The sequence below is a fragment of the Rhinichthys klamathensis genome, unplaced genomic scaffold (genome assembly GCF_029890125.1).
Source record: "Rhinichthys klamathensis goyatoka isolate OS25496 unplaced genomic scaffold, OSU_Roscu_1.1 h1tg000185l_1, whole genome shotgun sequence".
Lineage (NCBI taxonomy): Eukaryota > Metazoa > Chordata > Actinopteri > Cypriniformes > Leuciscidae > Rhinichthys > Rhinichthys klamathensis.
Genome location: NW_026606713.1, coordinates 814239 through 883548, shown reverse-complemented (window position 1 = coordinate 883548; position 69310 = coordinate 814239). Strand labels below are relative to the sequence as shown.

The window sequence follows — 69310 nt, the reverse complement described above, 5'->3', positions numbered from 1 at the left end:
ACCCAGGGTTCGCAGAGAGTCTGAGCTATACAGGCCATTTGACCGCTTATCACTGGTAGACTGGCTAGAAACAGCTAGGGGAGAGGAAGCAAGCTTGGCATATGCATGAGACCCAGGGGTGTACTTGCTAGAGGGGCTTTGAGAATGAAGAGAAAAGCCACCATATCTGCTGCTACCACCCTGTGCAGAAACAAACGGTCCAGGATCTCCTGAAGATGAGCCTCCTGCTGATGACAGGGAAGGAAACAAACTCTGCATTGGAGAGCTTTGAGACAGAGAGCTGCCCTGTGATGCAGCTGCACCTGAGGTCTGAATACCTCGTGAAGGCTGCCATCTTTGAGACTTTTGGCTTTGGGACCCAGAAAAGCTTTGAAATGCTTGGCTGGACTGGTCGGCAACACCTTGGGGCGAGGACAACGATACACAATGACCATTATAGGAGGATGGAGACCCAGAGGCAAACTGACTTGTGGTATCTTGAGGCTGGAGTGATCCACCATAGGTGGTGCTTCCCTGAAGGGTGAATGGCTTAGAGGACCCTGACTGGGTGCCATAGCTAGAGGTGAACTGCTTCCGTGAACTCTGGACTGTAGCAGACTGACTGGAGGCACCTTGGGGTGAGAATAGTGATACACTTGGATAGGAGGATGGAGACCCAGAGGCAAACTGATTTGAGGTATCTTGAGGCTGGAGTGATCCACCATAGGTGGTGCTTCCCTGCAGGGTGAATGGCTTAGAGGACCCTGACTGGGTGCCATAGCTAGAGGTGAACTGCTTCCGTGAACTCTGGACTGTAGCAGACTGACTGGAGGCACCTTGGGGTGAGAATAGTGATACACTTGGATAGGATGATGGAGACCCAGAGGCAAACTGATTTGAGGTATCTTGAGGCTGGAGTGATCCACCATAGGTGGTGCTTCCCTGCAGGGTGAATGGCTTAGAGGACCCTGACTGGGTGCCATAGCTAGAGGTGAACTGCTTCCGTGAACTCTGGACTGTAGCAGACTGACTGGAGGCCCCTTGTGGCGAGGATAGTGATACACTTGGATAGTAGGATGGAGATCCAGAGGCGAACTGACTTGTGGTATCTTGAGGCTGGAGTGATCCACCATAGGTGGTGCTTCCCTGCCATTTGAAGGGAGCAGAGGGTCCTTCCTGGGTGCCAGAGTTGACTGTGAAGGTAGAGGTAAACTGCTTCTGTGAAGTCTGTACTGCAGCAGACTGACTGGAGGCACCTTGGGGTGAGAATAGTGATACACTTGGATAGTAGGATGGAGACCCAGAGGCAAACTGACTTGTGGTACCTTGAGGCTGGAGTGACCCACCATAAGTGGAGCTTCCCTGCAGAGTGAATGGCTTAGAGGACCCTGACTGGGTGCCATAGCTAGAAGCAATCTGCTTCCGTGAACTCTGGACTGTAGCAGACTGACTGGAGGCCCCTTGTGGCGAGGATAGTGATACACTTGGATAGTAGGATGGAGATCCAGAGGCGAACTGACTTGTGGTATCTTGAGGCTGGAGTGATCCACCATAGGTGGTGCTTCCCTGCCATTTGAAGGGAGCAGAGGGTCATTCCTGGGTGCCAGAGTTGCCTGTGAAGGTAGAGGTAAACTGCTTCTGTGAACTCTGGACTGCAGCAGACTGACTGGAGGCACCTTGGGGTGAGAATAGTGATACACTTGGATAGGAGGATGGAGACCCAGAGGCAAACTGATTTGAGGTATCTTGAGGCTGGAGTGATCCACCATAGGTGGTGCTTCCCTGCAGGGTGAATGGCTTAGAGGACCCTGACTGGGTGCCATAGCTAGAGGCAATCTGCTTCCGTGAACTCTGGACTGTAGCAGACTGACTGGAGGCACCTTGGGGTGAGAATAGTGATACACTTGGATAGGAGGATGGAGACCCAGAGGCAAACTGACTTGTGGTATCTTGAGGCTGGAGTGATCCACCATAGGTGGTGCTTCCCTGCCATTTGAAGGGAACAGAGGGTCCTTCCTGGGTGCCAGAGTTGCCTGTGAAGGTAGAGGTAAACTGCTTCTGTGAACTCTGGACTGCAGCAGACTGACTGGAGGCACCTTGGGGTGAGAATAGTGATACACTTGGATAGTAGGATGGAGACCCAGAGGCAAACTGACTTGTGGTACCCTGAGGCTGGAGTGACCCACCATAAGTGGAGCTTCCCTGCAGAGTGAATGGCTTAGAGGACCCTGACTGGGTGCCATAGCTAGAGGCAATCTGCTTCCGTGAACTCTGGACTGTAGCAGACTGACTGGAGGCACCTTGGGGTGAGAATAGTGATACACTTGGATAGGAGGATGGAGACCCAGAGGCAAACTGATTTGAGGTACCTTGAGGCTGGAGTGACCCACCATAAGTGGAGCTTCCCTGCAGAGTGAATGGCTTAGAGGACCCTGACTGGGTGCCATAGCTAGAGGCAATCTGCTTCCGTGAACTTTGGACTGTAGCAGACTGACTGGAGGCCCCTTGTGGCGAGGATAGTGATACACTTGGATAGTAGGATGGAGACCCAGAGGCAAACTGACTTGTGGTACCTTGAGGCTGGACAGAACCACTGTAAGTGCTACTTATTCCATGGGAGGCAAAGCCAGTAGAGCCCCCAAACCAAGGACCAGAGCTACTTTTTGACTGGCTATAAACAGCTGGGTGTGATGACATGGGGGAACTCACATATTTGGTACGGGACGCAGGGGCATACAGACCCAGAGTGCCCTGAGGCTTCAGATAGAAGCTAGAAGTAGAACTACTACCTCCCTGCACAGGAAAAAAATTACTGGAAGTTAATTGAGTGGCAGACCTGCTCTGGGTGCTTGTAGACACACTAGGTGAACTTTGAACGCTTGTGGACTGGCTAGAAATGCTTTGAGAGAGACTACCCTGAGTGTCTAGAGGTGAAGCAGGACCTGTTGACTGTGAATCTGAACTGCTCTCAGAGCCAAGCATAAACAAGCTGGGAGTGCTTTGACCATTAGTAGACTGGCTAGAGACCTCCATTTGTGAGGGTAGAAGCTGACTGGAGTTGTCTTGTGATTGGGGAGACAAGTCAACATGAGAGCTAAGCCCTGCCACTTCCCCTTGAAAAGAAGAGCCAGAAGCTTCCAACAAACTGCCCGAACTTCCCTGAAAGCTAGAACTATACAAACCGGGGGTACTCTGGTCACTGGTAGACTGACTAGAAACAGATGAAGAACTGAGCATGTTATAGGAGCCTGGGTTATATTGACTCGAGGCACCTTGAGACTGAGGCGAGCCACTGTAACTGCTTTCACCCTGAGGGGAGATGGATTGACCAGAGCCTTCTGAAGCCAGCACTGGGCTACCTTGAGAAGTGTACGTGGCACCTGGAGCAGATGAACTGCTGTAAGAGATACTCTCCTGAGAGAACACAGGCAAAGTGGCTTCTGCTGATTTAGCACCAGAGGTTTCCAGGGAGCTGGACATGTACAAACTAGGGGAGCTTTCATCACTGGTGGACAGGCCAGAAGTGACAAGTGTGGCAGGGAAGCTACTTTCTCCTTGTGTAGAAACACTAGTAGTATCTGTAGCGGCTGATCCAGAGGAACCCTGGAGCGATGTCAAACGGCCTGCATGCCGTTCATTTAAGGGTAGAGGCAAGGAAGCTAAAACAGAGCTGCTTGGAGCTGTCTGGGCATGGGACATTGATTCATGCCTGCTGGAAACACCACCTTTAACAAATTGGAGTAAGTTCAACCTTTTCAGGGGTCTGTTAGCGAATAAACTAGAGCCCACTTCTTCAGGCAAAATCCCAGTCACAGGGACCTCTGACACAGAAGACTGGACTGCACGAGGTGAGAACGTTCTGTCTGAAGCTTGGCCCCACCGGTGGCGGGCATCTGAATGAGCCCCACCTGTGAATTACACAAAATAGAAGACTTGTAGAAAAAGAAACCTCACAATTTAAAATCCTTTACGAGAGAAAATATAAAAAAAAACACCAAAAACATTAATCTTACCTTTAAATCCATGAGTATTACTCAAAAAGAGCAGGAAGATTACAAACAAGGGTAACCTAAAAGTAAATATATAAAATACATAAAGAAAATTAATTATTTGCTGAATCATTCACAAACCGAGATTGATTGAATAAACTCACTGTGTCCACCCTTTATCCATGGCAAACAAAAAACCCTGAGTACTCCAATGCCCCAACATTCACTTTCTCAAACCACCACACAGACACTACAATTGCAAACATATCTAACTGGAGATAAGTGTATTTTATAGGCCTTCATCAGTCCAATTAGGGCAAATAACTAATTAGATGAAACATTGTTCACCTGGGAAACTAACTGGCTGTTAAAAGATAATTGATGATGGTTTTATGAAGGCTCTGATTCCCTGTGCTGTTTAAACATTTTAAAGTGTGTAACTGTGTATTGTCTGCATAGGATATTCTCATACACTTTACACAAAATGTGACCTTTATAAATAGTTTTGTTTAATTGTCATAATGTAATACAAACTGTGCAGAGAGACAATTACTGATATACGGGGTAGGTAAGTTTTAGGATTGGGAACATACAGAAGAAAGAACAAAGCTCAGTTTATGCTAAATCGGGGGGAATTTAATGCTAAATTGCGTTTAAAAACAATCCTGTACCTTTTACCAACTTAGCAAGTTACATGGTTAGGCAAAAAAAAAAAAAAAAGACAATATACACAATTTAACACACTGAGCAACTCACAAAAAAACGTCCACACTGCAGGGCAGCAACGATATTCATAACATGTTTGCTTTAATAAAAGAAATAAATACCAAGAACAGCAATGAAAACAACTTTGTAATCCATCAGTGTAGACTTGGTGTACTAGATTTGAGCAGAGAGATAGAGTAAAATCTATTTGATAGATTTGAGCAGAGAGACTGAGTAACAATCTATAAGTACCAAAATGTATTTACACCAGGTCAAGGTTTGATGATTTGATTCAAATCAGACAGAGTCACAGCTGATTGAAAGACAAAGTGAATGAACAAGGAAGGAAGTAAGAATAATGTTTGGAGTCTCAGGGATAAAGCTCAGTCAAAATGCTCTGAGGACTCCTGTTCAGCATCTCTTTGGGGAAGATTCTCAAGAGTTAGAGACTGTTTACCAGTTAGTTGAGCCAGAAAATTCAACATTTTTGATAATTATGTCTGAAAAATTCTCAGCAACAAGGCTTTTTCAACCCTGTTTAAATATAGGCCTATGCTGCACACTAGTGGTTATACTATGTATTACATTTTATTTTATTTATTTCAACCAGATAGCACAAATGCATTTTATGAAAAATAATAAAATGTGATTTTTACTTCTTATTTGTATTATTTTATATAGAAATAAATGGTGTATAATTTGTTATTTAGAAGATATGAGACTCTTCCTGTTTCCCTTTTTGTCATTATTTTGTTTCATCAACTCCGTTCAAGAGACCCATTTGAAATGTAGCCTCTTCAATATATTGGCATCATGTTGAGAAAGTTTGGTGTGAATCGTATGAGGCTCCTTGGAGCAGTAGTTAAAAATTCAGAGCTTGATTCCAAAAATCCACATTCAAACAAAAATATCTAACTTCCTGTTGGTGACTGTAAATTAGAAAGTCGCCCGGCTCGATGAGAATAATATACAGTAATGTACCAAGTTTGTTGACTGTAGGTAAAACTAACCACCCACTTTGTGGCAGGGAAGTTTGTGACGCTACTTAGCCGCTCCTACACGCCCATTTTTAAGGCTTTGCCCATGTCTACTGGCTTACAACTCTGATGTGTGCGTGTCGAGTTTCATGCAATTTGAAGCATGCTAAGAGTCTCAGAAATACCCAAAAGAAATATAAAAAGTTTGATGCGTTGCCATAACAACAGTATTCAAGAATCCTTTCACAGGTTTACGTCTGCTTTACGAAAGTGACATGCTTCCATCTGCCATTTGGTGGCTCTATAACTGACTCACAATAGTCACATCCATGTCATCAGCTTCCTACAGCTAACACACAGCTGAAGTTTCATCAAATCTGGGAGATTTCGCACCGCGTAGTTCTACACGGACGAATGGTTCCCATAGGAACGTTTTCCTGGTTGCATTTGCACCGCCAGTAGGAACTCTGAAGTGACGTAAGCCACGCTTATGTGACTTATTTTGACAACGCCAGAGCCTAAGCACACAGTGCTCGCATGCTCCATGTTCATTAGTTTACGGTTTGTCTAACAGCCCTGTCTCATACATTATTAGAAAGAACTGTTATACGTAAATAAAAAAATAAATAAAAAGTGTACACATGTCCAGTGTTGCTAGCTGAGCAGAAATACATAATCATGTTTTGCTTGGTCCCCTCAGTTGCGTTGGATTTTCCCCTCAGCGTGAAGGTTAAGAGGCCCATCTATCACTGTTTTCTATGTTTGTAGAGTTTCTGAAATAAATGGCTATAATCTGTGTGTTTACACAGCCTTTATAATAATGCATAATAGTGCGTTCGGCCAATCAGCATACACTTACGTCACAGATAGTTCCTATATTGCTGGTTTAGACCCTACTCTGAAGGAGGAGCTAAATTAGTTCCTAGAACTAAAATCGTTCCTAGTTCCTGCGGTGCGAACACGCCAAAATCCAGGTACTTCCGCCTTTTTGTGTTGTAATAGGCCTAGCCCAACAAATGACTTGAGCAAAAATGTCCCCCCCTAGGCCAGTAGAAATAAGATGTCCCCCATCTAGGCCAGTAGAAATAAGGCTTTTTGTGGTACATGTCTGAACAGAAACCATGTAAACTGCAAGTAAAGACAACAAAAAACCCAAATATTTTAACAACATTTATTAAAAATCACATGACATTTCCAGTTATTTTTGGCCATAGCCATATTCTTTAACATTGATGGGGCCGACAGATGCTCTTTCCCAGCGTAGATCTGAGGAACAAATGATTAGTGAGAACTAAAGCCATGTATGACAATAACAACTTATCAGAGTTAGTCCAAACCTGTAAGCAGTTGATCACTTCCACTTCTGATGCTACACGTTGTGTCACAGCAGCCACACACCTGGTCAGAATCATCTGCAGACACCCACCTGACAAAACAAACCCTCAAATAAGTTAACGCAACCAATTCACCTGTACACTTATTTAGCGGGCAACATACCCATTAGCAGAGAATGAACAAGCTTTCTGTTCAGAACTTGGAGAGGTTGCTGCAGCCACCTTCAAAATGCATGTGATGTAGACCTGCAGAGACAATGGTTTGTACACCATGGCAGCATATCATACAAAGAGTTGCACAACTACAGGACATGCATACCAGCCCACTGTCTGCTTGCTGGAACCTGAACGCCTCTAGCTGAAACCCTAGCTTATCACCTTGAGTCCGGGGCATAAAGTGAGACGTGGAGCCTGTGAGCTTGGCATCAACCAGGCACCTGTGAACAGAACCCAGTTAGAAATCACACAACCCTTATGGAAGCTGGGATACATGAGGTAGCACCTCTTACCCATTATTCTTAATAAAGGAGTATCTGGGGACAGAAGCAACATCAGGGACTGCAGTAGCCACGCAGCTGTCCACAAACACACGGATGGGAACATGGCTGTACAAACGCACTGACGCTTCAAGATTTATCATGTCACCCAGGAAGTACTGGTTAGAAGGTCTCTCAAATCTCCAGTCATCTGAAAAAAAAAAAGTAAAATAATTATCTTAACAGATGATTCACAAGCATTCTACAAATCTGTATGGGCTACACCAACCAGTCATGAGCTTGAGGGAGAAGACAAAGACGTCCTCTGCAACCTCAGTTGAGGCATATGGGATCCAAGTGGGCATTAAGGCATCGCTGCTCACATTATGTGTTCTGTAGGAGTTAAACAAGCGGTCATCTCTTGCCCATAAACGGCAGGATTAGAACATTGGGTGAGCCTGAATTAATTGAATCCTCACCTTGGATAATGACACTCGATACCAACCACCGCACCACTGCTCCTGACAATAGGAACACCATATGAAGCCTCTTGTGGGGTGTACATAATGTTGAACCTATAGACAAGCTCATCCTCAGTCACCTAAACAGAAAGGTTAATAGAAGAACAGTCACATGGACAATTCAGAATACCTATGATTGTCACAACAGAACCTTACCATTGATGTACCGCTACATCCATGCAGTTCAGACTCAAAGATCAGCACTTGAGCAGAAGAATCCTCTCCAGTTGCAGTACAGCCTCCCAGTGTAAAACCAGAGGACAACAGTGGGTGCCCAGTCCCAAAGAAGTCCTTCATCACTTCCACATATACTGAATTCTCTCCACACTGAGCAGCTACACTGTTGGCAGGGACAGGATAAGGCAACTCAAAAGGAACGTCTGGCTGCTGCGGTTCCTCTGGTAGACTTGGAAAACTCCACGTCAGTGTCGCCACTGGACCCTGCAACAGCTCTTTTAATTGAACACCCATAAGATCTTGAGAAGACTTTCCAAAGTCAGTCCTGACTGGTGTCTGGACAGGAAACTGAGCGGGAAAACTTTGTGGTGCAAATGCAGTGTTACTGGGAACCAAAGACATCCTGGAATCAGCCTGTTGAGAAGCTTGAGCTAATGTTCTAGGCCTAAACTCGCTTGGACTCCGATTATGTGCTGCTCTTGCCCTCCATTGTGCTTCAGACAATCCAAGTGCAAGAATAAACACCAATCCGAATCCAACCTGCCAAAACCCCATTATTGCCAAGCTTGTTTCAATGACACATTAGGGTGCTACCATCCCAATTTATGCAGATGTAAATCAGAAAGGCTCCACCTCTCTCGTGACAAGCATCATTTTTCTCTAGACCTGCCAATTTACTCAATCAATATGTCACAGGTGAAAGTCATTGATTCTTTACTACGCAGAATAAAATGAATTTACATATAAGGGCATGTTATTAGTAGCTAAACCAAATGATTGCTTATTTTAGATAACAAAATGTCTTTAGATCAAAAAAGTCTTTTTGTTTCTTCCTTTTTTATTAATTCAGAAACATGGCCACAGACAGAATTGCACACTAGAGTATCCAGAATAATAAAGTTTAGTATGTTTCAGGTTTAGATTATAACAAACGTTCTTCCCTCACATCAACAGCAATCTTCACGGGGGTCTGAAATGGAGAAATTTAGTTCAGAATCAAAGGAATGCAGGATCATAACATTATTTGATTATAGATTCACTGATATTTTTTCTCCCCATTGCAACTGTTATGTTTAGGTTGATCAGAGTGTTTGTGGCATACTATACGCTGCTCAGCACTGAAAGACTATAATCTGAACAGTCTACTAAAACAATTTAATTTAAAATACAAAAGTTAAGCTCATTAGACATTAAGAACTTAAAAAAATGTTGGCGTTTGAAACATGACATAGCACACATTAAAACATGCTGGAGAATGTTAAAGAAAATATAGTTAAGTTCACAAATAGTTTGTGAAGCAGCACAGTGATCTCGGTCACTATAGCGGTCCCTTTCTCCGTAGCGATCACGGTCTCTCCCGACTTGTCTGTCACCATGACGATAATGAAATTCTCCATGACGACCCCTGTCATCAGCATTTCTTTTGCTACGGGACCCTTCTTTTGAAGAAGAGCTAGAGTAAGAGTCTGAAACTGAGCGCTACTGAAGCCGCTCATTTTGGTCCCTGAGCTGAGGGCAGGGAGCGGCAGCATGGAGGAAACTGAGGAGGACGACGATGGAGAGTAGGACTGGTGGGCTCTGTCAGGCCCCTCAGGTGCTCTTGAAGGCAAATAACTTAGACTTCCTGCATGGGTCTACCCAGAGGAGCTGTAAGTTTAGGAGGAACGCCTTGATGCTCTGTGCGATACGATAATCGATACGCTGGCGTCAAATAGCGATATTTTTTTAAATAAAATAAGGCGCTCTAAATAGATTTCCCTGCTCCCAGCGTCGCTACTTCATGGGTCCTCAAGGTGGCGCTCAACATGTAAACGTGAAACGTGGACATAAGTTAACTAGCCTAAGAAAAAGAGGCTTTTATCGGGATGGTGGAAATCAGTGCGAGTAGCCTACAATAATAGATGCCCCAGTCATGTTTAAGTTCAAAGTCTATGTAGTTCAAAGTAGCTATGTGATTTCGGACGGAGCCATACTTTTTAAAATAGTTTGTCAAACAGAACAACCATAAACGTTGTTTGTTTAATTCAGCAATTTACGTTCCGCAATCATCAAAGAAATAAAAAGCTGTTTTTGCATTTTTTTTTTAATTTTGTGTAAAAATGTATTTACGTCTGCAGTTGGATCAAAACATGAGAATTAAATTTCTCATGGAAGGTACAGTGTGTTGCATTCTGGGATAATTTGCATGTTATGGTAGTATGCTATTCTGAACATATCTATATACCCTTCTCAATCTTTCATTTTTATCAGTCATCCTGATTTGTGCATGTGTACTACCTAATGTAAACAATAAAGGCCTGTTCACACAAAGAATGATATCTACAAAGATAACTTTCGTAGCCTATCCTGTGATTCCTACCCCTAGTCACCACGTCATTTTTCACACGACCCCAGACTGAGCCCATACATGTGTACAAGAGGGATGGTCGTTTTAGTAGAAGTAACCACGCCCACGTCAAACATTCTGGCGCCCTGTTGCAAATGTGAATGGAAATTGGCTTGATAATGGACAACCAGACTCTAGAGAATCTTTTTGCATGTGTTTGGTTCCGATCGGGCAAAAAACCTAGGTTTAGCTCACAAAAGTATACAGGTTTCTTGAAAACATTCCCCTGAATTTTACCAGTATGACATCATTCCAAGACATGCTTTCTGTCAAGGATTCCAATGATATAAGACACTTGAGCCTGTGACAAATGGTTTAGGATTTATGACCCATTATGTACTTTTGATCATTGTAGCACCACCATCAGGTCGATTGGGGTGAGCCTCGGTGACACAATGTATGCAGAAGTTATAACACACTTCCTGTTTCCTTTTTTTTTGCCATAAATTTGTTGCCTTGCCACAGCCAAACCGTTCGGGATATTGAAAATCTGATCGAAAATTTGTTTGGCCCAATGAGATCAATAAGTGTATGAAGTTTGGCTACTTTAGGTAAAAAGGGGTGTGCTACAGAGCCCCTCAAATACAACCCATGACCCCACCATGTCATCTTGTGTGGTCACTTGTGTCATCAGTGACCCTGATGGCCGACAATTTCAACGTGTGCAAAGTGTTTTTGAGCAGGTTAATGACCCCAAATTAAGTGGATGAGTAAACAGTTTCTCATAAATGTGACTGAAAACATAATGTCATTGATATGACAATTGAATACAATAGAATCGAGATATTGCCACAATTTTAATGTTCATAAATAAGGATTTTATACACATTTGTAAGTCTGTAAAGTTGTTCATACGTAAATAATTGATGTTATAGTCCTGTCAATACGTCAATATTGTAGGTTTCAGTGTCTATGGGAACACAAGTAAATGTACGTGTGGCAAAATACATACGAATACTCATGAGAACATGTTGTCCATTTCTATCGGCATGGTATATCAAACACTGAATTTCTTAAGTACAATGGACCAAACATGTTATGGACCAGACAAAGAGGGCAGGATTTTATTGTTTTTGTCCTGACATTTTCCTCTCGCTGGGAATCTTCAGCTGTAAGATGGGATGTTAAGAAGTGAACTTTGGCACATTGGTTTCTCCCACTTAAACCCTGTAGCCCCACCAACTACTACACAGACTTCAGTTTATAACAAATCTTTTAGTCTAGAAGCTATTTTTAATCTTCAGTTTTTAACCTCAGGTTAAGTTCAGTAAAGTTATTGATTTGAATCTCTGGCCAGTAGATCATTTTTGCAATGGTTTTTCACTTGCCCAATAAACTTAAAATTTGATCAACCATGTATTAAATTATTTGAATCAATGGACAAACCAATGAATATTAATAGATCTGGCATAAGTGCAAAAACATTCAAATTTGAGGTTCTATCCTTTGAATGTAGCTTAAACACAAAACAGCACAAGAAAAAAACCTGTTACAAACATTTATTAGATTTTATATTCTGGAAGACATCACTTTGCATAATGTAGCTGTTTTATAGAGTCCCTTAGCCCTTTACGGAGTATAGCTGATTGAGGAATGGTCGATTGTATAGCTGGACATCTGACCCAGATTCACGTAGAGCCTGCGCAGTCTGTGGGATACCAGAGAACATGCCAACAGATGATGCTTGGGCACTCAAGCCTAGAGATGGAGTTAGGTTTGAACCTGTGGGGCGTTGCATGGCCACAAAATGCTCAGATATCTGGTTACTGCTTGTAGAGTCAGAAGGAGCTTGAGATGGGAGTCTAGAGGGTCTTTCAACTACACCAATGAGACCCAGGGTTCGCAGAGAGTCTGAGCTATACAGGCCATTTGACCGCTTATCACTGGTAGACTGGCTAGAAACAGCTAGGGGAGAGGAAGCAAGCTTGGCATATGCATGAGACCCAGGGGTGTACTTGCTAGAGGGGCTTTGAGAATGAAGAGAAAAGCCACCATATCTGCTGCTACCACCCTGTGCAGAAACAAACGGTCCAGGATCTCCTGAAGATGAGCCTCCTGCTGATGACAGGGAAGGAAACAAACTCTGCATTGGAGAGCTTTGAGACAGAGAGCTGCCCTGTGATGCAGCTGCACCTGAGGTCTGAATACCTCGTGAAGGCTGCCATCTTTGAGACTTTTGGCTTTGGGACCCAGAAAAGCTTTGAAATGCTTGGCTGGACTGGTCGGCAACACCTTGGGGCGAGGACAACGATACACAATGACCATTATAGGAGGATGGAGACCCAGAGGCAAACTGACTTGTGGTATCTTGAGGCTGGAGTGATCCACCATAGGTGGTGCTTCCCTGAAGGGTGAATGGCTTAGAGGACCCTGACTGGGTGCCATAGCTAGAGGTGAACTGCTTCCGTGAACTCTGGACTGTAGCAGACTGACTGGAGGCACCTTGGGGTGAGAATAGTGATACACTTGGATAGGAGGATGGAGACCCAGAGGCAAACTGATTTGAGGTATCTTGAGGCTGGAGTGATCCACCATAGGTGGTGCTTCCCTGCAGGGTGAATGGCTTAGAGGACCCTGACTGGGTGCCATAGCTAGAGGTGAACTGCTTCCGTGAACTCTGGACTGTAGCAGACTGACTGGAGGCACCTTGGGGTGAGAATAGTGATACACTTGGATAGGATGATGGAGACCCAGAGGCAAACTGATTTGAGGTATCTTGAGGCTGGAGTGATCCACCATAGGTGGTGCTTCCCTGCAGGGTGAATGGCTTAGAGGACCCTGACTGGGTGCCATAGCTAGAGGTGAACTGCTTCCGTGAACTCTGGACTGTAGCAGACTGACTGGAGGCCCCTTGTGGCGAGGATAGTGATACACTTGGATAGTAGGATGGAGATCCAGAGGCGAACTGACTTGTGGTATCTTGAGGCTGGAGCGATCCACCATAGGTGGTGCTTCCCTGCCATTTGAAGGGAGCAGAGGGTCCTTCCTGGGTGCCAGAGTTGACTGTGAAGGTAGAGGTAAACTGCTTCTGTGAAGTCTGTACTGCAGCAGACTGACTGGAGGCACCTTGGGGTGAGAATAGTGATACACTTGGATAGTAGGATGGAGACCCAGAGGCAAACTGACTTGTGGTACCTTGAGGCTGGAGTGACCCACCATAAGTGGAGCTTCCCTGCAGAGTGAATGGCTTAGAGGACCCTGACTGGGTGCCATAGCTAGAGGCAATCTGCTTCCGTGAACTCTGGACTGTAGCAGACTGACTGGAGGCCCCTTGTGGCGAGGATAGTGATACACTTGGATAGTAGGATGGAGATCCAGAGGCGAACTGACTTGTGGTATCTTGAGGCTGGAGTGATCCACCATAGGTGGTGCTTCCCTGCCATTTGAAGGGAGCAGAGGGTCCTTCCTGGGTGCCAGAGTTGCCTGTGAAGGTAGAGGTAAACTGCTTCTGTGAAGTCTGTACTGCAGCAGACTGACTGGAGGCACCTTGGGGTGAGAATAGTGATACACTTGGATAGGAGGATGGAGACCCAGAGGCAAACTGATTTGAGGTATCTTGAGGCTGGAGTGATCCACCATAGGTGGTGCTTCCCTGCAGGGTGAATGGCTTAGAGGACCCTGACTGGGTGCCATAGCTAGAGGCAATCTGCTTCCGTGAACTCTGGACTGTAGCAGACTGACTGGAGGCACCTTGGGGTGAGAATAGTGATACACTTGGATAGGAGGATGGAGACCCAGAGGCAAACTGATTTGAGGTATCTTGAAGCTGGAGTGATCCACCATAAGTGGTGCTTCCCTGCAGGGTGAATGGCTTAGAGGACCCTGACTGGGTGCCATAGCTAGAGGTGAACTGCTTCCGTGAACTCTGTACTGTAGCAGACTGACTGGAGGCACCTTGGGGTGAGAATAGTGATACACTTGGATAGGAGGATGGAGACCCAGAGGCAAACTGACTTGTGGTATCTTGAGGCTGGAGTGATCCACCATAGGTGGTGCTTCCCTGCCATTTGAAGGGAACAGAGGGTCCTTCCTGGGTGCCAGAGTTGCCTGTGAAGGTAGAGGTAAACTGCTTCTGTGAACTCTGGACTGCAGCAGACTGACTGGAGGCACCTTGGGGTGAGAATAGTGATACACTTGGATAGTAGGATGGAGACCCAGAGGCAAACTGACTTGTGGTACCCTGAGGCTGGAGTGACCCACCATAAGTGGAGCTTCCCTGCAGAGTGAATGGCTTAGAGGACCCTGACTGGGTGCCATAGCTAGAGGCAATCTGCTTCCGTGAACTCTGGACTGTAGCAGACTGACTGGAGGCACCTTGGGGTGAGAATAGTGATACACTTGGATAGGAGGATGGAGACCCAGAGGCAAACTGATTTGAGGTACCTTGAGGCTGGAGTGACCCACCATAAGTGGAGCTTCCCTGCAGAGTGAATGGCTTAGAGGACCCTGACTGGGTGCCATAGCTAGAGGCAATCTGCTTCCGTGAACTTTGGACTGTAGCAGACTGACTGGAGGCCCCTTGTGGCGAGGATAGTGATACACTTGGATAGTAGGATGGAGACCCAGAGGCAAACTGACTTGTGGTACCTTGAGGCTGGACAGAACCACTGTAAGTGCTACTTATTCCATGGGAGGCAAAGCCAGTAGAGCCCCCAAACCAAGGACCAGAGCTACTTTTTGACTGGCTATAAACAGCTGGGTGTGATGACATGGGGGAACTCACATATTTGGTACGGGACGCAGGGGCATACAGACCCAGAGTGCCCTGAGGCTTCAGATAGAAGCTAGAAGTAGAACTACTACCTCCCTGCACAGGAAAAAAATTACTGGAAGTTAATTGAGTGGCAGACCTGCTCTGGGTGCTTGTAGACACACTAGGTGAACTTTGAACGCTTGTGGACTGGCTAGAAATGCTTTGAGAGAGACTACCCTGAGTGTCTAGAGGTGAAGCAGGACCTGTTGACTGTGAATCTGAACTGCTCTCAGAGCCAAGCATAAACAAGCTGGGAGTGCTTTGACCATTAGTAGACTGGCTAGAGACCTCCATTTGTGAGGGTAGAAGCTGACTGGAGTTGTCTTGTGATTGGGGAGACAAGTCAACATGAGAGCTAAGCCCTGCCACTTCCCCTTGAAAAGAAGAGCCAGAAGCTTCCAACAAACTGCCCGAACTTCCCTGAAAGCTAGAACTATACAAACCGGGGGTACTCTGGTCACTGGTAGACTGACTAGAAACAGATGAAGAACTGAGCATGTTATAGGAGCCTGGGTTATATTGACTCGAGGCACCTTGAGACTGAGGCGAGCCACTGTAACTGCTTTCACCCTGAGGGGAGATGGATTGACCAGAGCCTTCTGAAGCCAGCACTGGGCTACCTTGAGAAGTGTACGTGGCACCTGGAGCAGATGAACTGCTGTAAGAGATACTCTCCTGAGAGAACACAGGCAAAGTGGCTTCTGCTGATTTAGCACCAGAGGTTTCCAGGGAGCTGGACATGTACAAACTAGGGGAGCTTTCATCACTGGTGGACAGGCCAGAAGTGCCAAGTGTGGCAGGGAAGCTACTTTCTCCTTGTGTAGAAACACTAGTAGTATCTGTAGCGGCTGATCCAGAGGAACCCTGGAGCGATGTCAAACGGCCTGCACGCCGTTCATTTAAGGGTAGAGGCAAGGAAGCTAAAACAGAGCTGCTTGGAGCTGTCTGGGCATGGGACATTGATTCATGCCTGCTGGAAACACCACCTTTAACAAATTGGAGTAAGTTCAACCTTTTCAGGGGTCTGTTAGCGAATAAACTAGAGCCCACTTCTTCAGGCAAAATCCCAGTCACAGGGACCTCTGACACAGAAGACTGGACTGCACGAGGTGAGAACGTTCTGTCTGAAGCTTGGCCCCACCGGTGGCGGGCATCTGAATGAGCCCCACCTGTGAATTACACAAAATAGAAGACTTGTAGAAAAAGAAACCTCACAATTTAAAATCCTTTACGAGAGAAAATATAAAAAAAAACACCAAAAACATTAATCTTACCTTTAAATCCATGAGTATTACTCAAAAAGAGCAGGAAGATTACAAACAAGGGTAACCTAAAAGTAAATATATAAAATACATAAAGAAGATTAATTATTTGCTGAATCATTCACAAACCGAGATTGATTGAATAAACTCACTGTGTCCACCCTTTATCCATGGCAAACAAAAAACCCTGAGTACTCCAATGCCCCAACATTCACTTTCTCAAACCACCACACAGACACTACAATTGCAAACATATCTAACTGGAGATAAGTGTATTTTATAGGCCTTCATCAGTCCAATTAGGGCAAATAACTAATTAGATGAAACATTGTTCACCTGGGAAACTAACTGGCTGTTAAAAGATAATTGATGATGGTTTTATGAAGGCTCTGATTCCCTGTGCTGTTTAAACATTTTAAAGTGTGTAACTGTGTATTGTCTGCATAGGATATTCTCATACACTTTACACAAAATGTGACCTTTATAAATAGTTTTGTTTAATTGTCATAATGTAATACAAACTGTGCAGAGAGACAATTACTGATATACGGGGTAGGTAAGTTTTAGGATTGGGAACATACAGAAGAAAGAACAAAGCTCAGTTTATGCTAAATCGGGGGGAATTTAATGCTAAATTGCGTTTAAAAACAATCCTGTACCTTTTACCAACTTAGCAAGTTACATGGTTAGGCAAAAAAAAAAAAAAAAGACAATATACACAATTTAACACACTGAGCAACTCACAAAAAAACGTCCACACTGCAGGGCAGCAACGATATTCATAACATGTTTGCTTTAATAAAAGAAATAAATACCAAGAACAGCAATGAAAACAACTTTGTAATCCATCAGTGTAGACTTGGTGTACTAGATTTGAGCAGAGAGATAGAGTAAAATCTATTTGATAGATTTGAGCAGAGAGACTGAGTAACAATCTATAAGTACCAAAATGTATTTACACCAGGTCAAGGTTTGATGATTTGATTCAAATCAGACAGAGTCACAGCTGATTGAAAGACAAAGTGAATGAACAAGGAAGGAAGTAAGAATAATGTTTGGAGTCTCAGGGATAAAGCTCAGTCAAAATGCTCTGAGGACTCCTGTTCAGCATCTCTTTGGGGAAGATTCTCAAGAGTTAGAGACTGTTTACCAGTTAGTTGAGCCAGAAAATTCAACATTTTTGATAATTATGTCTGAAAAATTCTCAGCAACAAGGCTTTTTCAACCCTGTTTAAATATAGGCCTATGCTGCACACTAGTGGTTATACTATGTATTACATTTTATTTTATTTATTTCAACCAGATAGCACAAATGCATTTTATGAAAAATAATAAAATGTGATTTTTACTTCTTATTTGTATTATTTTATATAGAAATAAATGGTGTATAATTTGTTATTTAGAAGATATGAGACTCTTCCTGTTTCCCTTTTTGTCATTATTTTATTTCATCAACTCCGTTCAAGAGACCCATTTGAAATGTAGCCTCTTCAATATATTGGCATCATGTTGAGAAAGTTTGGTGTGAATCGTATGAGGCTCCTTGGAGCAGTAGTTAAAAATTCAGAGCTTGATTCCAAAAATCCACATTCAAACAAAAATATCTAACTTCCTGTTGGTGACTGTAAATTAGAAAGTCGCCCGGCTCGATGAGAATAATATACAGTAATGTACCAAGTTTGTTGACTGTAGGTAAAACTAACCACCCACTTTGTGGCAGGGAAGTTTGTGACGCTACTTAGCCGCTCCTACACGCCCATTTTTAAGGCTTTGCCCATGTCTACTGGCTTACAACTCTGATGTGTGCGTGTCGAGTTTCATGCAATTTGAAGCATGCTAAGAGTCTCAGAAATACCCAAAAGAAATATAAAAAGTTTGATGCGTTGCCATAACAACAGTATTCAAGAATCCTTTCACAGGTTTACGTCTGCTTTACGAAAGTGACATGCTTCCATCTGCCATTTGGTGGCTCTATAACTGACTCACAATAGTCACATCCATGTCATCAGCTTCCTACAGCTAACACACAGCTGAAGTTTCATCAAATCTGGGAGATTTCGCACCGCGTAGTTCTACACGGACGAATGGTTCCCATAGGAACGTTTTCCTGGTTGCATTTGCACCGCCAGTAGGAACTCTGAAGTGACGTAAGCCACGCTTATGTGACTTATTTTGACAACGCCAGAGCCTAAGCACACAGTGCTCGCATGCTCCATGTTCATTAGTTTACGGTTTGTCTAACAGCCCTGTCTCATACATTATTAGAAAGAACTGTTATACGTAAATAAAAAAATAAATAAAAAGTGTACACATGTCCAGTGTTGCTAGCTGAGCAGAAATACATAATCATGTTTTGCTTGGTCCCCTCAGTTGCGTTGGATTTTCCCCTCAGCGTGAAGGTTAAGAGGCCCATCTATCACTGTTTTCTATGTTTGTAGAGTTTCTGAAATAAATGGCTATAATCTGTGTGTTTACACAGCCTTTATAATAATGCATAATAGTGCGTTCGGCCAATCAGCGTACACTTACGTCACAGATAGTTCCTATATTGCTGGTTTAGACCCTACTCTGAAGGAGGAGCTAAATTAGTTCCTAGAACTAAAATCGTTCCTAGTTCCTGCGGTGCGAACACGCCAAAATCCAGGTACTTCCGCCTTTTTGTGTTGTAATAGGCCTAGCCCAACAAATGACTTGAGCAAAAATGTCCCCCCCTAGGCCAGTAGAAATAAGATGTCCCCCATCTAGGCCAGTAGAAATAAGGCTTTTTGTGGTACATGTCTGAACAGAAACCATGTAAACTGCAAGTAAAGACAACAAAAAACCCAAATATTTTAACAACATTTATTAAAAATCACATGACATTTCCAGTTATTTTTGGCCATAGCCATATTCTTTAACATTGATGGGGCCGACAGATGCTCTTTCCCAGCGTAGATCTGAGGAACAAATGATTAGTGAGAACTAAAGCCATGTATGACAATAACAACTTATCAGAGTTAGTCCAAACCTGTAAGCAGTTGATCACTTCCACTTCTGATGCTACACGTTGTGTCACAGCAGCCACACACCTGGTCAGAATCATCTGCAGACACCCACCTGACAAAACAAACCCTCAAATAAGTTAACGCAACCAATTCACCTGTACACTTATTTAGCGGGCAACATACCCATTAGCAGAGAATGAACAAGCTTTCTGTTCAGAACTTGGAGAGGTTGCTGCAGCCACCTTCAAAATGCATGTGATGTAGACCTGCAGAGACAATGGTTTGTACACCATGGCAGCATATCATACAAAGAGTTGCACAACTACAGGACATGCATACCAGCCCACTGTCTGCTTGCTGGAACCTGAACGCCTCTAGCTGAAACCCTAGCTTATCACCTTGAGTCCGGGGCATAAAGTGAGACGTGGAGCCTGTGAGCTTGGCATCAACCAGGCACCTGTGAACAGAACCCAGTTAGAAATCACACAACCCTTATGGAAGCTGGGATACATGAGGTAGCACCTCTTACCCATTATTCTCAATAAAGGAGTATCTGGGGACAGAAGCAACATCAGGGACTGCAGTAGCCACGCAGCTGTCCACAAACACACGGATGGGAACATGGCTGTACAAACGCACTGACGCTTCAAGATTTATCATGTCACCCAGGAAGTACTGGTTAGAAGGTCTCTCAAATCTCCAGTCATCTGAAAAAAAAAAAGTAAAATAATTATCTTAACAGATGATTCACAAGCATTCTACAAATCTGTATGGGCTACACCAACCAGTCATGAGCTTGAGGGAGAAGACAAAGACGTCCTCTGCAACCTCAGTTGAGGCATATGGGATCCAAGTGGGCATTAAGGCATCGCTGCTCACATTATGTGTTCTGTAGGAGTTAAACAAGCGGTCATCTCTTGCCCATAAACGGCAGGATTAGAACATTGGGTGAGCCTGAATTAATTGAATCCTCACCTTGGATAATGACACTCGATACCAACCACCGCACCACTGCTCCTGACAATAGGAACACCATATGAAGCCTCTTGTGGGGTGTACATAATGTTGAACCTATAGACAAGCTCATCCTCAGTCACCTAAACAGAAAGGTTAATAGAAGAACAGTCACATGGACAATTCAGAATACCTATGATTGTCACAACAGAACCTTACCATTGATGTACCGCTACATCCATGCAGTTCAGACTCAAAGATCAGCACTTGAGCAGAAGAATCCTCTCCAGTTGCAGTACAGCCTCCCAGTGTAAAACCAGAGGACAACAGTGGGTGCCCAGTCCCAAAGAAGTCCTTCATCACTTCCACATATACTGAATTCTCTCCACACTGAGCAGCTACACTGTTGGCAGGGACAGGATAAGGCAACTCAAAAGGAACGTCTGGCTGCTGCGGTTCCTCTGGTAGACTTGGAAAACTCCACGTCAGTGTCGCCACTGGACCCTGCAACAGCTCTTTTAATTGAACACCCATAAGATCTTGAGAAGACTTTCCAAAGTCAGTCCTGACTGGTGTCTGGACAGGAAACTGAGCGGGAAAACTTTGTGGTGCAAATGCAGTGTTACTGGGAACCAAAGACATCCTGGAATCAGCCTGTTGAGAAGCTTGAGCTAATGTTCTAGGCCTAAACTCGCTTGGACTCCGATTATGTGCTGCTCTTGCCCTCCATTGTGCTTCAGACAATCCAAGTGCAAGAATAAACACCAATCCGAATCCAACCTGCCAAAACCCCATTATTGCCAAGCTTGTTTCAATGACACATTAGGGTGCTACCATCCCAATTTATGCAGATGTAAATCAGAAAGGCTCCACCTCTCTCGTGACAAGCATCATTTTTCTCTAGACCTGCCAATTTACTCAATCAATATGTCACAGGTGAAAGTCATTGATTCTTTACTACGCAGAATAAAATGAATTTACATATAAGGGCATGTTATTAGTAGCTAAACCAAATGATTGCTTATTTTAGATAACAAAATGTCTTTAGATCAAAAAAGTCTTTTTGTTTCTTCCTTTTTTATTAATTCAGAAACATGGCCACAGACAGAATTGCACACTAGAGTATCCAGAATAATAAAGTTTAGTATGTTTCAGGTTTAGATTATAACAAACGTTCTTCCCTCACATCAACAGCAATCTTCACGGGGGTCTGAAATGGAGAAATTTAGTTCAGAATCAAAGGAATGCAGGATCATAACATTATTTGATTATAGATTCACTGATATTTTTTCTCCCCATTGCAACTGTTATGTTTAGGTTGATCAGAGTGTTTGTGGCATACTATACGCTGCTCAGCACTGAAAGACTATAATCTGAACAGTCTACTAAAACAATTTAATTTAAAATACAAAAGTTAAGCTCATTAGACATTAAGAACTTAAAAAAATGTTGGCGTTTGAAACATGACATAGCACACATTAAAACATGCTGGAGAATGTTAAAGAAAATATAGTTAAGTTCACAAATAGTTTGTGAAGCAGCACAGTGATCTCGGTCACTATAGCGGTCCCTTTCTCCGTAGAAACTGAGGAGGACGACGATGGAGAGTAGGACTGGTGGGCTCTGTCAGGCCCCTCAGGTGCTCTTGAAGGCAAATAACTTAGACTTCCTGCATGGGTCTACCCAGAGGAGCTGTAAGTTTAGGAGGAACGCCTTGATGCTCTGTGCGATACGATAATCGATACGCTGGCGTCAAATAGCGATATTTTTTTAAATAAAATAAGGCGCTCTAAATAGATTTCCCTGCTCCCAGCGTCGCTACTTCATGGGTCCTCGAGGTGGCGCTCAACATGTAAACGTGAAACGTGGACATAAGTTAACTAGCCTAAGAAAAAGAGGCTTTTATCGGGATGGTGGAAATCAGTGCGAGTAGCCTACAATAATAGATGCCCCAGTCATGTTTAAGTTCAAAGTCTATGTAGTTCAAAGTAGCTATGTGATTTCGGACGGAGCCATACTTTTTAAAATAGTTTGTCAAACAGAACAACCATAAACGTTGTTTGTTTAATTCAGCAATTTACGTTCCGCAATCATCAAAGAAATAAAAAGCTGTTTTTGCATTTTTTATTTAATTTTGTGTAAAAATGTATTTACGTCTGCAGTTGGATCAAAACATGAGAATTAAATTTCTCATGGAAGGTACAGTGTGTTGCATTCTGGGATAATTTGCATGTTATGGTAGTATGCTATTCTGAACATATCTATATACCCTTCTCAATCTTTCATTTTTATCAGTCATCCTGATTTGTGCATGTGTACTACCTAATGTAAACAATAAAGGCCTGTTCACACAAAGAATGATATCTACAAAGATAACTTTCGTAGCCTATCCTGTGATTCCTACCCCTAGTCACCACGTCATTTTTCACACGACCCCAGACTGAGCCCATACATGTGTACAAGAGGGATGGTCGTTTTAGTAGAAGTAACCACGCCCACGTCAAACATTCTGGCGCCCTGTTGCAAATGTGAATGGAAATTGGCTTGATAATGGACAACCAGACTCTAGAGAATCTTTTTGCATGTGTTTGGTTCCGATCGGGCAAAAAACCTAGGTTTAGCTCACAAAAGTATACAGGTTTCTTGAAAACATTCCCCTGAATTTTACCAGTATGACATCATTCCAAGACATGCTTTCTGTCAAGGATTCCAATGATATAAGACACTTGAGCCTGTGACAAATGGTTTAGGATTTATGACCCATTATGTACTTTTGATCATTGTAGCACCACCATCAGGTCGATTGGGGTGAGCCTCGGTGACACAATGTATGCAGAAGTTATAACACACTTCCTGTTTCCTTTTTTTTTGCCATAAATTTGTTGCCTTGCCACAGCCAAACCGTTCGGGATATTGAAAATCTGATCGAAAATTTGTTTGGCCCAATGAGATCAATAAGTGTATGAAGTTTGGCTACTTTAGGTAAAAAGGGGTGTGCTACAGAGCCCCTCAAATACAACCCATGACCCCACCATGTCATCTTGTGTGGTCACTTGTGTCATCAGTGACCCTGATGGCCGACAATTTCAACGTGTGCAAAGTGTTTTTGAGCAGGTTAATGACCCCAAATTAAGTGGATGAGTAAACAGTTTCTCATAAATGTGACTGAAAACATAATGTCATTGATATGACAATTGAATACAATAGAATCGAGATATTGCCACAATTTTAATGTTCATAAATAAGGATTTTATACACATTTGTAAGTCTGTAAAGTTGTTCATACGTAAATAATTGATGTTATAGTCCTGTCAATACGTCAATATTGTAGGTTTCAGTGTCTATGGGAACACAAGTAAATGTACGTGTGGCAAAATACATACGAATACTCATGAGAACATGTTGTCCATTTCTATCGGCATGGTATATCAAACACTGAATTTCTTAAGTACAATGGACCAAACATGTTATGGACCAGACAAAGAGGGCAGGATTTTATTGTTTTTGTCCTGACATTTTCCTCTCGCTGGGAATCTTCAGCTGTAAGATGGGATGTTAAGTGGTGAACTTTGGCACATTGGTTTCTCCCACTTAAACCCTGTAGCCCCACCAACTACTACACAGACTTCAGTTTATAACAAATCTTTTAGTCTAGAAGCTATTTTTATCTTCAGTTTTTAACCTCAGGTTAAGTTCAGTAAAGTTATTGATTTGAATCTCTGGCCAGTAGATCATTTTTGCAATGGTTTTTCACTTGCCCAATAAACTTAAAATTTGATCAACCATGTATTAAATTCTTTGAATCAATGGACAAACCAATGAATATTAATAGATCTGGCATAAGTGCAAAAACATTCAAATTTGAGGTTCTATCCTTTGAATGTAGCTTAAACACAAAACAGCACAAGAAAAAAACCTTTGTTACAAACATTTATTAGATTTTATATTCTGGAAGACATCTCTTTGCATAATGTAGCTGTTTTATAGAGTCCCTTAGCCCTTTACGGAGTATAGCTGATTGAGGAATGGTCGATTGTATAGCTGGACATCTGACCCAGATTCACGTAGAGCCTGCGCAGTCTGTGGGATACCAGAGAACATGCCAACAGATGATGCTTGGGCACTCAAGCCTAGAGATGGAGTTAGGTTTGAACCTGTGGGGCGTTGCATGGCCACAAAATGCTCAGATATCTGGTTACTGCTTGTAGAGTCAGAAGGAGCTTGAGATGGGAGTCTAGAGGGTCTTTCAACTACACCAATGAGACCCAGGGTTCGCAGAGAGTCTGAGCTATACAGGCCATTTGACCGCTTATCACTGGTAGACTGGCTAGAAACAGCTAGGGGAGAGGAAGCAAGCTTGGCATATGCATGAGACCCAGGGGTGTACTTGCTAGAGGGGCTTTGAGAATGAACAGAAAAGCCACCATATCTGCTGCTACCACCCTGTGCAGAAACAAACGGTCCAGGATCTCCTGAAGATGAGCCTCCTGCTGATGACAGGGAAGGAAACAAACTCTGCATTGGAGAGCTTTGAGACAGAGAGCTGCCCTGTGATGCAGCTGCACCTGAGGTCTGAATACCTCGTGAAGGCTGCCATCTTTGAGACTTTTGGCTTTGGGACCCAGAAAAGCTTTGAAATGCTTGGCTGGACTGGTCGGCAACACCTTGGGGCGAGGACAACGATACACAATGACCATTATAGGAGGATGGAGACCCAGAGGCAAACTGACTTGTGGTATCTTGAGGCTGGAGTGATCCACCATAGGTGGTGCTTCCCTGAAGGGTGAATGGCTTAGAGGACCCTGACTGGGTGCCATAGCTAGAGGTGAACTGCTTCCGTGAACTCTGGACTGTAGCAGACTGACTGGAGGCACCTTGGGGTGAGAATAGTGATACACTTGGATAGGAGGATGGAGACCCAGAGGCAAACTGATTTGAGGTATCTTGAGGCTGGAGTGATCCACCATAGGTGGTGCTTCCCTGCAGGGTGAATGGCTTAGAGGACCCTGACTGGGTGCCATAGCTAGAGGTGAACTGCTTCCGTGAACTCTGGACTGTAGCAGACTGACTGGAGGCACCTTGGGGTGAGAATAGTGATACACTTGGATAGGATGATGGAGACCCAGAGGCAAACTGATTTGAGGTATCTTGAGGCTGGAGTGATCCACCATAGGTGGTGCTTCCCTGCAGGGTGAATGGCTTAGAGGACCCTGACTGGGTGCCATAGCTAGAGGTGAACTGCTTCCGTGAACTCTGGACTGTAGCAGACTGACTGGAGGCCCCTTGTGGCGAGGATAGTGATACACTTGGATAGTAGGATGGAGATCCAGAGGCGAACTGACTTGTGGTATCTTGAGGCTGGAGTGATCCACCATAGGTGGTGCTTCCCTGCCATTTGAAGGGAGCAGAGGGTCCTTCCTGGGTGCCAGAGTTGCCTGTGAAGGTAGAGGTAAACTGCTTCTGTGAACTCTGGACTGCAGCAGACTGACTGGAGGCACCTTGGGGTGAGAATAGTGATACACTTGGATAGGAGGATGGAGACCCAGAGGCAAACTGATTTGAGGTATCTTGAGGCTGGAGTGATCCACCATAGGTGGTGCTTCCCTGCAGGGTGAATGGCTTAGAGGACCCTGACTGGGTGCCATAGCTAGAGGCAATCTGCTTCCGTGAACTCTGGACTGTAGCAGACTGACTGGAGGCACCTTGGGGTGAGAATAGTGATACACTTGGATAGGAGGATGGAGACCCAGAGGCAAACTGACTTGTGGTATCTTGAGGCTGGAGTGATCCACCGTAGGTGGTGCTTCCCTGCCATTTGAAGGGAACAGAGGGTCCTTCCTGGGTGCCAGAGTTGCCTGTGAAGGTAGAGGTAAACTGCTTCTGTGAACTCTGGACTGCAGCAGACTGACTGGAGGCACCTTGGGGTGAGAATAGTGATACACTTGGATAGTAGGATGGAGACCCAGAGGCAAACTGACTTGTGGTACCCTGAGGCTGGAGTGACCCACCATAAGTGGAGCTTCCCTGCAGAGTGAATGGCTTAGAGGACCCTGACTGGGTGCCATAGCTAGAAGCAATCTGCTTCCGTGAACTCTGGACTGTAGCAGACTGACTGGAGGCCCCTTGTGGCGAGGATAGTGATACACTTGGATAGTAGGATGGAGATCCAGAGGCGAACTGACTTGTGGTACCCTGAGGCTGGAGTGACCCACCATAAGTGGAGCTTCCCTGCAGAGTGAATGGCTTAAAGGACCCTGACTGGGTGCCATAGCTAGAGGCAATCTGCTTCCGTGAACTCTGGACTGTAGCAGACTGACTGGAGGCACCTTGGGGTGAGAATAGTGATACACTTGGATAGGAGGATGGAGACCCAGAGGCAAACTGATTTGAGGTACCTTGAGGCTGGAGTGACCCACCATAAGTGGAGCTTCCCTGCAGAGTGAATGGCTTAGAGGACCCTGACTGGGTGCCATAGCTAGAGGCAATCTGCTTCCGTGAACTTTGGACTGTAGCAGACTGACTGGAGGCCCCTTGTGGCGAGGATAGTGATACACTTGGATAGTAGGATGGAGACCCAGAGGCAAACTGACTTGTGGTACCTTGAGGCTGGACAGAACCACTGTAAGTGCTACTTATTCCATGGGAGGCAAAGCCAGTAGAGCCCCCAAACCAAGGACCAGAGCTACTTTTTGACTGGCTATAAACAGCTGGGTGTGATGACATGGGGGAACTCACATATTTGGTACGGGACGCAGGGGCATACAGACCCAGAGTGCCCTGAGGCTTCAGATAGAAGCTAGAAGTAGAACTACTACCTCCCTGCACAGGAAAAAAATTACTGGAAGTTAATTGAGTGGCAGACCTGCTCTGGGTGCTTGTAGACACACTAGGTGAACTTTGAACGCTTGTGGACTGGCTAGAAATGCTTTGAGAGAGACTACCCTGAGTGTCTAGAGGTGAAGCAGGACCTGTTGACTGTGAATCTGAACTGCTCTCAGAGCCAAGCATAAACAAGCTGGGAGTGCTTTGACCATTAGTAGACTGGCTAGAGACCTCCATTTGTGAGGGTAGAAGCTGACTGGAGTTGTCTTGTGATTGGGGAGACAAGTCAACATGAGAGCTAAGCCCTGCCACTTCCCCTTGAAAAGAAGAGCCAGAAGCTTCCAACAAACTGCCCGAACTTCCCTGAAAGCTAGAACTATACAAACCGGGGGTACTCTGGTCACTGGTAGACTGACTAGAAACAGATGAAGAACTGAGCATGTTATAGGAGCCTGGGTTATATTGACTCGAGGCACCTTGAGACTGAGGCGAGCCACTGTAACTGCTTTCACCCTGAGGGGAGATGGATTGACCAGAGCCTTCTGAAGCCAGCACTGGGCTACCTTGAGAAGTGTACGTGGCACCTGGAGCAGATGAACTGCTGTAAGAGATACTCTCCTGAGAGAACACAGGCAAAGTGGCTTCTGCTGATTTAGCACCAGAGGTTTCCAGGGAGCTGGACATGTACAAACTAGGGGAGCTTTCATCACTGGTGGACAGGCCAGAAGTGCCAAGTGTGGCAGGGAAGCTACTTTCTCCTTGTGTAGAAACACTAGTAGTATCTGTAGCGGCTGATCCAGAGGAACCCTGGAGCGATGTCAAACGGCCTGCATGCCGTTCATTTAAGGGTAGAGGCAAGGAAGCTAAAACAGAGCTGCTTGGAGCTGTCTGGGCATGGGACATTGATTCATGCCTGCTGGAAACACCACCTTTAACAAATTGGAGTAAGTTCAACCTTTTCAGGGGTCTGTTAGCGAATAAACTAGAGCCCACTTCTTCAGGCAAAATCCCAGTCACAGGGACCTCTGACACAGAAGACTGGACTGCACGAGGTGAGAACGTTCTGTCTGAAGCTTGGCCCCACCGGTGGCGGGCATCTGAATGAGCCCCACCTGTGAATTACACAAAATAGAAGACTTGTAGAAAAAGAAACCTCACAATTTAAAATCCTTTACGAGAGAAAATATAAAAAAAAACACCAAAAACATTAATCTTACCTTTAAATCCATGAGTATTACTCAAAAAGAGCAGGAAGATTACAAACAAGGGTAACCTAAAAGTAAATATATAAAATACATAAAGAAAATTAATTATTTGCTGAATCATTCACAAACCGAGATTGATTGAATAAACTCACTGTGTCCACCCTTTATCCATGGCAAACAAAAAACCCTGAGTACTCCAATGCCCCAACATTCACTTTCTCAAACCACCACACAGACACTACAATTGCAAACATATCTAACTGGAGATAAGTGTATTTTATAGGCCTTCATCAGTCCAATTAGGGCAAATAACTAATTAGATGAAACATTGTTCACCTGGGAAACTAACTGGCTGTTAAAAGATAATTGATGATGGTTTTATGAAGGCTCTGATTCCCTGTGCTGTTTAAACATTTTAAAGTGTGTAACTGTGTATTGTCTGCATAGGATATTCTCATACACTTTACACAAAATGTGACCTTTATAAATAGTTTTGTTTAATTGTCATAATGTAATACAAACTGTGCAGAGAGACAATTACTGATATACGGGGTAGGTAAGTTTTAGGATTGGGAACATACAGAAGAAAGAACAAAGCTCAGTTTATGCTAAATCGGGGGGAATTTAATGCTAAATTGCGTTTAAAAACAATCCTGTACCTTTTACCAACTTAGCAAGTTACATGGTTAGGCAAAAAAAAAAAAAAAAAGACAATATACACAATTTAACACACTGAGCAACTCACAAAAAAACGTCCACACTGCAGGGCAGCAACGATATTCATAACATGTTTGCTTTAATAAAAGAAATAAATACCAAGAACAGCAATGAAAACAACTTTGTAATCCATCAGTGTAGACTTGGTGTACTAGATTTGAGCAGAGAGATAGAGTAAAATCTATTTGATAGATTTGAGCAGAGAGACTGAGTAACAATCTATAAGTACCAAAATGTATTTACACCAGGTCAAGGTTTGATGATTTGATTCAAATCAGACAGAGTCACAGCTGATTGAAAGACAAAGTGAATGAACAAGGAAGGAAGTAAGAATAATGTTTGGAGTCTCAGGGATAAAGCTCAGTCAAAATGCTCTGAGGACTCCTGTTCAGCATCTCTTTGGGGAAGATTCTCAAGAGTTAGAGACTGTTTACCAGTTAGTTGAGCCAGAAAATTCAACATTTTTGATAATTATGTCTGAAAAATTCTCAGCAACAAGGCTTTTTCAACCCTGTTTAAATATAGGCCTATGCTGCACACTAGTGGTTATACTATGTATTACATTTTATTTTATTTATTTCAACCAGATAGCACAAATGCATTTTATGAAAAATAATAAAATGTGATTTTTACTTCTTATTTGTATTATTTTATATAGAAATAAATGGTGTATAATTTGTTATTTAGAAGATATGAGACTCTTCCTGTTTCCCTTTTTGTCATTATTTTATTTCATCAACTCCGTTCAAGAGACCCATTTGAAATGTAGCCTCTTCAATATATTGGCATCATGTTGAGAAAGTTTGGTGTGAATCGTATGAGGCTCCTTGGAGCAGTAGTTAAAAATTCAGAGCTTGATTCCAAAAATCCACATTCAAACAAAAATATCTAACTTCCTGTTGGTGACTGTAAATTAGAAAGTCGCCCGGCTCGATGAGAATAATATACAGTAATGTACCAAGTTTGTTGACTGTAGGTAAAACTAACCACCCACTTTGTGGCAGGGAAGTTTGTGACGCTACTTAGCCGCTCCTACACGCCCATTTTTAAGGCTTTGCCCATGTCTACTGGCTTACAACTCTGATGTGTGCGTGTCGAGTTTCATGCAATTTGAAGCATGCTAAGAGTCTCAGAAATACCCAAAAGAAATATAAAAAGTTTGATGCGTTGCCATAACAACAGTATTCAAGAATCCTTTCACAGGTTTACGTCTGCTTTACGAAAGTGACATGCTTCCATCTGCCATTTGGTGGCTCTATAACTGACTCACAATAGTCACATCCATGTCATCAGCTTCCTACAGCTAACACACAGCTGAAGTTTCATCAAATCTGGGAGATTTCGCACCGCGTAGTTCTACACGGACGAATGGTTCCCATAGGAACGTTTTCCTGGTTGCATTTGCACCGCCAGTAGGAACTCTGAAGTGACGTAAGCCACGCTTATGTGACTTATTTTGACAACGCCAGAGCCTAAGCACACAGTGCTCGCATGCTCCATGTTCATTAGTTTACGGTTTGTCTAACAGCCCTGTCTCATACATTATTAGAAAGAACTGTTATACGTAAATAAAAAAATAAAAAAAAAGTGTACACATGTCCAGTGTTGCTAGCTGAGCAGAAATACATAATCATGTTTTGCTTGGTCCCCTCAGTTGCGTTGGATTTTCCCCTCAGCGTGAAGGTTAAGAGGCCCATCTATCACTGTTTTCTATGTTTGTAGAGTTTCTGAAATAAATGGCTATAATCTGTGTGTTTACACAGCCTTTATAATAATGCATAATAGTGCGTTCGGCCAATCAGCGTACACTTACGTCACAGATAGTTCCTATATTGCTGGTTTAGACCCTACTCTGAAGGAGGAGCTAAATTAGTTCCTAGAACTAAAATCGTTCCTAGTTCCTGCGGTGCGAACACGCCAAAATCCAGGTACTTCCGCCTTTTTGTGTTGTAATAGGCCTAGCCCAACAAATGACTTGAGCAAAAATGTCCCCCCCTAGGCCAGTAGAAATAAGATGTCCCCCATCTAGGCCAGTAGAAATAAGGCTTTTTGTGGTACATGTCTGAACAGAAACCATGTAAACTGCAAGTAAAGACAACAAAAAACCCAAATATTTTAACAACATTTATTAAAAATCACATGACATTTCCAGTTATTTTTGGCCATAGCCATATTCTTTAACATTGATGGGGCCGACAGATGCTCTTTCCCAGCGTAGATCTGAGGAACAAATGATTAGTGAGAACTAAAGCCATGTATGACAATAACAACTTATCAGAGTTAGTCCAAACCTGTAAGCAGTTGATCACTTCCACTTCTGATGCTACACGTTGTGTCACAGCAGCCACACACCTGGTCAGAATCATCTGCAGACACCCACCTGACAAAACAAACCCTCAAATAAGTTAACGCAACCAATTCACCTGTACACTTATTTAGCGGGCAACATACCCATTAGCAGAGAATGAACAAGCTTTCTGTTCAGAACTTGGAGAGGTTGCTGCAGCCACCTTCAAAATGCATGTGATGTAGACCTGCAGAGACAATGGTTTGTACACCATGGCAGCATATCATACAAAGAGTTGCACAACTACAGGACATGCATACCAGCCCACTGTCTGCTTGCTGGAACCTGAACGCCTCTAGCTGAAACCCTAGCTTATCACCTTGAGTCCGGGGCATAAAGTGAGACGTGGAGCCTGTGAGCTTGGCATCAACCAGGCACCTGTGAACAGAACCCAGTTAGAAATCACACAACCCTTATGGAAGCTGGGATACATGAGGTAGCACCTCTTACCCATTATTCTCAATAAAGGAGTATCTGGGGACAGAAGCAACATCAGGGACTGCAGTAGCCACGCAGCGGTCCACAAACACACGGATGGGAACATGGCTGTACAAACGCACTGACGCTTCAAGATTTATCATGTCACCCAGGAAGTACTGGTTAGAAGGTCTCTCAAATCTCCAGTCATCTGAAAAAAAAAAAGTAAAATAATTATCTTAACAGATGATTCACAAGCATTCTACAAATCTGTATGGGCTACACCAACCAGTCATGAGCTTGAGGGAGAAGACAAAGACGTCCTCTGCAACCTCAGTTGAGGCATATGGGATCCAAGTGGGCATTAAGGCATCGCTGCTCACATTATGTGTTCTGTAGGAGTTAAACAAGCGGTCATCTCTTGCCCATAAACGGCAGGATTAGAACATTGGGTGAGCCTGAATTAATTGAATCCTCACCTTGGATAATGACACTCGATACCAACCACCGCACCACTGCTCCTGACAATAGGAACACCATATGAAGCCTCTTGTGGGGTGTACATAATGTTGAACCTATAGACAAGCTCATCCTCAGTCACCTAAACAGAAAGGTTAATAGAAGAACAGTCACATGGACAATTCAGAATACCTATGATTGTCACAACAGAACCTTACCATTGATGTACCGCTACATCCATGCAGTTCAGACTCAAAGATCAGCACTTGAGCAGAAGAATCCTCTCCAGTTGCAGTACAGCCTCCCAGTGTAAAACCAGAGGACAACAGTGGGTGCCCAGTCCCAAAGAAGTCCTTCATCACTTCCACATATACTGAATTCTCTCCACACTGAGCAGCTACACTGTTGGCAGGGACAGGATAAGGCAACTCAAAAGGAACGTCTGGCTGCTGCGGTTCCTCTGGTAGACTTGGAAAACTCCACGTCAGTGTCGCCACTGGACCCTGCAACAGCTCTTTTAATTGAACACCCATAAGATCTTGAGAAGACTTTCCAAAGTCAGTCCTGACTGGTGTCTGGACAGGAAACTGAGCGGGAAAACTTTGTGGTGCAAATGCAGTGTTACTGGGAACCAAAGACATCCTGGAATCAGCCTGTTGAGAAGCTTGAGCTAATGTTCTAGGCCTAAACTCGCTTGGACTCCGATTATGTGCTGCTCTTGCCCTCCATTGTGCTTCAGACAATCCAAGTGCAAGAATAAACACCAATCCGAATCCAACCTGCCAAAACCCCATTATTGCCAAGCTTGTTTCAATGACACATTAGGGTGCTACCATCCCAATTTATGCAGATGTAAATCAGAAAGGCTCCACCTCTCTCGTGACAAGCATCATTTTTCTCTAGACCTGCCAATTTACTCAATCAATATGTCACAGGTGAAAGTCATTGATTCTTTACTACGCAGAATAAAATGAATTTACATATAAGGGCATGTTATTAGTAGCTAAACCAAATGATTGCTTATTTTAGATAACAAAATGTCTTTAGATCAAAAAAGTCTTTTTGTTTCTTCCTTTTTTATTAATTCAGAAACATGGCCACAGACAGAATTGCACACTAGAGTATCCAGAATAATAAAGTTTAGTATGTTTCAGGTTTAGATTATAACAAACGTTCTTCCCTCACATCAACAGCAATCTTCACGGGGGTCTGAAATGGAGAAATTTAGTTCAGAATCAAAGGAATGCAGGATCATAACATTATTTGATTATAGATTCACTGATATTTTTTCTCCCCATTGCAACTGTTATGTTTAGGTTGATCAGAGTGTTTGTGGCATACTATACGCTGCTCAGCACTGAAAGACTATAATCTGAACAGTCTACTAAAACAATTTAATTTAAAATACAAAAGTTAAGCTCATTAGACATTAAGAACTTAAAAAAATGTTGGCGTTTGAAACATGACATAGCACACATTAAAAGATGCTGGAGAATGTTAAAGAAAATATAGTTAAGTTCACAAATAGTTTGTGAAGCAGCACAGTGATCTCGGTCACTATAGCGGTCCCTTTCTCCGTAGCGATCACGGTCTCTCCCGACTTGTCTGTCACCATGACGATAATGAAATTCTCCATGACGACCCCTGTCATCAGCATTTCTTTTGCTACGGGACCCTTCTTTTGAAGAAGAGCTAGAGTAAGAGTCTGAAACTGAGCGCTACTGAAGCCGCTCATTTTGGTCCCTGAGCTGAGGGCAGGGAGCGGCAGCATGGAGGAAACTGAGGAGGACGACGATGGAGAGTAGGACTGGTGGGCTCTGTCAGGCCCCTCAGGTGCTCTTGAAGGCAAATAACTTAGACTTCCTGCATGGGTCTACCCAGAGGAGCTGTAAGTTTAGGAGGAACGCCTTGATGCTCTGTGCGATACGATAATCGATACGCTGGCGTCAAATAGCGATATTTTTTTAAATAAAATAAGGCGCTCTAAATAGATTTCCCTGCTCCCAGCGTCGCTACTTCATGGGTCCTCGAGGTGGCGCTCAACATGTAAACGTGAAACGTGGACATAAGTTAACTAGCCTAAGAAAAAGAGGCTTTTATCGGGATGGTGGAAATCAGTGCGAGTAGCCTACAATAATAGATGCCCCAGTCATGTTTAAGTTCAAAGTCTATGTAGTTCAAAGTAGCTATGTGATTTCGGACGGAGCCATACTTTTTAAAATAGTTTGTCAAACAGAACAACCATAAACGTTGTTTGTTTAATTCAGCAATTTACGTTCCGCAATCATCAAAGAAATAAAAAGCTGTTTTTGCATTTTTTATTTAATTTTGTGTAAAAATGTATTTACGTCTGCAGTTGGATCAAAACATGAGAATTAAATTTCTCATGGAAGGTACAGTGTGTTGCATTCTGGGATAATTTGCATGTTATGGTAGTATGCTATTCTGAACATATCTATATACCCTTCTCAATCTTTCATTTTTATCAGTCATCCTGATTTGTGCATGTGTACTACCTAATGTAAACAATAAAGGCCTGTTCACACAAAGAATGATATCTACAAAGATAACTTTCGTAGCCTATCCTGTGATTCCTACCCCTAGTCACCACGTCATTTTTCACACGACCCCAGACTGAGCCCATACATGTGTACAAGAGGGATGGTCGTTTTAGTAGAAGTAACCACGCCCACGTCAAACATTCTGGCGCCCTGTTGCAAATGTGAATGGAAATTGGCTTGATAATGGACAACCAGACTCTAGAGAATCTTTTTGCATGTGTTTGGTTCCGATCGGGCAAAAAACCTAGGTTTAGCTCACAAAAGTATACAGGTTTCTTGAAAACATTCCCCTGAATTTTACCAGTATGACATCATTCCAAGACATGCTTTCTGTCAAGGATTCCAATGATATAAGACACTTGAGCCTGTGACAAATGGTTTAGGATTTATGACCCATTATGTACTTTTGATCATTGTAGCACCACCATCAGGTCGATTGGGGTGAGCCTCGGTGACACAATGTATGCAGAAGTTATAACACACTTCCTGTTTCCTTTTTTTTTGCCATAAATTTGTTGCCTTGCCACAGCCAAACCGTTCGGGATATTGAAAATCTGATCGAAAATTTGTTTGGCCCAATGAGATCAATAAGTGTATGAAGTTTGGCTACTTTAGGTAAAAAGGGGTGTGCTACAGAGCCCCTCAAATACAACCCATGACCCCACCATGTCATCTTGTGTGGTCACTTGTGTCATCAGTGACCCTGATGGCCGACAATTTCAACGTGTGCAAAGTGTTTTTGAGCAGGTTAATGACCCCAAATTAAGTGGATGAGTAAACAGTTTCTCATAAATGTGACTGAAAACATAATGTCATTGATATGACAATTGAATACAATAGAATCGAGATATTGCCACAATTTTAATGTTCATAAATAAGGATTTTATACACATTTGTAAGTCTGTAAAGTTGTTCATACGTAAATAATTGATGTTATAGTCCTGTCAATACGTCAATATTGTAGGTTTCAGTGTCTATGGGAACACAAGTAAATGTACGTGTGGCAAAATACATACGAATACTCATGAGAACATGTTGTCCATTTCTATCGGCATGGTATATCAAACACTGAATTTCTTAAGTACAATGGACCAAACATGTTATGGACCAGACAAAGAGGGCAGGATTTTATTGTTTTTGTCCTGACATTTTCCTCTCGCTGGGAATCTTCAGCTGTAAGATGGGATGTTAAGAAGTGAACTTTGGCACATTGGTTTCTCCCACTTAAACCCTGTAGCCCCACCAACTACTACACAGACTTCAGTTTATAACAAATCTTTTAGTCTAGAAGCTATTTTTAATCTTCAGTTTTTAACCTCAGGTTAAGTTCAGTAAAGTTATTGATTTGAATCTCTGGCCAGTAGATCATTTTTGCAATGGTTTTTCACTTGCCCAATAAACTTAAAATTTGATCAACCATGTATTAAATTCTTTATTTGAATCAATGGACAAACCAATGAATATTAATAGATCTGGCATAAGTGCAAAAACATTCAAATTTGAGGTTCTATCCTTTGAATGTAGCTTAAACACAAAACAGCACAAGAAAAAAACCTGTTACAAACATTTATTAGATTTTATATTCTGGAAGACATCACTTTGCATAATGTAGCTGTTTTATAGAGTCCCTTAGCCCTTTACGGAGTATAGCTGATTGAGGAATGGTCGATTGTATAGCTGGACATCTGACCCAGATTCACGTAGAGCCTGCGCAGTCTGTGGGATACCAGAGAACATGCCAACAGATGATGCTTGGGCACTCAAGCCTAGAGATGGAGTTAGGTTTGAACCTGTGGGGCGTTGCATGGCCACAAAATGCTCAGATATCTGGTTACTGCTTGTAGAGTCAGAAGGAGCTTGAGATGGGAGTCTAGAGGGTCTTTCAACTACACCAATGAGACCCAGGGTTCGCAGAGAGTCTGAGCTATACAGGCCATTTGACCGCTTATCACTGGTAGACTGGCTAGAAACAGCTAGGGGAGAGGAAGCAAGCTTGGCATATGCATGAGACCCAGGGGTGTACTTGCTAGAGGGGCTTTGAGAATGAAGAGAAAAGCCACCATATCTGCTGCTACCACCCTGTGCAGAAACAAACGGTCCAGGATCTCCTGAAGATGAGCCTCCTGCTGATGACAGGGAAGGAAACAAACTCTGCATTGGAGAGCTTTGAGACAGAGAGCTGCCCTGTGATGCAGCTGCACCTGAGGTCTGAATACCTCATGAAGGCTGCCATCTTTGAGACTTTTGGCTTTGGGACCCAGAAAAGCTTTGAAATGCTTGGCTGGACTGGTCGGCAACACCTTGGGGCGAGGACAACGATACACAATGACCATTATAGGAGGATGGAGACCCAGAGGCAAACTGACTTGTGGTATCTTGAGGCTGGAGTGATCCACCATAGGTGGTGCTTCCCTGAAGGGTGAATGGCTTAGAGGACCCTGACTGGGTGCCATAGCTAGAGGTGAACTGCTTCCGTGAACTCTGGACTGTAGCAGACTGACTGGAGGCCCCTTGTGGCGAGGATAGTGATACACTTGGATAGTAGGATGGAGATCCAGAGGCGAACTGACTTGTGGTATCTTGAGGCTGGAGCGATCCACCATAGGTGGTGCTTCCCTGCCATTTGAAGGGAGCAGAGGGTCCTTCCTGGGTGCCAGAGTTGACTGTGAAGGTAGAGGTAAACTGCTTCTGTGAAGTCTGTACTGCAGCAGACTGACTGGAGGCACCTTGGGGTGAGAATAGTGATACACTTGGATAGTAGGATGGAGACCCAGAGGCAAACTGACTTGTGGTACCTTGAGGCTGGAGTGACCCACCATAAGTGGAGCTTCCCTGCAGAGTGAATGGCTTAGAGGACCCTGACTGGGTGCCATAGCTAGAGGCAATCTGCTTCCGTGAACTCTGGACTGTAGCAGACTGACTGGAGGCCCCTTGTGGCGAGGATAGTGATACACTTGGATAGTAGGATGGAGATCCAGAAGCGAACTGACTTGTGGTATCTTGAGGCTGGAGTGATCCACCATAGGTGGTGCTTCCCTGCCATTTGAAGGGAGCAGAGGGTCCTTCCTGGGTGCCAGAGTTGCCTGTGAAGGTAGAGGTAAACTGCTTCTGTGAACTCTGGACTGCAGCAGACTGACTGGAGGCACCTTGGGGTGAGAATAGTGATACACTTGGATAGGAGGATGGAGACCCAGAGGCAAACTGATTTGAGGTATCTTGAGGCTGGAGTGATCCACCATAGGTGGTGCTTCCCTGCAGGGTGAATGGCTTAGAGGACCCTGACTGGGTGCCATAGCTAGAGGCAATCTGCTTCCGTGAACTCTGGACTGTAGCAGACTGACTGGAGGCACCTTGGGGTGAGAATAGTGATACACTTGGATAGGAGGATGGAGACCCAGAGGCAAACTGATTTGAGGTATCTTGAAGCTGGAGTGATCCACCATAAGTGGTGCTTCCCTGCAGGGTGAATGGCTTAGAGGACCCTGACTGGGTGCCATAGCTAGAGGTGAACTGCTTCCGTGAACTCTGTACTGTAGCAGACTGACTGGAGGCACCTTGGGGTGAGAATAGTGATACACTTGGATAGGAGGATGGAGACCCAGAGGCAAACTGACTTGTGGTATCTTGAGGCTGGAGTGATCCACCATAGGTGGTGCTTCCCTGCCATTTGAAGGGAACAGAGGGTCCTTCCTGGGTGCCAGAGTTGCCTGTGAAGGTAGAGGTAAACTGCTTCTGTGAACTCTGGACTGCAGCAGACTGACTGGAGGCACCTTGGGGTGAGAATAGTGATACACTTGGATAGTAGGATGGAGACCCAGAGGCAAACTGACTTGTGGTACCCTGAGGCTGGAGTGACCCACCATAAGTGGAGCTTCCCTGCAGAGTGAATGGCTTAGAGGACCCTGACTGGGTGCCATAGCTAGAGGCAATCTGCTTCCGTGAACTCTGGACTGTAGCAGACTGACTGGAGGCACCTTGGGGTGAGAATAGTGATACACTTGGATAGGAGGATGGAGACCCAGAGGCAAACTGATTTGAGGTACCTTGAGGCTGGAGTGACCCACCATAAGTGGAGCTTCCCTGCAGAGTGAATGGCTTAGAGGACCCTGACTGGGTGCCATAGCTAGAGGCAATCTGCTTCCGTGAACTTTGGACTGTAGCAGACTGACTGGAGGCCCCTTGTGGCGAGGATAGTGATACACTTGGATAGTAGGATGGAGACCCAGAGGCAAACTGACTTGTGGTACCTTGAGGCTGGACAGAACCACTGTAAGTGCTACTTATTCCATGGGAGGCAAAGCCAGTAGAGCCCCCAAACCAAGGACCAGAGCTACTTTTTGACTGGCTATAAACAGCTGGGTGTGATGACATGGGGGAACTCACATATTTGGTACGGGACGCAGGGGCATACAGACCCAGAGTGCCCTGAGGCTTCAGATAGAAGCTAGAAGTAGAACTACTACCTCCCTGCACAGGAAAAAAATTACTGGAAGTTAATTGAGTGGCAGACCTGCTCTGGGTGCTTGTAGACACACTAGGTGAACTTTGAACGCTTGTGGACTGGCTAGAAATGCTTTGAGAGAGACTACCCTGAGTGTCTAGAGGTGAAGCAGGACCTGTTGACTGTGAATCTGAACTGCTCTCAGAGCCAAGCATAAACAAGCTGGGAGTGCTTTGACCATTAGTAGACTGGCTAGAGACCTCCATTTGTGAGGGTAGAAGCTGACTGGAGTTGTCTTGTGATTGGGGAGACAAGTCAACATGAGAGCTAAGCCCTGCCACTTCCCCTTGAAAAGAAGAGCCAGAAGCTTCCAACAAACTGCCCGAACTTCCCTGAAAGCTAGAACTATACAAACCGGGGGTACTCTGGTCACTGGTAGACTGACTAGAAACAGATGAAGAACTGAGCATGTTATAGGAGCCTGGGTTATATTGACTCGAGGCACCTTGAGACTGAGGCGAGCCACTGTAACTGCTTTCACCCTGAGGGGAGATGGATTGACCAGAGCCTTCTGAAGCCAGCACTGGGCTACCTTGAGAAGTGTACGTGGCACCTGGAGCAGATGAACTGCTGTAAGAGATACTCTCCTGAGAGAACACAGGCAAAGTGGCTTCTGCTGATTTAGCACCAGAGGTTTCCAGGGAGCTGGACATGTACAAACTAGGGGAGCTTTCATCACTGGTGGACAGGCCAGAAGTGACAAGTGTGGCAGGGAAGCTACTTTCTCCTTGTGTAGAAACACTAGTAGTATCTGTAGCGGCTGATCCAGAGGAACCCTGGAGCGATGTCAAACGGCCTGCATGCCGTTCATTTAAGGGTAGAGGCAAGGAAGCTAAAACAGAGCTGCTTGGAGCTGTCTGGGCATGGGACATTGATTCATGCCTGCTGGAAACACCACCTTTAACAAATTGGAGTAAGTTCAACCTTTTCAGGGGTCTGTTAGCGAATAAACTAGAGCCCACTTCTTCAGGCAAAATCCCAGTCACAGGGACCTCTGACACAGAAGACTGGACTGCACGAGGTGAGAACGTTCTGTCTGAAGCTTGGCCCCACCGGTGGCGGGCATCTGAATGAGCCCCACCTGTGAATTACACAAAATAGAAGACTTGTAGAAAAAGAAACCTCACAATTTAAAATCCTTTACGAGAGAAAATATAAAAAAAAACACCAAAAACATTAATCTTACCTTTAAATCCATGAGTATTACTCAAAAAGAGCAGGAAGATTACAAACAAGGGTAACCTAAAAGTAAATATATAAAATACATAAAGAAAATTAATTATTTGCTGAATCATTCACAAACCGAGATTGATTGAATAAACTCACTGTGTCCACCCTTTATCCATGGCAAACAAAAAACCCTGAGTACTCCAATGCCCCAACATTCACTTTCTCAAACCACCACACAGACACTACAATTGCAAACATATCTAATTGGAGATAAGTGTATTTTATAGGCCTTCATCAGTCCAATTAGGGCAAATAACTAATTAGATGAAACATTGTTCACCTGGGAAACTAACTGGCTGTTAAAAGATAATTGATGATGGTTTTATGAAGGCTCTGATTCCCTGTGCTGTTTAAACATTTTAAAGTGTGTAACTGTGTATTGTCTGCATAGGATATTCTCATACACTTTACACAAAATGTGACCTTTATAAATAGTTTTGTTTAATTGTCATAATGTAATACAAACTGTGCAGAGAGACAATTACTGATATACGGGGTAGGTAAGTTTTAGGATTGGGAACATACAGAAGAAAGAACAAAGCTCAGTTTATGCTAAATCGGGGGGAATTTAATGCTAAATTGCGTTTAAAAACAATCCTGTACCTTTTACCAACTTAGCAAGTTACATGGTTAGGCAAAAAAAAAAAAAAAAGACAATATACACAATTTAACACACTGAGCAACTCACAAAAAAACGTCCACACTGCAGGGCAGCAACGATATTCATAACATGTTTGCTTTAATAAAAGAAATAAATACCAAGAACAGCAATGAAAACAACTTTGTAATCCATCAGTGTAGACTTGGTGTACTAGATTTGAGCAGAGAGATAGAGTAAAATCTATTTGATAGATTTGAGCAGAGAGACTGAGTAACAATCTATAAGTACCAAAATGTATTTACACCAGGTCAAGGTTTGATGATTTGATTCAAATCAGACAGAGTCACAGCTGATTGAAAGACAAAGTGAATGAACAAGGAAGGAAGTAAGAATAATGTTTGGAGTCTCAGGGATAAAGCTCAGTCAAAATGCTCTGAGGACTCCTGTTCAGCATCTCTTTGGGGAAGATTCTCAAGAGTTAGAGACTGTTTACCAGTTAGTTGAGCCAGAAAATTCAACATTTTTGATAATTATGTCTGAAAAATTCTCAGCAACAAGGCTTTTTCAACCCTGTTTAAATATAGGCCTATGCTGCACACTAGTGGTTATACTATGTATTACATTTTATTTTATTTATTTCAACCAGATAGCACAAATGCATTTTATGAAAAATAATAAAATGTGATTTTTACTTCTTATTTGTATTATTTTATATAGAAATAAATGGTGTATAATTTGTTATTTAGAAGATATGAGACTCTTCCTGTTTCCCTTTTTGTCATTATTTTATTTCATCAACTCCGTTCAAGAGACCCATTTGAAATGTAGCCTCTTCAATATATTGGCATCATGTTGAGAAAGTTTGGTGTGAATCGTATGAGGCTCCTTGGAGCAGTAGTTAAAAATTCAGAGCTTGATTCCAAAAATCCACATTCAAACAAAAATATCTAACTTCCTGTTGGTGACTGTAAATTAGAAAGTCGCCCGGCTCGATGAGAATAATATACAGTAATGTACCAAGTTTGTTGACTGTAGGTAAAACTAACCACCCACTTTGTGGCAGGGAAGTTTGTGACGCTACTTAGCCGCTCCTACACGCCCATTTTTAAGGCTTTGCCCATGTCTACTGGCTTACAACTCTGATGTGTGCGTGTCGAGTTTCATGCAATTTGAAGCATGCTAAGAGTCTCAGAAATACCCAAAAGAAATATAAAAAGTTTGATGCGTTGCCATAACAACAGTATTCAAGAATCCTTTCACAGGTTTACGTCTGCTTTACGAAAGTGACATGCTTCCATCTGCCATTTGGTGGCTCTATAACTGACTCACAATAGTCACATCCATGTCATCAGCTTCCTACAGCTAACACACAGCTGAAGTTTCATCAAATCTGGGAGATTTCGCACCGCGTAGTTCTACACGGACGAATGGTTCCCATAGGAACGTTTTCCTGGTTGCATTTGCACCGCCAGTAGGAACTCTGAAGTGACGTAAGCCACGCTTATGTGACTTATTTTGACAACGCCAGAGCCTAAGCACACAGTGCTCGCATGCTCCATGTTCATTAGTTTACGGTTTGTCTAACAGCCCTGTCTCATACATTATTAGAAAGAACTGTTATATGTAAATAAAAAAATAAATAAAAAGTGTACACATGTCCAGTGTTGCTAGCTGAGCAGAAATACATAATCATGTTTTGCTTGGTCCCCTCAGTTGCGTTGGATTTTCCCCTCAGCGTGAAGGTTAAGAGGCCCATCTATCACTGTTTTCTATGTTTGTAGAGTTTCTGAAATAAATGGCTATAATCTGTGTGTTTACACAGCCTTTATAATAATGCATAATAGTGCGTTCGGCCAATCAGCGTACACTTACGTCACAGATAGTTCCTATATTGCTGGTTTAGACCCTACTCTGAAGGAGGAGCTAAATTAGTTCCTAGAACTAAAATCGTTCCTAGTTCCTGCGGTGCGAAGACGCCAAAATCCAGGTACTTCCGCCTTTTTGTGTTGTAATAGGCCTAGCCCAACAAATGACTTGAGCAAAAATGTCCCCCCCTAGGCCAGTAGAAATAAGATGTCCCCCATCTAGGCCAGTAGAAATAAGGCTTTTTGTGGTACATGTCTGAACAGAAACCATGTAAACTGCAAGTAAAGAGAACAAAAAACCCAAATATTTTAACAACATTTATTAAAAAATCACATGACATTTCCAGTTATTTTTGGCCATAGCCATATTCTTTAACATTGATGGGGCCGACAGATGCTCTTTCCCAGCGTAGATCTGAGGAACAAATGATTAGTGAGAACTAAAGCCATGTATGACAATAACAACTTATCAGAGTTAGTCCAAACCTGTAAGCAGTTGATCACTTCCACTTCTGATGCTACACGTTGTGTCACAGCAGCCACACACCTGGTCAGAATCATCTGCAGACACCCACCTGACAAAACAAACCCTCAAATAAGTTAACGCAACCAATTCACCTGTACACTTATTTAGCGGGCAACATACCCATTAGCAGAGAATGAACAAGCTTTCTGTTCAGAACTTGGAGAGGTTGCTGCAGCCACCTTCAAAATGCATGTGATGTAGACCTGCAGAGACAATGGTTTGTACACCATGGCAGCATATCATACAAAGAGTTGCACAACTACAGGACATGCATACCAGCCCACTGTCTGCTTGCTGGAACCTGAACGCCTCTAGCTGAAACCCTAGCTTATCACCTTGAGTCCGGGGCATAAAGTGAGACGTGGAGCCTGTGAGCTTGGCATCAACCAGGCACCTGTGAACAGAACCCAGTTAGAAATCACACAACCCTTATGGAAGCTGGGATACATGAGGTAGCACCTCTTACCCATTATTCTCAATAAAGGAGTATCTGGGGACAGAAGCAACATCAGGGACTGCAGTAGCCACGCAGCTGTCCACAAACACACGGATGGGAACATGGCTGTACAAACGCACTGACGCTTCAAGATTTATCATGTCACCCAGGAAGTACTGGTTAGAAGGTCTCTCAAATCTCCAGTCATCTGAAAAAAAAAAAAAGTAAAATAATTATCTTAACAGATGATTCACAAGCATTCTACAAATCTGTATGGGCTACACCAACCAGTCATGAGCTTGAGGGAGAAGACAAAGACGTCCTCTGCAACCTCAGTTGAGGCATATGGGATCCAAGTGGGCATTAAGGCATCGCTGCTCACATTATGTGTTCTGTAGGAGTTAAACAAGCGGTCATCTCTTGCCCATAAACGGCAGGATTAGAACATTGGGTGAGCCTGAATTAATTGAATCCTCACCTTGGATAATGACACTCGATACCAACCACCGCACCACTGCTCCTGACAATAGGAACACCATATGAAGCCTCTTGTGGGGTGTACATAATGTTGAACCTATAGACAAGCTCATCCTCAGTCACCTAAACAGAAAGGTTAATAGAAGAACAGTCACATGGACGGTTCAGAATACCTATGATTGTCACAACAGAACCTTACCATTGATGTACCGCTACATCCATGCAGTTCAGACTCAAAGATCAGCACTTGAGCAGAAGAATCCTCTCCAGTTGCAGTACAGCCTCCCAGTGTAAAACCAGAGGACAACAGTGGGTGCCCAGTCCCAAAGAAGTCCTTCATCACTTCCACATATACTGAATTCTCTCCACACTGAGCAGCTACACTGTTGGCAGGGACAGGATAAGGCAACTCAAAAGGAACGTCTGGCTGCTGCGGTTCCTCTGGTAGACTTGGAAAACTCCACGTCAGTGTCGCCACTGGACCCTGCAACAGCTCTTTTAATTGAACACCCATAAGATCTTGAGAAGACTTTCCAAAGTCAGTCCTGACTGGTGTCTGGACAGGAAACTGAGCGGGAAAACTTTGTGGTGCAAATGCAGTGTTACTGGGAACCAAAGACATCCTGGAATCAGCCTGTTGAGAAGCTTGAGCTAATGTTCTAGGCCTAAACTCGCTTGGACTCCGATTATGTGCTGCTCTTGCCCTCCATTGTGCTTCAGACAATCCAAGTGCAAGAATAAACACCAATCCGAATCCAACCTGCCAAAACCCCATTATTGCCAAGCTTGTTTCAATGACACATTAGGGTGCTACCATCCCAATTTATGCAGATGTAAATCAGAAAGGCTCCACCTCTCTCGTGACAAGCATCATTTTTCTCTAGACCTGCCAATTTACTCAATCAATATGTCACAGGTGAAAGTCATTGATTCTTTACTACGCAGAATAAAATGAATTTACATATAAGGGCATGTTATTAGTCGCTAAACCAAATGATTGCTTATTTTAGATAACAAAATGTCTTTAGATCAAAAAAGTCTTTTTGTTTCTTCCTTTTTTATTAATTCAGAAACATGGCCACAGACAGAATTGCACACTAGAGTATCCAGAATAATAAAGTTTAGTATGTTTCAGGTTTAGATTATAACAAACGTTCTTCCCTCACATCAACAGCAATCTTCACGGGGGTCTGAAATGAAGAAATTTAGTTCAGAATCAAAGGAATGCAGGATCATAACATTATTTGATAATAGATTCACTGATATTTTTTCTCCCCATTGCAACTGTTATGTTTAGGTTGATCAGAGTGTTTGTGGCATACTATACGCTGCTCAGCACTGAAAGACTATAATCTGAACAGTCTACTAAAACAATTTAATTTAAAATACAAAAGTTAAGCTCATTAGACATTAAGAACTTAAAAAAATGTTGGCGTTTGAAACATGACATAGCACACATTAAAACATGCTGGAGAATGTTAAAGAAAATATAGTTAAGTTCACAAATAGTTTGTGAAGCAGCACAGTGATCTCGGTCACTATAGCGGTCCCTTTCTCCGTAGCGATCACGGTCTCTCCCGACTTGTCTGTCACCATGACGATAATGAAATTCTCCATGACGACCCCTGTCATCAGCATTTCTTTTGCTACGGGACCCTTCTTTTGAAGAAGAGCTAGAGTAAGAGTCTGAAACTGAGCGCTACTGAAGCCGCTCATTTTGGTCCCTGAGCTGAGGGCAGGGAGCGGCAGCATGGAGGAAACTGAGGAGGACGACGATGGAGAGTAGGACTGGTGGGCTCTGTCAGGCCCCTCAGGTGCTCTTGAAGGCAAATAACTTAGACTTCCTGCATGGGTCTACCCAGAGGAGTAAGTTTAGGAGGAACGCCTTGATGCTCTGTGCGATACGATAATCGATACGCTGGCGTCAAATAGCGATATTTTTTTAAATAAAATAAGGCGCTCTAAATAGATTTCCCTGCTCCCAGCGTCGCTACTTCATGGGTCCTCGAGGTGGCGCTCAACATGTAAACGTGAAACGTGGACATAAGTTAACTAGCCTAAGAAAAAGAGGCTTTCATCGGGATGGTGGAAATCAGTGCGAGTAGCCTACAATAATAGATGCCCCAGTCATGTTTAAGTTCAAAGTCTATGTAGTTCAAAGTAGCTATGTGATTTCGGACGGAGCCATACTTTTTAAAATAGTTTGTCAAACAGAACAACCATAAACGTTGTTTGTTTAATTCAGCAATTTACGTTCCGCAATCATCAAAGAAATAAAAAGCTGTTTTTGCATTTTTTATTTAATTTTGTGTAAAAATGTATTTACGTCTGCAGTTGGATCAAAACATGAGAATTAAATTTCTCATGGAAGGTACAGTGTGTTGCATTCTGGGATAATTTGCATGTTATGGTAGTATGCTATTCTGAACATATCTATATACCCTTCTCAATCTTTCATTTTTATCAGTCATCCTGATTTGTGCATGTGTACTACCTAATGTAAACAATAAAGGCCTGTTCACACAAAGAATGATATCTACAAAGATAACTTTCGTAGCCTATCCTGTGATTCCTACCCCTAGTCACCACGTCATTTTTCACACGACCCCAGACTGAGCCCATACATGTGTACAAGAGGGATGGTCGTTTTAGTAGAAGTAACCACGCCCACGTCAAACATTCTGGCGCCCTGTTGCAAATGTGAATGGAAATTGGCTTGATAATGGACAACCAGACTCTAGAGAATCTTTTTGCATGTGTTTGGTTCCGATCGGGCAAAAAACCTAGGTTTAGCTCACAAAAGTATACAGGTTTCTTGAAAACATTCCCCTGAATTTTACCAGTATGACATCATTCCAAGACATGCTTTCTGTCAAGGATTCCAATGATATAAGACACTTGAGCCTGTGACAAATGGTTTAGGATTTATGACCCATTATGTACTTTTGATCATTGTAGCACCACCATCAGGTCGATTGGGGTGAGCCTCGGTGACACAATGTATGCAGAAGTTATAACACACTTCCTGTTTCCTTTTTTTTTGCCATAAATTTGTTGCCTTGCCACAGCCAAACCGTTCGTGATATTGAAAATCTGATCGAAAATTTGTTTGGCCCAATGAGATCAATAAGTGTATGAAGTTTGGCTACTTTAGGTAAAAAGGGGTGTGCTACAGAGCCCCTCAAATACAACCCATGACCCCACCATGTCATCTTGTGTGGTCACTTGTGTCATCAGTGACCCTGATGGCCGACAATTTCAACGTGTGCAAAGTGTTTTTGAGCAGGTTAATGACCCCAAATTAAGTGGATGAGTAAACAGTTTCTCATAAATGTGACTGAAAACATAATGTCATTTATATGACAATTGAATACAATAGAATCGAGATATTGCCACAATTTTAATGTTCATAAATAAGGATTTTATACACATTTGTAAGTCTGTAAAGTTGTTCATACGTAAATAATTGATGTTATAGTCCTGTCAATACGTCAATATTGTAGGTTTCAGTGTCTATGGGAACACAAGTAAATGTACGTGTGGCAAAATACATACGAATACTCATGAGAACATGTTGTCCATTTCTATCGGCATGGTATATCAAACACTGAATTTCTTAAGTACAATGGACCAAACATGTTATGGACCAGACAAAGAGGGCAGGATTTTATTGTTTTTGTCCTGACATTTTCCTCTCGCTGGGAATCTTCAGCTGTAAGATGGGATGTTAAGAAGTGAACTTTGGCACATTGGTTTCTCCCACTTAAACCCTGTAGCCCCACCAACTACTACACAGACTTCAGTTTATAACAAATCTTTTAGTCTAGAAGCTATTTTTAATCTTCAGTTTTTAACCTCAGGTTAAGTTCAGTAAAGTTATTGATTTGAATCTCTGGCCAGTAGATCATTTTTGCAATGGTTTTTCACTTGCCCAATAAACTTAAAATTTGATCAACCATGTATTAAATTATTTGAATCAATGGACAAACCAATGAATATTAATAGATCTGGCATAAGTGCAAAAACATTCAAATTTGAGGTTCTATCCTTTGAATGTAGCTTAAACACAAAACAGCACAAGAAAAAAACCTGTTACAAACATTTATTAGATTTTATATTCTGGAAGACATCACTTTGCATAATGTAGCTGTTTTATAGAGTCCCTTAGCCCTTTACGGAGTATAGCTGATTGAGGAATGGTCGATTGTATAGCTGGACATCTGACCCAGATTCACGTAGAGCCTGCGCAGTCTGTGGGATACCAGAGAACATGCCAACAGATGATGCTTGGGCACTCAAGCCTAGAGATGGAGTTAGGTTTGAACCTGTGGGGCGTTGCATGGCCACAAAATGCTCAGATATCTGGTTACTGCTTGTAGAGTCAGAAGGAGCTTGAGATGGGAGTCTAGAGGGTCTTTCAACTACACCAATGAGACCCAGGGTTCGCAGAGAGTCTGAGCTATACAGGCCATTTGACCGCTTATCACTGGTAGACTGGCTAGAAACAGCTAGGGGAGAGGAAGCAAGCTTGGCATATGCATGAGACCCAGGGGTGTACTTGCTAGAGGGGCTTTGAGAATGAAGAGAAAAGCCACCATATCTGCTGCTACCACCCTGTGCAGAAACAAACGGTCCAGGATCTCCTGAAGATGAGCCTCCTGCTGATGACAAGGAAACAAACTCTGCATTGGAGAGCTTTGAGACAGAGAGCTGCCCTGTGATGCAGCTGCACCTGAGGTCTGAATACCTCGTGAAGGCTGCCATCTTTGAGACTATTGGCTTTGGGACCCAGAAAAGCTTTGAAATGCTTGGCTGGACTGGTCGGCAACACCTTGGGGCGAGGACAACGATACACAATGACCATTATAGGAGGATGGAGACCCAGAGGCAAACTGACTTGTGGTATCTTGAGGCTGGAGTGATCCACCATAGGTGGTGCTTCCCTGCAGGGTGAATGGCTTAGAGGACCCTGACTGGGTGCCATAGCTAGAGGTGAACTGCTTCCGTGAACTCTGGACTGTAGCAGACTGACTGGAGGCACCTTGGGGTGAGAATAGTGATACACTTGGATAGGATGATGGAGACCCAGAGGCAAACTGATTTGAGGTATCTTGAGGCTGGAGTGATCCACCATAGGTGGTGCTTCCCTGCAGGGTGAATGGCTTAGAGGACCCTGACTGGGTGCCATAGCTAGAGGTGAACTGCTTCCGTGAACTCTGGACTGTAGCAGACTGACTGGAGGCCCCTTGTGGCGAGGATAGTGATACACTTGGATAGTAGGATGGAGATCCAGAGGCGAACTGACTTGTGGTATCTTGAGGCTGGAGTGATCCACCATAGGTGGTGCTTCCCTGCCATTTGAAGGGAGCAGAGGGTCCTTCCTGGGTGCCAGAGTTGCCTGTGAAGGTAGAGGTAAACTGCTTCTGTGAACTCTGGACTGCAGCAGACTGACTGGAGGCACCTTGGGGTGAGAATAGTGATACACTTGGATAGGAGGATGGAGACCCAGAGGCAAACTGATTTGAGGTATCTTGAGGCTGGAGTGATCCACCATAGGTGGTGCTTCCCTGCAGGGTGAATGGCTTAGAGGACCCTGACTGGGTGCCATAGCTAGAGGTGAACTGCTTCCGTGAACTCTGGACTGTAGCAGACTGACTGGAGGCACCTTGGGGTGAGAATAGTGATACACTTGGATAGGAGGATGGAGACCCAGAGGCAAACTGATTTGAGGTATCTTGAGGCTGGAGTGATCCACCATAGGTGGTGCTTCCCTGCTGGGTGAATGGCTTAGAGGACCCTGACTGGGTGCCATAGCTAGAGGTGAACTGCTTCCGTGAACTCTGGACTGTAGCAGACTGACTGGAGGCACCTTGGGGTGAGAATAGTGATACACTTGGATAGGAGGATGGAGACCCAGAGGCAAACTGATTTGAGGTATCTTGAGGCTGGAGTGATCCACCATAGGTGGTGCTTCCCTGCTGGGTGAATGGCTTAGAGGACCCTGACTGGGTGCCATAGCTAGAGGTAAACTGCTTCCGTGAACTCTGGACTGTAGCAGACTGACTGGAGGCACCTTGGGGTGAGAATAGTGATACACTTGGATAGGAGGATGGAGACCCAGAGGCAAACTGATTTGAGGTATCTTGAAGCTGGAGTGATCCACCATAAGTGGTGCTTCCCTGCAGGGTGAATGGCTTAGAGGACCCTGACTGGGTGCCATAGCTAGAGGTGAACTGCTTCTGTGAACTCTGTACTGTAGCAGACTGACTGGAGGCACCTTGGGGTGAGAATAGTGATACACTTGGATAGGAGGATGGAGACCCAGAGGCAAACTGACTTGTGGTATCTTGAGGCTGGAGTGATCCACCATAGGTGGTGCTTCCCTGCCATTTGAAGGGAACAGAGGGTCCTTCCTGGGTGCCAGAGTTGCCTGTGAAGGTAGAGGTAAACTGCTTCTGTGAACTCTGGACTGCAGCAGACTGACTGGAGGCACCTTGGGGTGAGAATAGTGATACACTTGGATAGTAGGATGGAGACCCAGAGGCAAACTGACTTGTGGTACCCTGAGGCTGGAGTGACCCACCATAAGTGGAGCTTCCCTGCAGAGTGAATGGCTTAGAGGACCCTGACTGGGTGCCATAGCTAGAGGCAATCTGCTTCCGTGAACTCTGGACTGTAGCAGACTGACTGGAGGCCCCTTGTGGCGAGGATAGTGATACACTTGGATAGTAGGATGGAGATCCAGAGGCGAACTGACTTGTGGTATCTTGAGGCTGGAGTGATCCACCATAGGTGGTGCTTCCCTGCCATTTGAAGGGAGCAGAGGGTCCTTCCTGGGTGCCAGAGTTGCCTGTGAAGGTAGAGGTAAACTGCTTCTGTGAACTCTGGACTGCAGCAGACTGACTGGAGGCACCTTGGGGTGAGAATAGTGATACACTTGGATAGTAGGATGGAGACCCAGAGGCAAACTGACTTGTGGTACCTTGAGGCTGGACAGAACCACTGTAAGTGCTACTCATTCCCTGGGAGGAAAAGCCAGTAGAGCCCCCAAACCAAGGACCAGAGCTACTTTTTGACTGGCTATAAACAGCTGGGTGTGATGACATGGGGGAACTCACATATTTGGTATGGGACGCAGGGGCATACAGACCCAGAGTGCCCTGAGGCTTCAGATATAAGCTAGAAGTAGAACTACTACCTCCCTGCACAGGAAAAAAATTACTGGAAGTTAATTGAGTGGCAGACCTGCTCTGGGTGCTTGTAGACACACTAGGTGAACTTTGAACGCTTGTGGACTGGCTAGAAATGCTTTGAGAGAGACTACCCTGAGTGTCTAGAGGTGAAGCTGGACCTGTTGACTGTGAATCTGAACTGCTCTCAGAGCCAAGCATAAACAAGCTGGGAGTGCTTTGACCATTAGTAGACTGGCTAGAGACCTTCATGGGTGAGGGTAGAAGCTGACTGGAGTTGTCTTGTGATTGGGGAGACAAGTCAACATGAGAGCTAAGCCCTGCCACTTCCCCTTGAAAAGAGCCAGAAGCTTCCAACAAACTGCCCGAACTTCCCTGAAAGCTAGAACTATACAAACCGGGGGTACTCTGGTCACTGGTAGACTGACTAGAAACAGATGAAGAACTGAGCATGTTATAGGAGCCTGGGTTATATTGACTCGAGGCACCTTGAGACTGAGGCAAGCCACTGTAACTGCTTTCACCCTGAGGGGAGATGGATTGACCAGAGCCTTCTGAAGCCAGCACTGGGCTACCTTGAGAAGTGTACGTGGCACCTGGAGCAGATGAACTGCTGTAAGAGATGCTCTCCTGAGAGAACACAGGCAAAGTGGCTTCTGCTGATTTAGCACCAGAGGTTTCCAGGGAGCTGGACATGTACAAACTAGGGGAGCTTTCATCACTGGTGGACAGGCCAGAAGTGCCAAGTGTGGCAGGGAAGCTACCTTCTCCTTGTGTAGAAACACTAGTAGTATCTTTAGCGGCTGAACCCTGGAGCGATGTCAAACGGCCTGCATGCTGTTCATTTAAGGGTAGAGGCAAGGAAGCTAAAACAGAGCTGCTTGGAGCTGTCTGGGCATGGGACATTGATTCATGCCTGCTGGAAACACCACCTTTAACAAATTGGAGTAAGTTCAACCTTTCAGGGGTCTGTTAGTGAATAAACTAGAGCCCACTTCTTCAGGCAAAATCCCAGTCACAGGGACCTCTGACACAGAAGACTGGACTCCAAAAGGTGAGAACGTTCTGTCTGAAGCTTGGCCCCACCGGTGGCGGGCATCTGAATGAGCCCCACCTGTGAATTACACAAAATAGAAGACTTGTAGAAAAAGAAACCTCACAATTTAAAATCCTTTACAAGAGAAAATAAAAAATAAAAACGCCAAAAACATTAATCTTACCTTTAAATCCATGAGTATTACTCAAAAAGAGCAGGAAGATTACAAACAAGGGTAACCTAAAAGTAAATATATAAAATACATAAAGGAAATTAATTATTTGCTGAATCATCCACAAACCGAGATTGATTGAATAAACTCACTGTGTCCACCCTTTATCCATGGCAAACAAAAAAACCCTGAGTACTCCAATGCCCCAACATTCACTTTCTCAAACCACCACACAGACACTACAATTGCAAACATATCTAACCGGAGATAAGTGTATTTTATAGGCCTTCATCAGTCCAATTAGGGCAAATAACTAATTACATGAAACATTGTTCACCTGGGAAACTAACTGGCTGTTAAAAGATAATTGATGATGGTTTTATGAAGGCTCTGATTCCCTGTGCTGTTTAAACATTTTAAAGTGTGTATCTGTGTATTGTCTGCATAGGATATTCTCATACATTTTACACAAAATGTGATCTTTATAAATAGTTGTGTTTAATTGTCATAATGTAATACAAACTGTGCAGAGAGACAATTACTGATATACGGGGTAGGTAAGTTTTAGGATTGGGCACATACAGAAGAAAGACGGTTTATGCTAAATCGGGGGGAATTTAATGCTAAATTGCGTTTAAAAACAATCCTGTACCTTTTACCAACTTAGCAAGTTACATGGTTAGGCAAAAAAAAAAAAAAGACAATATACACAATTTAACACACTGAGCAACTCAGTGAAAAAAAACGTCCACACTGCAGGGCAGCAACGATATTCATAACATGTTTGCTTTAATAAAATAAATAAATACCAAGAACAGCAATGAAAACAACTTTGTAATCCATCAGTGTAGACTTAATGTACTAGATTTGAGCAGAGAGATAGAGTAAAATCTATTTGATAGATTTGAGCAGAGAGATAGAGTAGCAATCTATAAGTACCAAAATTTATTTACACCAGGTCAAGGTTTGATGATTTGATTCAAATCAGACAGAGTCACAGCTGATTGAAAGACAAAGTGAATGAACAAGGAAGGAAATAAGAATAATGTTTGGAGTCTCAGGGATAAAGCTCAGCCAAAATGCTCTGAGGACTCCTGTTCAGCATCTCTTTGGGGAAGATTCTCAAGAGTTAGAGACTGTTTACCAGTTAGTTGAGCCAGAAAATTCAACATTTTTGATAATTATGTCTGAAAAATTCTCAGCAACAAGGCTTTTTCAACCCTGTTTAAATAAAGTGGTTACACTGGTTATACTATGTATTACATTTTATTTTATTTATTTCAACCAGATAGCACAAATGCATTTTATGAAAAATAATAAAATGTGATTTTTACTTCTTATTTGTATTATTTTATATAGAAATAAATGGGGTATAATTTATTATTTAGATATTTGTTTGTTTAGACTAATGTTTGGAGTCTCGGGGATAAAGCTCAGCCAAAATGCTCTGAGGACTCCTGTTCAGCATCTCTTTGGGGAAGATTCTCAAGATCTGCCAGCCAATGTCCAATGTTTCGAACCCAGTTCGATTCTCATATGCACCTGTGATACAAAACATGTTAAGCTCATTCTTAAATTATATATAGTACAGCCCATTGCCATTCATGGAATCATATTACATTTGATAAAAAAAAAGTTTGTGGGTGGACTATCCCTTTAAGAGAAGATTTTTGCATCATTCCACAGGTGCGCTCCTGTTGTTACTTAACCTGTGAAATAAAGTTCTTCTCAAATTTGTGTAAGAACTCCAAGAACAAATATAGCTGCAAGCAGCGATGACGGGCCCAAGCCGTTATATATATATATTTTTAACCTAATTATTTAATTATATAAAACTTTCTTGTCAGTGCACAACAAATTAATTTGTTCTATGCCTTTATTTACCTTCATAGGCCTTTTCTTTACCTTCAAAAGTGCAATGCAAATGGAAATGCAAATTCATGACTGAACAGTAGAGGGCGCAGCTGAAACAAACCTTTCAACTGTGCTGCCATTCTGGATTACAGAAGAATAGGACACAGTCAAGTCAAGTCAAGTCACCTTCATTTATATAGCGCTTTTAACAATATAGATTGTTTCAAAGCAGCTTTACAGTGATGATAGGAAATTAAAGAAACAGAGATTGTTTTGGCTTTACAGCAGCTCTAGAATAAAGTTATTGTCCAGCTAAAGTTAGTTTTGCAAAGATCATTAGTTATTAACTTAGGGGCCGCTAACACGACACCGTTCTAACAGAAAACCGTTAATGCGCTCCGGCCCGCTCATTCGCACAACAACAGTGCCTGACGGCTCGAGAACGAAAACCTTGAAATAGGTTTTAAGGTGCAAGCATTGAATATATTTTTGATAAACTTTATCATCTCCGCGTAAACTGAAGGCGTGCACATGCATATTACATGTTCAGTCTATAGGTGTGCGCGTTTGAATATATATGTGTGCACAGACGTGTAGTCTTTCTTTACAAATTGACCTCACCAAATTACTTGTCTGGCCTTAAAAAATTCATAATACAGAATTTTTTGTCGCTTCCCCTGAAGTTCCGCATATCCATTTGAACTGGATACAGGAACAGGAACACATGAGATGAAAGATCAACCATTTCACTTCAGCAATAAAAACAAAAAATGAAACACAAATGCAATGTTTATCTAAAGTCATTGTTGCTTATTAGTATGGTTGAATTGGATTATCAAAGGACAGCAGCAAAGACATTTGTTAAAATTCAGTGTTATTTAACATTTAATTATGGCGGGATTGCGTAATATTCATGCACAAAAACTGTGAAATGCAAACTGAGTACATGCCTGTTCACATTTAGTCTAGAACTAAAATAAGCATCATGTTGACACACACATCTCTTCACTTACTCCTGATTTCAACATACAGGAGAGGAGTCTGTCAATGGGAAAACAAAGTGACTTGCGATAATTATTTGAAAAAAAAATAACTCCGATATTTTATTGTATATTTAAAATAAATGTTTTACTTTACTTGAAAATAAATAAACTGATTACTTGTAATGAGTTACCGTCAACACACTATTGAAAATGTTCCTTTTAAAGTTACCATTACGGTGATCGGTGTTCGTTGGGCATACAGTTTTACCTCTGACTGCTATTACTGTGTTTATAAGACACCTTTGTTGTGGGGAAAAAATCAAACAAAACAAAGAAAATATGAGCAGAGGGCTGTTTCATAAAAGACGCTATAGCGGATTACCCCGGATTTCCACCAACTGCGAAACAGCTGCGGATCAGCTCCGTGTTCTGCCATCCTTTAATACAATACCCACCAGGTCTGGATTTGTTGTGGAACGGCTGCGGCTATGACTGACAGCTGAAGTCACGAGGACCCACGAGATCTCGCAAATTCACGTATGATCGCGCGATATGACAATCTGCCCTGTGCTGAATTGCTGCGGAGCTCTCCGGCATCCAGCAAAAATCAAAGCTCATGCGCATCTGCTCCGGAGGGCTGCGGATCGCTGGAGCTGATACGGAGTCGGAACACAGCTGTTCTGCAGTCAGGGAAAATACACACATTGAATTTAATGGAAACCTATTGACTCCGCTGCCGTTCTTGAGCGGATCTGCAGCCGTTCCGCAGTTGGTGGAAATAATCCGGGCTAAGAAAAGCGGGGATTAAACTCCAACACCTGATTTGAATGAACCTAACACATATGTTGGTGCTAAAGAGGTTTCATAAAAGGTAATTGAAGTTCACACAATCCCACTAATTTGATCCAGGTTTATCTAGTCTAGATAATTGCGTGCACGGGTTTCTTAAGCAGCCCTAGAGGTCGATCGTGGATCAAATCGATCCACCATTAAACAGCGTATATTTTGTGCTGTTTTATGCGTTTGAGACATAGTGTTTTCCTCAGTGCAAAACTTACATTTCACAGGTATATTCCCCCATCTGTAAATGTTAGAAAGTCGTGCGAATATTTCCATTTTGCTGCTAAACTTCACATTGAACGAGCGCTGCTGCACGCCAAATAGGAGCGCAATCATTTCTGGTGTTATAAAATATAGCATATTCATTTACATTTTGCTTGGAAAATGAATATGCAATATTTTATAACACCAGAAATATCTTCTAACTATAATAATTTATCTTTAGGATGTTTGATAAGTTGGACATGCCAACATGGCTGGGAGTGTCAGACCAACTGCAACAATGAGAAATTAAAGACATTCAAAGATGATTTTAGGCAAAATGGCTGAAAAATCATATATACAGTAACTAAAAGTATGATTTAATGGATTATCAATTAAATAATATTTAATTGATAATAATATTTAATATTTAATTGGTCTTAGCCTGCCCTGGACCAGGTTAGTTTCCCAGGATAAATTGCCAGAGTAACTGAGTTTGAACTATTTTAAGTTTGCTTTATGAAACAGAATCAACCGACAATAAGTCTGACTAACCAAAATAAGCCTGGCTTACCAAAATAAGCCTGGCTTGTATTCTAATCTTGTTTTATGGAACAGCCCGGCCTCAGGTGATATTGGGTATTTACCGATCATAAATATGATAATTAAATACTGCATCCCCAACACTGCAATACTATAGCACTGTTGTAGCAATCAGATATCTAGTTTCCTAACTTCTACTAAACGATAGTAAGTTATATCAAATTAAAAAATTAGATAATTTTCTTCAGCATTATTGCCCAGAGATTGTCCACCTACCTATTAAAGAATGGCTTCATTGTCACCTCAGTTAAAAAAGCGGGCATTCCAGGGTTCTCAGGATGCTTAGAACACATCAATGTTATCTGGCAACGAATTCAGTCAGCTAAAAAGGAGAGGAAGGAGCTCCATGTGACATTCCTTTATTTGGCTAATGCATATGGTTCAGTGCCACATGAGCTTCTTTGGGCAGCATTTGATTTTTTCAGAGTACCAATGTCAATGACAAATTTAGTGAAAGCCTATTTTGGAGATTTGCAATTCAGTTTCTCAACTCCAAAATCCAGCACTGCATGGCAATGCCTAGAGGTTGGAATAATGGCAGGATGCACCATTTCTCCACTGGCTTTTACCATGGCAATGGAAGTAATCATTAGGGCATGGATGGTACGATGGGGATCTAAAGGACACAGTTCGAGTGGGAGACGTTAGACGACAAGCAGTGGAAGGGTTGAAGAGCATAAACAGCTGTGCTCTACCTGGCAAACTAAAACTCTGGTGCTTTCAGTTTGGTCTACTGCCGAGGTTGCTGTGGCCACTGACTGTGTACGAGGTTTCTTTGACAACAGTGGATAAGCTGGAAGCGTTAATAAGTTCATACACCAGGAAATGGTTGGGAGTTCCACGCTGCCTCAGCAGAGTGGGACTTTATAGTAAAGGAATATTGCAGCTGCCAGTCTCTGCTTTAACCGAGGAGTTTAAGTGTGCCAAGGTCAGACTGGAAATGACCTTAGTAGAGTCACGCGACAAATGTGTAAGGGAGGCAGCCCCTGTGTTAAAAACTGGTAGAAAGTGGTCAGCAAAGAAATCTGTAGTAGAGGCAAAGGCTGCCCTTCAAATTGGGGATATCATGGGACAGGTACAGCATGGAAGAGGGGGTTTTGGGCTCAGTTTAGCTCCTCCTAAATAGCACAAGGCAGGCCCAGCTCAAAGGAGGAAGCTGGTAGTCAACGAGGTGCGAAAGTAGGAGGAGAGGATGAGATGGGAGAGTGTGGAACAACACAAGATGGGCTGGCAAGACCTTTGGTCAATGAAAGAGAGTAGGATCAGTTTCCTTATTAGGTCAACATATGATGTTCTCCCATCACCGCAGAACCTAAACCTCTGCGTAGGAGAGGATCCCTCTTGTCCTTTGTGTTCATCACCTGCCACATTAAGGCACATTTTGACAGGATGTAAGGTGGCTCTTAGCCAAGGTCGGTTTACTTGGCGCCATGACCAAGTACTGCGATGTTTGGCTTTAGCATTGGAAGGCAAGCGTAGTATGACCAATAAGTTGCCGCCTGTTCTAAGAAAAACATTACACGCAGAAGACAATATTCCTCCGCCCAGGCGAGCAACCACCAAGAAAAGGTGTTAACACCAATTCTCGCCCAGGACAACTGGAAGCTGCTAGGGACTGGAAGATGCTGGCTGATCTTGATCAACGGCTTATTTTTCCACCTGAGATTGCCACCACTAACCTACGACCAGATATTGTTTTGTGGTCTGGATCAGCACGCATTGTTCAACTGATAGAGTTAACAGTGCCATGGGAGGATGCGGTAGATGAGGCATATGAGAGGAAGAAACTGCGGTGTGCTCATCTGGCCACTGAAGCAGAACAGCGAGGATGGAGAGTCCAGGTTTATCCAGTGGAAGTGGGTTGTCAAAGCTTCTAGGTTGTACGTCACGCATCACACACATGACCAGCGTCGGCCAATAGTGTGCCTACGTGTGTGTGCCTAAGTCGTTATTTTTGTTTGTTTTTTTGCGCACAAAAAGTATTCTCTTCGCTTGATAAACTTAAGATTGAGCCACTGTAGTCACTTGGACTATTTTAACGATGTCTTTCATAACTTTTGGGCCGGCCAGTTTCGATCCCTTAAGAAGCCTATGGAGGAGTGATCCAGCTCTCAGATTTAATCAAAAATATCTTAATTTGTGTTCCGAAGATGAACGAACGTCTTACGGGGTTGGAACAACATGAGGGTGAGTAATTACTGACAGAATTTTCCATTTTTGGGTGAACTAACCCTTTAACCGTTCTATTTCATCAGAAACGATCTTGAAACAGGGCTTTAAGTGCAAAATACGAAACTTGTCCTTTAAACTCAACCAATTACATTTCTGCCCCTGCCAACATAGTCGTGAAGTTAAAACCTTATTAAATTGAGTGTCTTTCACATATAATTTTTGTTTATTTTAAGACAATATAATGCAATGTTTATTTTGTTTGACAGTAAAGTTCTAACAACACTTACTAGCTTTTGTTTATCATATTTAACAATAAAAATAGTGCGGTTTTGAAGTAAAAAGAAAATACTTTTTTTATGAATAATAATTAATGCATCAGAAAGTTACACTATATACACTTTATAATACACTATATATTCAACAACATAAACAGTCATTTATGTTACACAGAGATTTTATTACTTATTGCATATTTATCTCTACAATAACATTAAATTGATTTTAATATTAACAGGTGTCTATGTACACTGCAAATGAAGCAGATGGATGTAACATTCAGTGACAAACACCACAAACAATCTTGAATATTGGACATGATCAATCTGAAACATTTATTGATACTGAAGTAAAGAGTTCCCATCCGTTTGAGAATCAATTCATTTCAGAACATCAGAAAACGAAAGAACTGACTACGTAACACCTTGACGTAAAATTACAGACCATTTTGGTGCGAAGGCTGAGATGACAATGTTACGGGTAAGACGGGTGCGTGTGCGTAAATCATATTCCTCTGGGATTTGGAGGAATCTTCTCTTAGAAGTCAATGATAGATCCAGAGCTCTTCATTGCCACCATCATGTGTACTTTCTGATGAGGGATCAAGATGAATTCAATGCTGCATGTGTCCAACAACAGAAGACTCGTCTCCTCCTCTTGTATGTCCATCAGGGTTTACAGTGAATCTGAATCTCCACTAGCAAGAACAAGTCTCTCAATTTCCAGTGGATCTTTTACCTGTAAAGACAAACAAATGGAAGAATGAATCTATCAGATGCAAAAGATCAGGAGTTTTTAATCTTTTAAATGCCAAAATGATAATCTCCAAGTGAGAGACCCTGTCCTAAAATTTAAAAGGCATCTATACAGTTTCTTGTATAAAGAGCCCATTAACCCAGTGTAAGTATTTAAATGTCTAAAATATTATTTGGAAAATATTTAGTTTCTATTAAGTTACATTATTTAAAAAAAAATCCAACTCATTATAATGTTATTATGGGTGTAACGTTTCTCTGTTTAAAAAAAAAAAAAAAAAAAAAAAAAAAATATCGAACCGTACCGATGTCCACCCATGGTTCGGCACGCACTTGCACCGCGGTTCATCTCAAATCTGACGACGCCTAGCGATCTATATGGTTTGTTGAAAATAAATAAAACAGAAAGACAGACAGAGTTAGGCTAATGTATGTTTCTGTCGATGGATCCACATTATGGCTTCCCTTAAACTTCGTTCAATGCGAGTGCCGTATGCTATAATATGACCAGTCGTTTTCGCCATCCTAACTCAGGTGTTGATAGTGCGCAAGAGACCTGAACAGCACACACTGCTCTCTGTGTTTAAACTAAACTCATTTAAGCCTTGCCAATTTAAACATTCAAGTGAGAAGATTTGTGCGGAAAGTGTGTGTACAGAGCGCAAGTATTGAGTTCTCTTTCAAGTCTTATGTCTTAACAGGGCTCCAGACTAACTTTTCCACTGGTTGCACTGGTGCTACCAACTTTCTCAGTTGGTCGCACCAGCATATGATTTGGTCGCACCTTTTTTTTTTTTTGCTATAATTATAAGGAATTATAAGGTTCTATCTGCGTTCTGAGCAGTTTTGAGATATTGAGCTTCAAAGTTTTTGCATTACATATAGGAAAATGTATATGGGGAACAAGCTTCTTTCAAACATGAAAATAACAGGGACCCTAAATGTATTCTAAATATAAAATATCAAAATCCTCTCAAATTTGTAAATGTTTTTTTTTGGAATGGGTCAAACGCAGATAGAACCTTCTAATTCTAAAAAAAAAAACTTTTCGCTTAGAATTATAAGGTTCTATCTGCCAAAACATTATTTGAACATTAAATATAAAATTAATGTTGTAACAATGTCTCAACATGTGTTAGAAAGTAATATTTTATCCTTTCTATGACATTTATTTCATATTTTTTAGCACTTCCGTGTATTTAGGACATTTCAAATTAAGCAAGGTAGGTCTAAATATTTTGTCCAGTGCAGAATCTTAATTTCCGTTACCAATTTGGTGGGTAATTAAACACATTATTGCAGAAATTGTTACTTTAATCTTTCTTTTGTTTAGACAGAAAGCAGCTACTGTAATACATCTGAGCAGGACTTTATTCCAGCTAAAGTGGGCCAGGTGAAATGGCTTTCTCTCTAGACATCAGTATGGCTGAAATAACATGCTAACGTTTATTGTTGTAATTAAGACCCCATCAATGAAATTGTTAACTATTTGACCTTTAAGGCTTAAAATGGTAAAAATTAAGACATTTTAAGACTTTAAAAACTACAAGAAAATCGACATGCTTCAGCAAATTAATTCATAAAGTTTAATAATCATTGAAAAATGATTCACTGACTATATGATCACAAAAAATGTCAGACTAATTTTTTAATCACACACACACACACTCTCTCTCACTCACACACACACAGTCACACACACACACACACACACACACACACACACACACACACACACACACACACACACACACACACACACACACACACACACACACACACACACACACACACACACACACACACACACACACACACACACACACACACACACACTTTCACACACTCGCGCACACACACACTTGCATGTTAAATGTTTTTTTTAAATATTCAATTTACTCACTGCATATTTGTATAATTCAGATAATAATAACTATAAAAATAATAGTTATTAATAATAACCTCATTGATAATTAATAATAATAACCAATACACTATAAAGAAAATGGCCAAATTGAAGCCACTTCATAACACTACACAATTTAGTGAATATTTAATTTACTGTAAATGTATAGCATTATGCCTTTATGGGGTTTCTTTTTGTCTTCAAGGAAAAGTTGGCGACATGACATATAAAGTTGATTCTGATTGGTCCTCTTCTGTGCATTCCAAGTGCTGATTGGCTCACGCAGATAGAACCTTATAGAGCCAAGTTAGAGTTCGATTTTGTAGATAGAACCTTTTTGTTTTTTCAATAAAAAGTCCCACAATGTACACAATTTAAAAAAACACATCACATAATGTAAATAAGTTGTCACAGAATAAGAATATGTGAATAACTCAATTTTGACAAAAATGTCAGATAGAACCTTATAATTCCAAGGGGACGACATGCCATGGGATTAATCAATGCATGCTGCTGAATAGTGGTTTTAATGGACCAAGGCTAGCAAAGGCTTTCTGGGTTGCAGCAGAAATACCTGTAATATATTAATTATCATTGCCAAATTTCAGGATTTTCATGGATTTTGGACAGTAATTTTAATCTATAATTTTAAGCATTTTACATTTGAATTATATACAATCTATCTATTTACATTTGAATCATATTCTATCTATCTATCTGTCTGTCTATTATCATCTTTGTATCTTTTAAAAATCATTAAACATTCAAATGTATGCATTACATTTTAAAAGATTAGAGTATTATAATAAACTGATACAGATTTTTCGTTACCAAAGTTTATAGTTGTAACAAAAAGCAGAAATCTCACACTCCTTACCTTCTGCATTTTATAATAATTTCCTTTTCCTCTGTCGAGCGATCATGAGAGTAATCGCTCGACAGAGGAAAATATAACCGCTGAAAAGACGTAGGAGGAGGGGGCTCTGTGTTTTGTGAGACCATTTTTATATGCCTTAATTCGTGAATTCGTAATTGGCGCGTTTCACCATCAGTGTGCAATGCGCGTGACGTCTACGTTCGTCAATAAATAAACTGCACGTGTCTTGCGGAAGAACATTGTAGACGGAACTTCTCTATGGCGAGTCACGCAGGCACTGGGCTACTCCGCACCGCAGCCGAGACGACCCCGGGATAAAATAGTCAGAATATAAACACTTATTATAGGCGTACCGTAGTGATTTAGAATAAGTCAAAAACACGGTTTGGAAAATGGATTCATGATGTAGCCTACTCGTTCATTTTGAACATAAGTTACGGACTGCAGCTGCTGATACAACGGCGCTCTGTTGCACCAGCGTCCACTCGCACAAATGCGACCACATAACATTTTTACTCGCACATTCTCAAAAAATGGTCGCATATGCGACCAATTTGGTCGCAGTCTGGAACCCTGCTTAAGCGAATTTAAACAGTCAAGAAAGAACGCATGTGTCTCAGTATTTTGGATCCGTGCATTGTCTTAAAGTGACAGCAGCCTAATATCCCTGCGGTCTGCCTTTTTAATGTTAATCAAACAAGGAAATCACTAACTGCTCTTGAATGAATAGCTTTTGAAAACAAGGAAATCACTAACTGCTCTTGAATGAATAGCTTTTGAAACATTAATAATGATTAATCTTTATTTAATTTATAAAGTGAAGATTCTATGCAATGTTTTTTTTACATTTAAACTACTTTATTCAATTGCTGTACCTAAAAACTACTGTTAGATACCTAAATAACCAGAAGAGAACTGTTTATTTTATTTGCATCTTTGCCCTATTGTATTTTTTTGTGGTGTTGCTTGTAGTTTGATTATTTGTTCGTATTTTCTTTATTTTTATTTGACAGTAGTCCTTTTTTCCCTGAACATGGCACCAAACTGTACCGAAACCGTGAGTCTAAAATCGTGATAAAAACCGAACAGTTAGTAATTTGAACTATTATACCCCTCAAAGTCAGCCAACAACAAAATATATTTTTTTAATCTAGCGTTTATTTATTTTAATAAAAATTTTGAATATTTATTTGAATTATTTTATACTCTTTCTGTAAACATTTCCACAGACACTCTAGCCAGGGTTGCCAGGTCTGCAAAACAAAACTAGCCCAATGGCCAATCAAAAAGAGTCCAAAACTAGCGCAATGGCCAAACAAAAACAGGCCAAAACTAGCGCAATGACCAATCAAAAACAGCCCAAAACTAGCCCAATGGCCGTTCCAAAACAGGCCAAAACTAGCCCAATGGCCAATCAAAAACAGGCCAAAACTAGCGCAATGACCAATCAAAAACAGGCCAAAACTAGCACAATGACCAATCAAAAACAGGCCAAAACTAGCACAATGACCAATCAAAAACAGGCCAAAACTAGCACAATGACCAATCAAAAACAGCCCAAAACTAGCACAATGACCAATCAAAAACAGGCCAAAACTAGCACAATGGCCAATCAAAAACAGCCCAAAACTAGCACAATGACCAATCAAAAACAGGCCAAAACTAGCGCAATGACTAATCAAAAACAGCCCAAAACTAGCGCAATGACCAATCAAAAACAGGCCAAAACTAGCCCAATGGCCAATCCAAAACAGGCCAAAACTAGCCCAATGGCCAATCAAAAACAGGCCAAAACTAGCACAATGACCAATCAAAAACAGGCCAAAACTAGCACAATGGCCAATCAAAAACAGCCCAAAACTAGCACAATGACCAATCAAAAACAGGCCAAAACTAGCACAATGACCAATCCAAAACAGCCCAAAACTAGCGCAATGACCAATCAAAAACAGGCCAAAACTAGCACATGACCAATCAAAAACAGGCCAAAACTAGCACAATGACCAATCAAAAACAGGCCAAAACTAGCGCAATGACCAATCAAAAACAGGCCAAAACTAGCCCAATGACCAATCAAAAACAGCCCAAAACTAGCACAATGACCAATCAAAAACAGCCCAAAACTAGCACAATGACCAATCAAAAACAGGCCAAAACTAGCACAATGGCCAATCAAAAACAGCCCAAAACTAGCACAATGACCAATCAAAAACAGGCCAAAACTAGCACAATGACCAATCAAAAACAGCCCAAAACTAGCGCAATGACCAATCAAAAACAGCCCAAAACTAGCCCAATGGCCAATCCAAAACAGGCCAAAACTAGCCCAATGGCCAATCAAAAACAGGCCAAAACTAGCACATGACCAATCAAAAACAGGCCAAAACTAGCACAATGACCAATCAAAAACAGGCCAAAACTAGCACAATGGCCAATCAAAAACAGCCCAAAACTAGCACAATGACCAATCAAAAACAGCCCAAAACTAGCACAATGACCAATCAAAAACAGGCCAAAACTAGCACAATGACTAATCAAAAACAGGCCAAAACTAGCACAATGGCCAATCAAAAACAGCCCAAAGCTAGCCCAATGGCCAATCAAAAACAGCCCAAAACTAGCACAATGACGAATCAAAAACAGCCCAAAACTAGCACAATGACCAATCAAAAACAGGCCAAAACTAGCACAATGGCCAATCAAAAACAGGCCAAAACTAGCACAATGACCAATCAAAAACAGGCCAAAACTAGCACAATGACCAATCAAAAACAGGCCAAAACTAGCGCAAAAACCAATCAAAAACAGGCCAAAACTAGCGCAAAAACCAATCAAAAACAGGCCAAAACTAGCACAATGACCAATCAAAAACAGGCCAAAACTAGCACAATGGCCAATCAAAAACAGCCCAAAACTAGCACAATGACCAATCAAAAACAGGCCAAAACTAGCACAATGACCAATCAAAAACAGCCCAAAACTAGCGCAATGACCAATCAAAAACAGCCCAAAACTAGCCCAATGGCCAATCCAAAACAGGCCAAAACTAGCCCAATGGCCAATCAAAAACAGGCCAAAACTAGCACATGACCAATCAAAAACAGGCCAAAACTAGCACAATGACCAATCAAAAACAGGCCAAAACTAGCACAATGGCCAATCAAAAACAGCCCAAAACTAGCACAATGACCAATCAAAAACAGCCCAAAACTAGCACAATGACCAATCAAAAACAGGCCAAAAGTAGCACAATGACTAATCAAAAACAGGCCAAAACTAGCACAATGGCCAATCAAAAACAGCCCAAAGCTAGCCCAATGGCCAATCAAAAACAGCCCAAAACTAGCACAATGACGAATCAAAAACAGCCCAAAACTAGCACAATGACCAATCAAAAACAGGCCAAAACTAGCACAATGGCCAATCAAAAACAGGCCAAAACTAGCACAATGACCAATCAAAAACAGGCCAAAACTAGCACAATGACCAATCAAAAACAGGCCAAAACTAGCGCAAAAACCAATCAAAAACAGGCCAAAACTAGCGCAAAAACCAATCAAAAACAGGCCAAAACTAGCGCAAAAACCAATCAAAAACAGGCCAAAACTAGCGCAAAAACCAATCAAAAACAGCCCAAAACTAGCCAAATGACTCTTCCAAAAAAAAAAAAAAATTCTAATTGCCGCAACCATTTAAAACAGTGGTCTCAAACTCGCGGCCCGCGGGCCGTGTGGCCCCCTACTTGACATTAAAGTTTAATGTTAGTGCGGCCCGTCGTTGCGTGTGCCGCGTTTTATTCTTTTTTTTTTTTATCCCTTATGGGCTACCATAGATAGTCTCGTGACAGCTTACGGTGGGTTTGTTGTCAATAGTTGTCATAGACAACCGCGAAGTACAAACATACTGCGCCAGGAAAAAACGAGCGCGTCGCTTCAATTATGAGCACGCTTACCGCGCGCCTACATTTGAAATAACGAACTTGAGCGCGCAAAATATGTGAGCGCGATATGTGAACAGGCCCCTTGGCGAGCTACCACCAATCAGGCCACGAGCAACTGGTAGCTCGCGAGCGACGTGTTGGAGACCCCTGCTCTAAAACAATGTGAGAATAATCATTTTGAGCTTGTAATATGTGTCCAACAGGTTGATAAGAAGGTTTGTTTTGATTTGTGCAGTCAGTAATTTGAGACACTATACATGTGTAGAAAGAATTCAATAAGACGGGCAGACATGACTGCAAATATTTGTATTTCAAAAGCAATAATTGTTTTTCTAAGTATAATAAAAGGAAATGTGCCTTCCAAAAAAAACATTCAATATCATTAATGTGTTGTATAAAGAAAATAAAAAGGACATAAGCAAATATAAATATTAGGGCTGTAACGATACACCAAACCCACGATTCGATTCGTATCACGATTTTTGACCCACGATTCCATTCGTATCGCGATTCTATCACGGGGGCGTGGCTTGAGGGGCCACTTAATATTTATATATAGCGGGGCTTGTGGTGAAAAAAAGAGATTTTGAGAGAAGAAGAAAAATACCGGTATTTTTATTGAATAACATTAGGAAAAACCTGTATAATCGAAACAGCAAAGAACAATAATAACTATGCAAATTATTAAACTATACTAGGCAGTGTAGGCTGCTGCTTTTGGGTTGTGTTCTGTACTCCAACTAAATTGATTTCGGGATGGTGCCGTAAGATATGCATCTGACCACCAAAACTTTAAGATTAAACAAGACGGTTCATTCATATTATTATAAAAATGGGAGAATAGTAAAGAAGTGTTTGGAGAAGTGGAAATAGTAATTTAAAGATGTGGTAGTTCTCAGGGCCTGAATTTCGTTTTGGAAAATGGGGGGGAAATCCCCCCTTTAGATGATTCTCATGGGGGGGGGGGATTTTTTTGTTTGAGGGGGAGAAAGGGGGGGCATTTTTTCCAAACAAAATTATTACATTTATCTTGCCTAAATGTTTGCGCTCATTGCATTTTTACAATGGGGTAATAGCCTTGTTAAGAATTTACACATCACAAGGAAGCTTGATTTAAATTGTTTAATTAAATGTATTTTAGTCCTGAATAAATTAAATACATAGGCTATTAATCCTGATTCCTTTAACTTAAAGCCATCTTTTGTTGTTTTGACAACAAAATTAATGACAGACACATATGGCTGCCGTCACTTTAAGAGCTAGTGCACGGATCCTGTGTTCATTATACTGGCATGCGTTTTATGCTTATTAAAGACAAAACCGACTATATTTAGAGTATAGCCTACTCATAAAGACCGAAATTGACAATTTTGTGTGTTAAAGCAATATAATCCGCGAAAAATAGTTACTAGCCAGCTGTTTTTGAGGCGGATTTTCTATGAATGTCCGCATAGAAAATAATCTCAGAGAGCGCGCGAGCACTGATTAGTTTAAAATCGCTTGAATGTTTAAACTGGTAAGACTTAAAAAGACTTCAGTCACGATGCACTGCTGGCCCGATTGTGCAAGTGAATATTCCGTCATGTCTCGACCTTACAGTCTATGGTCCCGACTCCACAACGCGAGTGTGTATTATCGCCGCAGCGCTTGATGCCTGCCTTGGACAACACATTATGAGAAGAGATAGAGGACGAAATGGGAGACCTGCGGGAATGATTAGAATTATGCGCAATACCCGCGCCGAAATTCGAGCCCTGGTTCTGGACAGGAAGGATAACTCTGGGAGTTGGAAGGGGTGTGATCGCGATTCATCCTTCTCACATCGCGATACAGGATCGTGGACC

At 42.4% G+C, this 69310-nt stretch overlaps 9 protein-coding genes and 1 long non-coding RNA gene across 10 annotated transcripts in view; all 10 read right to left on the bottom strand.

Moving 5' to 3' along the window:
- Positions 1 to 6807: 6807 nt before the first annotated feature.
- Positions 6808 to 8728, bottom strand: LOC130095082 (zona pellucida sperm-binding protein 3-like). Its single transcript, XM_056261745.1, has 8 exons — positions 8138 to 8728; positions 7940 to 8061; positions 7750 to 7853; positions 7494 to 7671; positions 7304 to 7421; positions 7148 to 7230; positions 6988 to 7076; positions 6808 to 6916 (listed from the first exon to the last, which is right to left on the bottom strand). Exons 1-8 carry the CDS (start codon positions 8711 to 8713, stop codon positions 6849 to 6851), a joined length of 1338 nt encoding a protein of 445 aa, XP_056117720.1. The 5' UTR covers positions 8714 to 8728; the 3' UTR covers positions 6808 to 6848.
- A 3377-nt stretch (positions 8729 to 12105) lies between these two features.
- Positions 12106 to 13907, bottom strand: LOC130095110 (uncharacterized). The gene is made up of 2 exons (XM_056261765.1): positions 13680 to 13907; positions 12106 to 13596 (listed from the first exon to the last, which is right to left on the bottom strand). Exons 1-2 carry the CDS (start codon positions 13905 to 13907, stop codon positions 12106 to 12108), a joined length of 1719 nt encoding a protein of 572 aa, XP_056117740.1.
- Positions 13908 to 16193: 2286 nt separating this feature from the next.
- On the bottom strand, positions 16194 to 16797 carry LOC130095085 (uncharacterized). The gene is made up of 3 exons (XR_008808041.1): positions 16712 to 16797; positions 16572 to 16627; positions 16194 to 16466 (listed from the first exon to the last, which is right to left on the bottom strand). It is a non-coding gene; the product is annotated as an uncharacterized LOC130095085 (long non-coding RNA).
- A 2589-nt stretch (positions 16798 to 19386) lies between these two features.
- LOC130095081 (zona pellucida sperm-binding protein 3-like) lies at positions 19387 to 21307 on the bottom strand. Its single transcript, XM_056261744.1, has 8 exons — positions 20717 to 21307; positions 20519 to 20640; positions 20329 to 20432; positions 20073 to 20250; positions 19883 to 20000; positions 19727 to 19809; positions 19567 to 19655; positions 19387 to 19495 (listed from the first exon to the last, which is right to left on the bottom strand). The coding sequence occupies exons 1-8, from the start codon at positions 21290 to 21292 to the stop codon at positions 19428 to 19430; spliced, it is 1338 nt and encodes a 445-aa protein (XP_056117719.1). The 5' UTR covers positions 21293 to 21307; the 3' UTR covers positions 19387 to 19427.
- A 3183-nt stretch (positions 21308 to 24490) lies between these two features.
- Positions 24491 to 28762, bottom strand: LOC130095109 (serine-rich adhesin for platelets-like). The gene is made up of 3 exons (XM_056261764.1): positions 28677 to 28762; positions 28537 to 28592; positions 24491 to 28431 (listed from the first exon to the last, which is right to left on the bottom strand). The coding sequence occupies exons 1-3, from the start codon at positions 28733 to 28735 to the stop codon at positions 24491 to 24493; spliced, it is 4056 nt and encodes a 1351-aa protein (XP_056117739.1). The 5' UTR covers positions 28736 to 28762.
- Positions 28763 to 31352: 2590 nt separating this feature from the next.
- Positions 31353 to 33273, bottom strand: LOC130095080 (zona pellucida sperm-binding protein 3-like). Its single transcript, XM_056261743.1, has 8 exons — positions 32683 to 33273; positions 32485 to 32606; positions 32295 to 32398; positions 32039 to 32216; positions 31849 to 31966; positions 31693 to 31775; positions 31533 to 31621; positions 31353 to 31461 (listed from the first exon to the last, which is right to left on the bottom strand). The coding sequence occupies exons 1-8, from the start codon at positions 33256 to 33258 to the stop codon at positions 31394 to 31396; spliced, it is 1338 nt and encodes a 445-aa protein (XP_056117718.1). The 5' UTR covers positions 33259 to 33273; the 3' UTR covers positions 31353 to 31393.
- Positions 33274 to 37064: 3791 nt separating this feature from the next.
- LOC130095108 (serine-rich adhesin for platelets-like) lies at positions 37065 to 40938 on the bottom strand. Its single transcript, XM_056261763.1, has 3 exons — positions 40853 to 40938; positions 40713 to 40768; positions 37065 to 40607 (listed from the first exon to the last, which is right to left on the bottom strand). The coding sequence occupies exons 1-3, from the start codon at positions 40909 to 40911 to the stop codon at positions 37243 to 37245; spliced, it is 3480 nt and encodes a 1159-aa protein (XP_056117738.1). The 5' UTR covers positions 40912 to 40938; the 3' UTR covers positions 37065 to 37242.
- A 2589-nt stretch (positions 40939 to 43527) lies between these two features.
- On the bottom strand, positions 43528 to 45451 carry LOC130095120 (zona pellucida sperm-binding protein 3-like). Its single transcript, XM_056261774.1, has 8 exons — positions 44861 to 45451; positions 44663 to 44784; positions 44473 to 44576; positions 44215 to 44392; positions 44025 to 44142; positions 43869 to 43951; positions 43709 to 43797; positions 43528 to 43637 (listed from the first exon to the last, which is right to left on the bottom strand). Exons 1-8 carry the CDS (start codon positions 45434 to 45436, stop codon positions 43570 to 43572), a joined length of 1338 nt encoding a protein of 445 aa, XP_056117749.1. The 5' UTR covers positions 45437 to 45451; the 3' UTR covers positions 43528 to 43569.
- Positions 45452 to 49433: 3982 nt separating this feature from the next.
- Positions 49434 to 52215, bottom strand: LOC130095107 (uncharacterized). The gene has a single exon (XM_056261762.1). The coding sequence runs from the start codon at positions 52101 to 52103 to the stop codon at positions 49434 to 49436; it is 2670 nt and encodes an 889-aa protein (XP_056117737.1). The 5' UTR covers positions 52104 to 52215.
- An 8460-nt stretch (positions 52216 to 60675) lies between these two features.
- Positions 60676 to 69310, bottom strand: part of dnaja3a (DnaJ heat shock protein family (Hsp40) member A3a) — a 15498-nt gene continuing 6863 nt past the window's right edge. Inside the window, exon 11 of the mRNA XM_056261742.1 lies at positions 60676 to 60726. Coding sequence (XP_056117717.1) covers positions 60704 to 60726 — 23 coding nt within the window. The 3' untranslated portion in view covers positions 60676 to 60703. The remainder of the gene's footprint in view (positions 60727 to 69310) is intronic.

Bases quoted from the DNA above. Each gene is read 5' to 3' on its own strand.
- LOC130095107 (XM_056261762.1), bottom strand. From the start codon at position 52,103: ATGAAGGTCTCTAGCCAGTCTACTAATGGTCAAAGCACTCCCAGCTTG.
- LOC130095080 (XM_056261743.1), bottom strand. From the start codon at position 33,258: ATGGGGTTTTGGCAGGTTGGATTCGGATTGGTGTTTATTCTTGCACTT. The intron at 31,776-31,848 runs GTATGCATGTCC...TTGTCTCTGCAG, and splicing joins AGCAAGCAGACAGTGGGCTG to GTCTACATCACATGCATTTT. The intron at 31,622-31,692 runs GTATGTTGCCCG...TTGTTTTGTCAG, and splicing joins TGTTCATTCTCTGCTAATGG to GTGGGTGTCTGCAGATGATT.
- LOC130095108 (XM_056261763.1), bottom strand. From the start codon at position 40,911: ATGTTGGGGCATTGGAGTACTCAGGGTTTTTTGTTTGCCATGGATAAA. The intron at 40,769-40,852 runs GTGAGTTTATTC...ATTTACTTTTAG, and splicing joins ATGGATAAAGGGTGGACACA to GTTACCCTTGTTTGTAATCT. The intron at 40,608-40,712 runs GTAAGATTAATG...TGTAATTCACAG, and splicing joins TAATACTCATGGATTTAAAG to GTGGGGCTCATTCAGATGCC.
- LOC130095081 (XM_056261744.1), bottom strand. From the start codon at position 21,292: ATGGGGTTTTGGCAGGTTGGATTCGGATTGGTGTTTATTCTTGCACTT. The intron at 20,251-20,328 runs GTTGGTGTAGCC...TTTTTTTTTCAG, and splicing joins CTCCCTCAAGCTCATGACTG to ATGACTGGAGATTTGAGAGA. The intron at 19,810-19,882 runs GTATGCATGTCC...TTGTCTCTGCAG, and splicing joins AGCAAGCAGACAGTGGGCTG to GTCTACATCACATGCATTTT.
- LOC130095120 (XM_056261774.1), bottom strand. From the start codon at position 45,436: ATGGGGTTTTGGCAGGTTGGATTCGGATTGGTGTTTATTCTTGCACTT. The intron at 44,143-44,214 runs GTAAGAGGTGCT...TTCTGTTCACAG, and splicing joins TCCTTTATTGAGAATAATGG to GTGCCTGGTTGATGCCAAGC. The intron at 43,638-43,708 runs GTTTGGACTAAC...TTTGTTCCTCAG, and splicing joins AAGTGATCAACTGCTTACAG to ATCTACGCTGGGAAAGAGCA.
- LOC130095109 (XM_056261764.1), bottom strand. From the start codon at position 28,735: ATGTTGGGGCATTGGAGTACTCAGGGTTTTTTGTTTGCCATGGATAAA. The intron at 28,593-28,676 runs GTGAGTTTATTC...ATTTACTTTTAG, and splicing joins ATGGATAAAGGGTGGACACA to GTTACCCTTGTTTGTAATCT. The intron at 28,432-28,536 runs GTAAGATTAATG...TGTAATTCACAG, and splicing joins TAATACTCATGGATTTAAAG to GTGGGGCTCATTCAGATGCC.
- LOC130095082 (XM_056261745.1), bottom strand. From the start codon at position 8,713: ATGGGGTTTTGGCAGGTTGGATTCGGATTGGTGTTTATTCTTGCACTT. The intron at 7,672-7,749 runs GTTGGTGTAGCC...TTTTTTTTTCAG, and splicing joins CTCCCTCAAGCTCATGACTG to ATGACTGGAGATTTGAGAGA. The intron at 7,231-7,303 runs GTATGCATGTCC...TTGTCTCTGCAG, and splicing joins AGCAAGCAGACAGTGGGCTG to GTCTACATCACATGCATTTT.
- LOC130095110 (XM_056261765.1), bottom strand. From the start codon at position 13,907: ATGGTGGATCACTCCAGCCTCAAGATACCACAAGTCAGTTCGCCTCTG. The intron at 13,597-13,679 runs GTACCACAAGTC...GCCTCCAGTCAG, and splicing joins TGGGTCACTCCAGCCTCAAG to TCTGCTGCAGTACAGACTTC.